General features: G+C 41.8%; 3 protein-coding genes and 1 pseudogene across 3 annotated transcripts; all 4 read right to left on the bottom strand.

Moving 5' to 3' along the window:
- Nucleotides 1–531: 531 nt before the first annotated feature.
- tmem106c (transmembrane protein 106C) lies at nt 532–9,480 on the bottom strand. Its single transcript, XM_034087152.2, has 8 exons — nt 9,283–9,480; nt 8,733–8,981; nt 8,028–8,091; nt 7,733–7,892; nt 6,870–7,010; nt 4,084–4,133; nt 3,882–3,935; nt 532–2,540 (listed from the first exon to the last, which is right to left on the bottom strand). The coding sequence occupies exons 2-8, from the start codon at nt 8,944–8,946 to the stop codon at nt 2,396–2,398; spliced, it is 828 nt and encodes a 275-aa protein (XP_033943043.1). The 5' UTR covers nt 8,947–8,981; nt 9,283–9,480; the 3' UTR covers nt 532–2,395.
- A 110-nt stretch (nt 9,481–9,590) lies between these two features.
- LOC117449457 (PTB domain-containing engulfment adapter protein 1-like) lies at nt 9,591–12,629 on the bottom strand. The gene is made up of 7 exons (XM_034087153.2): nt 12,524–12,629; nt 12,372–12,451; nt 12,131–12,202; nt 11,156–11,254; nt 10,421–10,558; nt 10,225–10,329; nt 9,591–10,037 (listed from the first exon to the last, which is right to left on the bottom strand). Exons 2-7 carry the CDS (start codon nt 12,414–12,416, stop codon nt 9,975–9,977), a joined length of 522 nt encoding a protein of 173 aa, XP_033943044.1. The 5' UTR covers nt 12,417–12,451; nt 12,524–12,629; the 3' UTR covers nt 9,591–9,974.
- A 999-nt stretch (nt 12,630–13,628) lies between these two features.
- On the bottom strand, nt 13,629–28,512 carry LOC117449959 (serine--tRNA ligase, cytoplasmic-like). Its single transcript, XM_034087898.2, is given in 12 exon segments — nt 13,629–14,257; nt 14,594–14,723; nt 14,812–14,969; nt 20,538–20,667; nt 22,782–23,003; nt 24,243–24,398; nt 24,501–24,539; nt 24,541–24,645; nt 25,161–25,319; nt 25,457–25,537; nt 26,048–26,118; nt 28,321–28,512. Coding segments are annotated over 12 exon segments (1,563 nt in total). The 5' UTR covers nt 28,457–28,512; the 3' UTR covers nt 13,629–14,081.
- Nucleotides 28,513–35,584: 7,072 nt separating this feature from the next.
- On the bottom strand, nt 35,585–45,372 carry LOC117448916 (serine--tRNA ligase, cytoplasmic-like; annotated as a pseudogene).
- Between the last annotated feature and the right edge of the window lie 10,171 nt (nt 45,373–55,543).

Below are 55,543 nucleotides of genomic sequence, written 5' to 3'. Positions count from 1 at the left end.
TAGCATCATGTCATTGACTGCTATTCAAATAATAATAATGCATTACATTTTTTATTAGAGCGCTTTTACAGGTGCTCAAAGCGCTTTACAAGTACACATTACACATATTAGACATGTAAGAGTCATTACTGCGGACATTACCCACAGGAGCAAACGCGGGGAAAGTGTCTTGCCCAAGGACACAACGGCCTGACGCAGTGGCGGCCGAGGCGGGATTCGAACTGGAGTTCACCAACGCCCCTTGATCTGATGACCAACGCTAATAATAATAATTGATTAGAGCACCATTTCGATCATGCTTTCACTTGACAATGGCTATATTCATAACTTGAGATGAGTCATTGAGTTAAAGCTGGATAGAAGAAAAAGGCTCTGTGTAATTTCCTCACATCTATCTTCAATCTAAGCTCATTAGGACCAACAAATGATTATGTACAACAATCTATGTTGCGGTCAGTGAATTTCTTGCAAATTAATTGGCGATTTCTTATGAATGTTTTTAGCAAAGAAAAGAGACTGAAACAACAACTATTGGGCTTCATTATTAGTTTTATTTATTCAAACATCCCTTTAATAACTTTTAAGCATGACAATATAAACCATTTCGTTTTTTTAAAACCCTGGTAAAAATCAATCACAAATTTACAAACTGTCCCTTTAAAAAAAAATAACAAATCTAAATTGTTTTAAGTGACTGATTCCATTTTAAAGTCAACCTCATGACAGAACAGATTATGTAGCAGAAATAATTAGAAAACATTTTGTGAGGTTTCAGCCAACAGCCATGAATAGTGATAATGTACTTCCTGATTGGAGGATGAGAAATGAGTCATACCACAGAGGAGTTGATCAAAACACGCAGATGAAGGGTAACGCACCGTGGAGATCCATTACGGTCTGACCGAATGCAATTAAACTTAAAAATACACACTTTCATTCATTAACGGTTTTCTGTTACACATCTGGATTTTTAAGGCCATCTTTGAAAGGATACTGTATACAGATGTTCCTATATTCCTCAGTAGCTTAGCCAGGAGTGTAAATTATACAAATATTGTCTGTTACTGTCATTAACTCCAGAATATCCTAGTTTATAATAAGACATAAGCGCTGAGATGCCAATGACAACAAATTCCAGAGATTTGTTTTTAAAGTAAGAGACGTCTTATCAGCGTTTATATCTTAAGAGCAGCTGATAAAAGCTTTGTCAGGATCATCTTTTAAAATGTTAAAAAACAAAAAGGTGGAAAATAAAGTTGGCAGGTGAATAAAAAAAAGTGTGGCGTTTGTTGTTGTAATACCCATTTTGACCACAACATGTCGAAGCGCACCACTAAAAACATTGTGTCCCATTACTGTCATGACTCTTTGACCAATCCTTCTATTGGCTAGAAATATATTTTAATTGACGTTAAAGAAAAATAAATGCTTGCCGAAATTAGCATTACAACACACGTTCATCATTTTCACCAGTTTTAACATTTAAAAGAAAACAACAGAATAGTGATTGTTGTGATTTCTTCAACTGGCAAAACTACCTTTTCTCCACCCGTTTCACAAACAGCAAACACTGGAATCACCTGTTCTTTGTTACAGGAGAGAAATGGTTTTCCTGATTACTGGATTCCCCCCCCCCCCCCCCCAACTCCATCTCAGGGCCTCCGTATTAGCTTATACAAAACATGTAGCCTGAGAGCAGCTTCCTCTCTGTGACACTCCTCTGCCCTGAATCTGAAATCAGTATTCTGTGAAATAACATCTCAACTCCGTCAAAAACATCTGTGATAGTTAAATGCCATTTTCAGCATCAGTTCAATTAAACAGCAAAAGCAATATGTTTAACAATATGTCCCAGTTTCGAGGTGCAAACACATTCAATCATTAAGGTTTCCCTTCTGAGGTCGCACTAAATCCCAAACAGAAAACAGCAAGCCTCCTCCTTTACGCCTCAGCCTTCAGTCCAACAGTGTAACATCACAACGCTGCAGGACGCTCCCATGTTACGACAGCACACAGCGTTAATTAAAGCTAAGTGCCTTTGTCAGCTTGGAATGTCTTCCCTTTGAAGAAAGAGCTTGCTCAGTCCTGCCTCTGAAACAGGGACAAAGAGGGCTCCACGTTCAGCTAGTCACTCCTCTATCAGCAAGTTTGAGAAGTCAACCTTTTCTTTAACTCGTATTGCATTGGGCAATGGGCAGCCCCGTTAATGTGAGTACAAATCCAAAGAAATGGCAGGAAATATCCACGCCTAAAAGGAATTCGCCTGTTGCCCGGCTACACGGTTAGATGGCACGAGTTATCAGCTGCTTATGTAACATCAAGAGCGAGCACCATCTGATGGGGTCTGCTGCTGGTGTATGTCTGTATGAAGCATCCTGGAGTGTGCAGCGCCACCTCACAGCAGGGGGGCGCTGAGGGCGTGGCCGGAGGAGGGGTGGCTGTGCTTGGCGCGCGTGGTGTTGGAGCCGCAGTCGATGTAGCGGTACGCCTCCAGGCTGTTCTGGGACGTCCGCACCATGTATGAGGTTTTTACCGTGGTTCTGAAAACAAGCGGAACGATACAGAACTTAAAACCAATTTCTGTTATCACCACAATAAAACCAAAAGACCACATCATAAGGCGCTTTCACACCAAGTACTTTTCCCAGGAATAGTTCCCCAGAAGTATCTAGTAAATTGCGTTCACACCGGAATAAGTCCCTGAGGGAGCCGCTGACGTCACTTCTTCTTCTGCTGCTTTGGGTTTACTCGGTGTGAAAGCTTTCTCTTGTCTCGTCATTAAATACATGAGAAACTGAGTAATGAGCCTTTTATTTATTTTAAATCATTTTTATAATGTTTACATATGTTATCAATTATATTAGCGCTGAAGAATGGTTATTTTTGTAAGTACAATGTGCACATTTTACTTAGACCTCTCTTGATAATCTATATTTGTATTCATATTTTACATTAGATTATTTTTCTTTATATTCATTCTTTTTTATTATTATTAAATGGAGCTAAAATAGAACTTTTACTTCTTATATTTACATTCTTATTTAACTTCCTGTATTGTATAAATATTTGTATTCTACTATTTTTTTGTATGCAATATTAATATGTTTACATTTAAATCTTCATTCTATTTTATGTTTAAATGCACATTCTTACTTTAACTTCTTATCGCTATATTATTGTTTTTAAATGGAGCAACTGACACAAAACCCAATGTCCCTCGGTGTATAGAAAACATTGTGATAAACCTCCTCACAGCGCTGCCAGTCCAATGTTGATTTCAAATGTGAAATGTCCACGTTAAAGATGAGGCTTTAAGTTGAGCACAGCCCTAGAAAGGATGCTTGTTTAGACTGATGTCCCTCCTTGAGGAAGTGGCCTGTGTGGTGACGGCGTCTCAGTGTTACATAACACGACACAAGTGGCTGCCGGCTGATAAGAAAATGTATGATGGTGCAAAAGTGGAAAATAACTAACGGTGACTCAAGTGTTTCATTTGGACAATTGTGACTGAAGTACTTTCCTATTGGACCGTTTGCTGCTACACTCCACTCCAAACAGTTCTTTAACCCCGCTGCCTTTCTCTGACAGCTGTAGTTACTTTTTTTTCTTATTGTTTTATTTGATTTTGATTTAGAACTGAGCCATAACGTTTTGTTTTCTCATAACAATGGAAACACTGTATCGTTCATTGATTTAGTGTTTCAATGTTCCAAAAAAATACTATTGTGTAGGTAAATGAACCTTATACAGTTTTTAAATATACTGTACTTTTATTTTGATGCTGATTGTACTATATTTACTACATAGAGTATTTTTACACTTGTAAGTTCAGAGGGCAACATCTCAGTACTTGTGAGTTTGAAAGGTAAAGAGGAACTTACTGCATAGAAACAACAATGTTGTGGACCTTTATGCTGGGCATGGTACAGAAGGCGCTGGAAAAGAAACAACAGAAAATATTTAAACTGGACTAAATAAAAATCACATTTAATTCCACTCATTGTCTCTTTGTGTCATGAAGGTTAAAGGGGCACTCGTACTTTCAATTGTCAGGTCGATGAAAAGTAGATCAGACAGACTTACTAGACGTAGGGGGCGCTGCTCCCGATCTCCACACTGACGGTGTAGTTCACCTGCAGGACACAACCAGATCAACACGCTGTTGTCTGGAGCTGATAAGTAACTCCAGTGTTTATCAGTGAGATAAAGGAGAAAGACAATGTACACACAGCTAGACGTTTCAAAGGGCATGTGTGGTACACACACAACAAGGTCACACAGCTAAAGTGCAAGATCAAAACTATAACATGAGAATAATGATGGACAAATGATGAATCCCTCCTTTATCGTAATATCAGTCAAAACAATCAGTTATTGTTCCAAATCGTGTAGCCATCTTCTGACTATCTGAAACAGAACAAAACATATCATTTTTGCTTTACTCAACAAATCGAAGGAGTTATTAAAAACCAAGAAAATGTGAATGTTTTGGTCATACATATTGGATTCTTGTAAATGTACCACTTTAGTTATGGGTGGGACAATATATTATTATTACATCAATATCCAGACTAGATAGTGTCGAAGATTTCGGATATCTTAATAAAGCACAAGTGTCTTTACCTGATTTTAAAGGCTGGAAGTTGATTTTATTTCCTTTATTTACCCGACTGTTCTAGCTATATTTCTATTTGTCTTCCCTATTTAGCCATTGTCTCCACATAAATGTTGATTATTTATCAAAGTTGTGTAAATACCGATGGTCAACCCTACAAAATCGTTGCTATATTGATATTTAACACATTGTCCGCTCCTCCGCTCCCTCCACTGGCTTCCGGTAACTGCTAGAATCCACTTCAAGACAATGGTACTTGCGTACCATGCTGCGAATGGATCTGGCCCTTCCTACATCCAGGACATGGTTAAACTGTACACCCCAGCACGTGCACTACGCTCTGCATCAGCCAAACGGCTCGCTGCACCCTCGCTGCGAAGGGGACCCAAGTTCCCATCAGCAAAAACACGTGGGTTTGCTATCCTGGCTCCAAGATGGTGGAATGAGCTCCCCATTGACATCAGGACAGCAGAAAGCTTACACACCTTCCGGCGCAGACTGAAAACTCATCTCTTTCGACTCCACTTCGAGCGATAGAATTACTAACAAAGAACTGCTAACAAAGCACTTATATACTAATAAAGGACTGGCTTAGCCAGTTGAGCAGCACTTGAAACGATTGGCTCTTTGAAACCTGATGTTCTTATATGATTCTGTTTTCTTCAAGGTTGTGTCTTCCTGGTCGAATGTACTTATTGTAAGTCGCTTTGGATAAAAGCGTTAGCTAAATGCAATGTAATGTAATGTAATGTAATGGGACGGGACAGCTCTAAACAGTGGACCAATCACCACAGAGCCGGCCAGCTAACCAATCAGAGCAGACTGGACTCTGGTTTCAGACAGAGGGTGAAAAGAGGTGCTGCAGCACAGGCAGTATGAGAAAGATAAAGAGCTTTTTGATCATTATAGCACAGAGACATGTCACAGTAGAGACACAATATACAACTTTGAACCTGAAAAGGAGTTTAATAGGGCCCCTTTAAAAAGGTCCCATGTCATGGCCATTTGTACTGATCATAATTCCATTGTTGAGGTCTACTAGAATAGATTTATATTGTTCAATTTTCCAAACTCACATTGGTTTCTCACAGCATCTCTGTATAGTATGTGTATTCACTCTCTGTCTTAAACGGTAGGGCTGCTCAATTAATCGTATTTTAAATCGCGATTACGATTATGGCTTGCAACGATTACGAAAACAACGTAATCGAAAGACGATTATTTGTTTTTTATTACTTTTTCTTTTTTCAGTTGAATTATACTTAAAGTTCAGGGAAATCAACTGTTCAAAACATTTTTCTCCAATAAATGGATGTTTTCAAAGTCAATGAATAATCGCAATTACAATTATTGACCCAAATAATCGAGATTATGATTTTTGCCATAATCGAGCAGCCATACTAAACGGCTTGTCCAAATTATAAACTGACTGCTACACAATTAAAATAAATGCTTTTATATATATTTCTATTAGATGTGACTCTTTGGCGTTTCTGTTATTAACTGCTGCTTTAGTTGTTCTGACTGCTAAAATCTTCTGTTATTCCTAATTTTAAAGCCGATATTCCGTGGGGTCGGGGGGCTCGGATCCTTGTCACCTTTTTCATACCTGATGAGTTTGCATCCCTGATTATATTTAAGACTGTTTCCCTTTTTTTAAGAAAAGTATCGAAATCGCAATTCTTGACTTGGTATCGGTATCGAAACCAAAATGTTGGTATCGTGACAACACTACGAGGAAGGGAAAAAATGGAAAAAGAGAAGTCTCCAACGAGGCGTTCTGGGGCAGCATAGACAGGTCATTTCTGTGTTAGAGTTGTACTCGCTACAGGGTGTACTTTGAGGGTCTGTGACTCTGCAGACCGTTTACATGCATACAAATCTACATAACACACAAGGGGACGGGTGATAACCGGAAAAGCATGACATGGGACCTTTAATACGACATCATAAGGCGCTTTCACACCGGAGTACTTTTACCCGTACTTTTCCCGTTTAGTTCCGATAGTGCCTGGAATTTTGCGTTCACACCAAAAAGAGAACTTAGTTCAGAGAACTTTTACCCCCATTTTTAGTGCCTGCTAGGTGGTAATATCCTGGGGAGAAAAAAAAAGTACCAATTTCTGATTTCTGATGCTGAACTTTGTACCATCAGGAAGCAGTGTCTCAACCAACCACTGGTGTTGATTGTGCACACAACATGCCTTACCTAAAACCCTTCTGTGACTAACACTAACTGATGAGGTGTGTGTACCTGTCTCTGGCTGAGCGGCAGGATGGTGGTGACGTTGTTCAGCTGCTGGTTTCCGATCACCATCTTCATGTAGAGGACCTGACAGCTCACACTCTGCACCAGCACCGAGAAGAAGTTCGGGTTGCTCAGGTTCAGAGTGCTCTGTGAAAAAGGAAGTTAATAAATATTAATAAAGAAGGAGAAAATTAGACTACATCATAAATCCCCACTAAAGTCAAATCAAGTTGAATGTTGTTTTGACAGGAAAAACACATCCAATTTGCACATCTAAGAGAATACAAATGCAAATGATTAGCATTTTATGTTTAATAAGGTGTATTAGGTACACCAACCTGACATGGGTTTATAATATTATGTCCAATTCATTCATATAAACTAAGGGGTTAAAAACTGAAAAATCTCTGTTATTTACTACAATTTAACAAAACCATAAATATCATCCTCAAAAAACACATTTAAGTTGAAAAATAACACGTCTGAACACAAACATTTCACTACTGAAACCCAGACAGGCAAGTCGTGGAAAAACATTCCATTTATTTGGTTTGATCTGAATTGCTTCCCGTCCTGTGTATATCTACAAATAAGTGTAACTTGTTAAAATACTAGTACTAGAGCTTCGCTACTTAATCCTCAAGGACTAAAGATATTCATGTTTTCTTCCAGGGGAGTTTTAGTGCCTCCATTCTAAAAACACAAGGTACATACATTGAGTTTTAGCATAAGACTCTACATTACTGTCTTTCTTTTGCCTATAAAAAGATTCTAATCTGAGCATGTCATGTGAGAACCTCCATGAGGGTGGAATGAACTGCAGGCCGGTTGTATTAGACAGTATGCTGCATGTATGAGAGAAAACCTACCGTCATGTTCATTAGGACTTTATCCTGGAAGCGGTCGAAGCGTACGGACACAGAGTGTATCCCATCATCCACCACGATCACAGAGCGAGGGAAGAGGAAGAAGACCACCAGGGAGGAAGCAAGGAGGCACAACACCACTGACAGGACCACATACAGCTTCCTACAACACCAACACAATGATGTTATCTCAAAGCTTGAACACACCAGGATGAAATGTTTGTAATGCAAAAACATACATTCAAATTGACATAATTAAATGAACAGCTGGGAAACAGAAAAACATGATTGTTCTTACGTTCTTTGGGGTTGTAGCCTTTGGTCGCTGTATGGGATCAGTGCAACCAGTTCATTCACTTGATCTATAAAGTAAGAGATAAAGGGTCATGCAACATATTGATAACTGTTGGTCTCAAATCATAGTATTGAATAGGGTAGCACAATTTGGAAAAAATATCTTATTGCGAATACTTTTGAATGAAATTACAATGGAGTCGCAATTTTTGATGGAATAAACACATTTCAAACATTATTCATCATTGAAAAATGCAAACAAATTAGTAGAGAGTTGTTTTTTAGCACGACCTGTATCAAACAAAATGTTTTATTAAGTCTCTAGAATAGCAAATATAAGTAAATGTTGATACATTGTGCAGCCCTAGGTACACACAAAGTCTCGCGAGGACAGCCTCTCCCTTACATTGAAAATAATAAATGCTAAAAGTTCCTTTTAGATTATTTAAGTGCCATCAAATGACATTGCTTTGGGCTCTTAAATACCAGTTTAAATGACATGAGCAGTGTTTGTAACATGAACCACATACCATTAACAGACATGTCTGCCCAGTGCTTACCGCACACAAACAAACTGCAACTAAATATGTTCAACACTTTTTAGACTAAAATTGGATATACAATTGTGCTATAATTCTGACCTAAGGCGCCTAGGTATAAACATAATTCCAGGCTATCTTCAGTGATGTATAACGTTGTTTCTACTCACCTGAGGGAATCCGCCCGGTGCCTTGGCATGTCGGGCACGTTATGCTGTCCCTGCCTGTGAACTCAACGTAGGGGAACTGAGCTATGTCCTCGCGCCGCACGAGCCCGTCCAGAGAGTCGTTATCGGAGTCTTTGTCCTCTCCCTGCCGCGCGGAGTTCTGCCTCTCCGGGAGGAGCGACAGGCTGCTCTCGCTGCGAGACCACTTAGCCCCCATGGCGGATTAACTCGAGTTTCCCATCGACTTGCGGTCTGCAGGTGGATGAGAACAAGCCATAAAGCCAGAAAATATGCAAGGAAACTGACGCAGGAGCGTTATGTCAGCTGTGGTTTGCGGATAATGCCCCTGTGTCCGCCGGTAATAACCGAGAGTATCTCCATTAACCAGAATCAGCTGACAGTCAACATGTAATGTTAGAAGAATGCAATGTTGTCCAGGCATGGCGTAGCTAGCATGCTAACTAATGGTCCTGTTCTACAGGTATGCTGTAAGCTCCCAGTGCCTGTAGCCACCTGCAGCGTCCGTTAGCTTATTTGTACAAACTGTACTTACCTTTTAGACCGAAAAGTTCAACTTTGCCATCCCATAGTCTGCTTTACACCATGGTTTACAGAAGTGCGCACTCACTTTTGTTGCCTTCACGTGCCCTGCGTACGTTCTTCTTCCATCTACGGCAGCTGTATTTCTGCATCCATCTGGATCAACTATTTCCTTAATTTGTATTCTAGTGGTTAGTATTGCTTAAATTGCGTTATATCATCTTTATGGAAGAAACACAATTAAATGCAATATGTCAGGCATGCAAGTTTGGCTTTTTATCCAGTTGTTGAAGAGTTGCAAATAATTACTTTACCAGTAGTTTCTAATATAACATTTATTGTCAGTTCTTACGAGTGAGCACAAGCCACACATCATAATTCCGCCATCATTTCACATGTTTATTTACTCTAGTATTTTTCTTAAATTCTTTATAAAGGCACAAGAACGAGATTTAATTTTCCCGACACTGAAAGGGTAGCGTTGAACGCACCCGCCAAGTTCCTGTCTGCTTACTGCTGCCCTCTACTGGTGTGGATGCGCGTAACGCCCGGTAACGCCACAACACCTGGTTTAGGAACATTGGTAATACATAGACTTTACATGGTAATAACAACACATTGGAGTTTATTTTTGAATATTTGAAGTTTGTTTTTGAGTATATAACAGGTTAATTAGAATGTATCTCAATTTCTGGAAGTGCAGCATCAGTTGCTCTGTCCTGCAAGCCTCCTCTTCAGCTCCTCATTCTCTCTTTGCAACACTTTATTCTAAAAAACAAAGATAAGAATGAGAAACAATTGGAAACTGGTCAAAATGCACCCGGAACCTTAAGAACATAAAACATTTGTAGGAACTGGTTACTATTTTTGATAAGTAATTGAACTACATTATGCATTATGACAAAAAGTGAAACACCAGCTTTGATATAAATATAAAATTCAACATAACACGTACCTTATGTCTGAGGGCCTCCACTATCAGGTCTCTCCCTCCCCTGATGCTCTCCTCCTTTTTTGAGGCTCTGAATGCATCCCCAATGACTGAGACCAGCAGGTGAGACTGAAGAATGTTAAGTAAATGAATGATCTACTGTTCAAATAACAACAACAAAACCACCATGTCATAGGAGTGATGTTCTGGGGACACTCACAAACGCCTGGCTCTGGAACAGGTAGCAGTGGTTGGTGTCTGCTGCAGGGTGTCGAGCCACAAATCCAAACACTTTGGGCGAAGATGGTAGGAGGGCACAGAAGGAAATAGTGGACAGAGGACACGAGTACAGCAGAAACTGAGGGTTGAGAAGACAGGAAGAATAAAGATGACAATTCAAGGCCAATAAAGCAAGTGAAAACATGTTATGCACATGAGTGGAACATAGGGCCCTCGAGCAGACATGCAACAAGATTCCACCTCCTCTCCTACAAGAGACTTGTTGAGCCTTTTATTTTATATTTGTCTCTTTTCAGTCATTTTGATTTCTGTGTGGTCATTGTGTGTCGCTTTTTTTCTTTTTCTTTTTTCTCTTTCTAGTAGTTTTATATGTTTTTGTAGACATTTTGAATCTCTTTGTAGTCATTTAATGTTTTTTTGTAGTTGTTAAGCATCTTTTGTAGTCCTGTTGGGTCTCTTAGTGCTCATTGTGTGTGTCGTAGTCTTTATAGTGGTTGTATACATTTTTTTGAAGTCATTTTAGTCTCTTTGTGTTCTTTCTGAGTCTCTTTCAAGTTGTTATGATTTTCTTTGTGATTATTGTGTATTTTCAGTAAAGTATTATACATATTTGTATTCCTTTTAAGTCTCTGTCCCCTTAAGTCCCCTTCAGAACTTCATCTATACCGATGCACCCTTGTTCTGGTATAATCATTGAAATACTTTTGTCCCTCACCTTGGTTTTGTTTTCCAATATGTCAATCCCACTGAGCGAAAGGAAGAGATGGACCTTGCTCTTCCTCGCTGCCTTCTCTGAGGAGAATTGATCTGGAGTCTGGGGAAGAGAGGGGATGAGTACATGTCATGTTTGTAACTGCATCCTTTCAACATATTCAGTCAACACGTTTATATAGTGGATACCAGAGGTGGGAGAAGTACTCAGATTTGATACTGGATTAAAAGTAGAAGTACCAGAGTGTATGAATACTGTTAAATTAACTAAAGTTATGAAATAAATGTGGATTCAAAGTACACCATTTACCTCTGAACGGTAGTGGAGTAGAAGTACAAAATAGCATCAAATGGAAATACTCAAGTATTTCAGAATTGTACTCAAGCACAGTACTTGTGTAAATGTATTTAGTTACTTCCCAGCTCTGGTGGATACAATGTCCCGCTATGATACAGTTCTGTCAAATGTGCAGAAGAATCCAAGCTTTAAGTCAACATGACAAATCATATGAACATATCATTGATATAAACTATTATCCTAGTTGTGTATATATTTGTTAAATATTATACTATAAAAGGAAATACTTCCCCCCAATACCAAATGGAGAAGACAAATCCCTTAGTTTTTAGAATTAGAAAAAATAAGAATTTCATGGAGGAAGGGCCACATGTGATTTTCCTATTAGTTCTGAAATTAAAATGTTTTCTCTGAAAAAGATCACTCTCTGTAAGATCTGAAAAAGACATTTCCCATGTGGGCCTTATTCCGTAGACTTTCATCAACCTGCTCCTCCCAAACATGAGATAAAGTCTATGTGATATTAACCAATAGTGTTTTGTGGTGTAGGCGGTATCTTTCTCCTTTTTCATCTATTAATGACTACATACTTCGTCAGTCTTTGTAAGCTGTTTTGGTGCAATAAAAAGGGAAAGGCTTCAAAAATAAGCGTTAAAAAAATGTAGAGCGGTAGTTTCTGACCTTTAGGCTCTGAGCAGCCTCAGACAGGATCTCTAGTCCATCAGAGCGGACCACCTCAACCCGGCCAAGAAACTGCCGTTTCGAAAAGAAAAGAAAACGTAAACAAAGAGAAAATGGTTGAATATCAAATGAATGCCACATTATGAAAAGCAGCTGTACATACAGTCGCCTATATATCACAAGTCGATGACAAACTAAGCCACATTCAGAAGAGTAAGTAAATACACATATCAGCATTTACCTTTACTGGAAAGGAGATCTCATTATCTTCCTCCGTGTCACTCATTTTAACCCGTCTGGTGCCAAACTAAACCCTGCAGGCTGACGTTAAAATAGACATTTTAAGGTATAATGTGTTCTAATGATTGATACAATTCTGTAAATTAATCTTACCTGAGTGTAAATACAACGTATCCAGAGTAAACCGTCTTCCTATTGCATTACAGCCGGACGGGTGTAAAGTCTGTTGGAGCTAATGAGTAACTGTCAAGTGTTCCTTATTGCTCTTGATCAGATATCAGAGTGCCTGGAAATGTCATAAATACATCTGGTGACTGGCAAACATTTAAAATGACCAACATTTAACGGCATGTTTAGAAGTTATTAAGACGTTGTTTGGACTTTTTGGATGTTATTTCCTGATGCTTTACGTGTCTTACACTTTTCATGCATGAAAGCCATGTTACAACACGATAGACATGGTACCTTGTGTTACCTTGTGTTGAAGAGTGCAAAAATGAAGGGGGCCCTATTATGCTTTTTGGGGTTCTCCCTTTCCTGTAGTGTTGTATTGGTTTAAGTGCATGTACTGTACATGGTTTTCAAAGGCTAAAATCCTCTGGTTTATCTCCCACACACTCCCTCCTGTCTGAAACACTTCCATTTTTTTTAAATACTGATATTCTGAACAATCTGTGCTGTTGTATTTGCTGTAAAGTGTCTCTACTGTAGGCAATTTTTATTATATGTACAGCACTTTGGCTCGACCAAAAATCGTTTATAAATGTGCTATATAAATACAACTTGATTTGATTGGACTCCTTTGTTTACTTCTGGAACATAATGACATCACAGTGTCACACTTGCACTTCTATTGGCTTGCGCTCCAACACTTTATATAATGAACCTGAAAATGAGCATGATGGGGCCCTTTTTAGTAGTTTGGGAATTGTTGCACTTATCCCCTAGTGGTCAACATTAATATTACAACAACAAAAACTAACAAGAAAACACTTTAAGTTTTACAGATAAAATGAAAAATAAGAAACTTTGAAAGATGATCCTGGTTGGAACTTTTTGACCTGTTTTTTAGGCATAAACACAGAAGCGAAATGCACCTTTTACTTGCCTCTCAGGGCTTCCGTACATTTTGATTCCTACATCATAGGATGTTTCACAGGATAACATTTTGATTTTCAACTGACACTGGGACAGTACCAAGACAAATACATGTAGGCCTACTGTAGACACACACAAAAAAAGCCCACACAAAGATAACTTCCATATCAACTGTATTTATTGTTTGTGTATAGTAAGTGCCACTTGCTCAATCATATATATCCCTTTATATAGCGAGTTCATACGATGTAAATGTCTCAATCATAAACCAGTGAAAAGCATTATGGTCAACAGTGACACAGCGTGGTCTGAGATCAATGACGACGTGAAGGGAAGCCTAAAGCAGACAGTTAAAGTACCTGATCACTGATTGAGGTTGATTTCAGAATGATTAAAAGGAGGATGAAGTCAGTTCAGAAGAACAGATGCAGAGTTACTGATCAATTATAAAAAAAGTTGCTGCAGATGAGACATGTGAATGGGGTGGGGGGGGGGGTCTGAGATGATCACATGATAAGACACAGATGGGACAGAGCTACTTTGTTATAAGGACAACAGAACTACACACAAGGCTCTGTTCCATCTGTTTCTATGTGTGTATTTGTGAGGCAGTCTATGATTCGTTGACGGACATGGTCTCCATGGCGCTGGGCAGGTTTTGGTCTCCTCCCCCTCCTCCCTGCTTCTTCTTCTTGCCTCCCCCTCCTCCATCCTGCTGCTTCTTGGCTTTCTTAGTGCTCTCCTGATCGATGGGAGCCGGCTTCACGAACTTTATGATCTCCGTCATACCTGGATGGAAAAAAATAAAGTACCGGTCTTTCCGTTAGCCGATATTTACCAATTTGGGCGGGAATCTGTTGTCTGACAAACTTAAACCTTTCCCGTCACAACGTTCAGTAAAAATAATTCCCCTCAAGAACTATTTTGTAATTGACATGTTGATGTCTACGAAATGTTTTAATATTGGAAGAAGCCAAGGTAGCTTTTGTGTGCTAAACTACACTATGCTCGTTAGCCTAGCTTGCTCCTCCTAATTATTCACCCTGCCTGTATTTCTTTAAAAACGCCTTCACAGTATTTATTTGTCATTTACTATATTTTACAATCATTTTGCATTCAGCTTACCAGGAGGCATGAAGGGCTGGAGCTTCTCTGGAATGATGATGCCTTCCTCCGTTTGGTAGTTCTCCAGGATGGCGCACATCACACGGGTGGTGGCGCACATGGTGGCGTTCAGCATGTGCACATACTCAGCCTGTACAGAGACAGAGAGGAAGAAGAAGAATATCAGCGGCCAACTACATGTGTGTAGAAACAACACAGTGTTCAGAAGGTGCCCTCACCTTGTCCATCATCTTCTTGGTCTGTCCGTAGCGGATGCGGAGGCGCCGGGCCTGATAGTCGAGGCAGTTGGAGCAGGAGACCAGCTCTCTGAAGGCCCCGGAGCCCGGGAACCAGGCCTCCAGGTCCAGCTTCTTACTGGCAGCGTGGTTCAGGGCGCCTGTGATAACACACAGGAGCAGGAAGTTAGTTCATGTCAGAGCCATCACCGATCTATCAGAAGCTGATTATTAAGCGGTTTTTTTCTGTACTGACTTTTAGATCATCCGCCATGTTGTGACAGAGCCATCACTGTAGACTAGGGATGGGTATCGTTAGGATTTTATCCATACCGATACCGTATATCGATACTTTTCAATAATTTGGTGCTCAAAATTATAGACATGATTACAAGATGTGAAGATTAAACAACAGTCATTTTATTGTAATTTATTATTTAAAGGGGACCTATCATGCAAAATGCACTTTTGTACGTCTTTATACATGAATATGTGTCTCCGGTGTGTCAGGGAACTCACTAAGTGTCAGAAAACACAACCCTCTCTTTTCCTCCATACCCACATCTCTAAAAACGGAGCTGCAACAGATCTGATACAGACGGATACAGATTTGAAAATAGTCTAACGTCAGAGACGAGGAGCTCCGCCTATATGCATATATATAGACAGTCCTACTCGCCCAAATATTAAGTCCCCAAATAAATCCTCCTTAATTGATCTAATTTTATCAAATGTTCCACATAAATACTCATCTGTGGGAGTATTTGCTAATGATGTGAATGACCACTGTGTTGTAGCCACAATTAGGGACACTAAGGTCCAAAAGGTTAAACCACGTATCATTACAAAGAGAGACAAAAAACACTTTGTGGAGCAGGGTTTTTTTTACATGATCTGTTTGATTTTGATTGGGGTAGAATCAATTTGTGTGCTGATGTAGAAACTGCATGGTCTTATTTTTATCTTGGTTTTATGAAAATTATAGATAGACATGCACCTCTGCGTAAATTTAGAGTGAAGGGACGAAACAATCCCTGGTTTTCTGCTGAGCTGTCCAGTCTCCTTCATGAGAGAAATAATGCTTGGGCTAAGGCTAGGAAATCAGGCTCAGAGGTAGAATGGCTACGTTTTAGGCAGCTAAGAAATAGCTTCACATCTCAAATAAAAAGTGCTAAATCAAAGTACTATTTGTCAGTTACCACAGAAAACCTGAATAATCCTAGGAAATTTTGGAAAGCCATAAAATCGATTTCCACTGGTGATATCCCAAATGAGCTAACTCCGTGCCTTACCACAGCATCTGGCATTATATCAGACAGGGCTACTATGCTAAATTGCTTTAATGAGCATTTTGTGTCTTGTGGCTCTCTGTTTGGCTGTGTGGCTCCTGTGAACGCTCCAATCCTTGACTCTGAACAATGTGGTCTGGAAAACCCTTTCAGTTTTACTCCTTTAACTATTGGTATTGTTCATTAAGCATTATCCAAGTTAGATCCTAGGAAACCGGCTGGCCCGGACAACGTAGAACCTTTCTTTTTAAAGATAGCTGCAGATTTTATTGCTCCACCTCTTACTTCTCTTTTTAACCTCTCCCTCAGCACGAACACAATTCAAAAAGTATGGAAGTCTGCTTATGTCTTGCCTTTACTGAAAGGAGGGGAGGCAACTATTTTAAATAACTATAGGCCAATCTCTAAATTGTCAGTTCTGGCTAAGGTGCTCGAACGACTTGTGAGTGAACAAGTAAAGGAGTTTTTATGTATAAATGATATCCTGTCTAAACATCAGTCAGGATTCAGAAAGAAACACAGCACCATCACTGCCACGATGAAAGTGGTAAATGACATTACTACTATTTTAGATAATAAGCAGAGTTGTGCAGCTCTGTTTATTGACCTTTCCAAAGCATTTGACACCGTTGACATCGCATTTTAAAGCAGAGGCTACTCAGTATTGGCCTATCCAGCCTTGCAGTGGGGTGGTTTGTGAACTACCTCTCTGAAAGGTCCCAATGTGTTCATTTTGATGGACTGTCTTCTGAATGGTTAAACATTTCTAATGGTGTACCACAAGGTTCTGTTTTAGGACCACTTTTATTCTCCATATATATTAACAGTGTAGGTGATAATGTGGATGAAGCTACTTTACATTTGTATGCGGATGATACTGTGATGTATTGTGCAGGTCCCTCCATTCAGGAGGCTGGTGTTAAATTACAGGCTGTTTTTAACACTATTCAGACTCAGCTCTCTGAATTAAAGCTTCTTTTAAATGTGGATAAAACCAAGGTAATGCTCTTTTCAAAAGCTAAAAAGACACCAGAGCCTGTTTTAGATATTGTAACTACGCAAGGAACACAACTTGAAGTTGTTGCCTGTTACAAATACCTTGGTATCTGGCTTGATGATTGTCTCTCTTTTAAACTTCATGTCAATAACCTGCTTAAAAAACTGAGGGTTAGGCTAGGTTTCTTTTTCAGAAACAAGTCCTGTTTCTCGCTTGAGGCCAGGAAAAGGCTAGTCACTGTGACCTTTTTACCTGTGCTGGACTATGGTGATTTGTTGTATATGAATGCACCTGCCAATTACCTGAGCAAATTGGATGCTGCGTATCACAGTGCTCTGAGATTTGTCACAAATTGTAAAGCGCTTACACATCACTGTACCCTGTATACCAAGGCAGGTTTACCATCACTCTCTGTACGGAGGCTCAGTCACTGGTACACGTTTATCTATAAAGCTTTGTTGGGTAAACTCCCGTATTATATCTGCTCTCTGATAACACAGAGAGTTGCAAGCAGCTATTGTCTGAGGTCACATGATGTAGTCTTGTTAGATGTGCCAAGAGCAAGGACTGTCTTAGGTAAGACAGCTTTTATGTGCGCAGTTCCACTTGCTTGGAACAATCTTCAGCAAGAATTGAAACTGAGCAATCTCATTCCTCTGCATGTTTTTAAAGCTAGGGTAAATGAAATGCTTGCTGATACAATGGGCACTTGTAAATGTCTATAACTATGTATCCTGTAAATATAATGTATAATGTCCTTTATTGTTTTATGTTTCATGTGGAACCTATATGCTGCAGGTCTCCCTTGAAAAAGAGATCCATGATCTCAATGGGACCAATCTGGTTAAATAAAGGTTTGAAATGAAAAAATATGGCCAACTCTCCACCAATTAGGGGAATGAGAGGTTGCCGTGGCATGGTAACATCACTCATAACTCGGCTCCCTCCTATGCAGGGGGGCGTGGTCAGCTGCAGCGCATGCAAAGACAGGGTAGAGGAGAGCAAAATAGAGCGAAATGAGGTTTGGTATGTTTGGTATTTTGAAACAAAAAATTGTATAAATATACCTTATATAGAGGTATGGCCCTACAATATATTATTAAAATATAGCATGACAGGTCTCCTTTAATGTAACTTTTTTTTTCAATGTCCATACCAATCAGGTATGGACATTGTTCAGAGTCAACAGTGTGTCTCTGGAAGGGGGGCGGTAATTAGGGGCAGTTCATAAATCCACGTAAACATGACCATTATTCAGTTAAAACGAGACGCTGCGTGCACACCTCCTAAACCCGGAAGCTCCGGTCGGCTAACCATTATAATCCGTTTATTATTTATAATTGTAATGATGGATTATCAGTAATCATTTTAAAGTTACATAGAGACATTGGATTAACTATTTGTATGCCCTTGAACACAACTTTTGATCACAAAACAGCAAAGGTAAGACATGATTATCATCATGGCTACGTAAAGTGAAGTTGTTTTCTTGCTCTTTCCTGGCTGCTAGTTCAGTGAGTTTTGGTCATACAGTGATAAGACTTACACCAATGGAATCTGTGGAATCTCAGCTTTCATGTGACATGACGTAGAACAGATCGCTTTTGCCAGTTATAATAATAATAATAATCCTTATATTTATTATAGCGCTTTATCAATGACTCTCAAAGCGCTTTACAAATACACATTACACATACAGATCATACATGTAATGGTCATCTACTGTGGACAATACCCACAGGAGCAAATTCGGGTGAAGTGTCTTGCCAAAGGACACAACGGCCTGACGCAGTGGGGCGGGAGCGGGTTTCGAACTGGAGTTCCCCAACGCCCCCTTGATCTGATGATCAAACATACAGACAACTGCGCCAGCCGTCCCTATAATTTGTGTGCTAAAGTACCCGTTAGCCCATTTCGCTAAGTGTTGATTTAGACCAGGGGTAGCCAACACGGTACCCGCGGGCACTTAGTCGCCCGCAGGGGCAACATGAGTCGCCCGCGGGGCAACATGAGTCGCCCGCGGGGCAACATGAGTCGCCCGCGGGGCAACATGAGTCGCCCGCGGGGCATGTTCTAAAAATAGCTCGCCAAACAAATCCAAAATGCATAAAATACACAAAACTAAAAAGGAAATGTAATTAAAATAATCTACCCCATGCATAAAGGAAACCTAAATCATAACGAACTCTATCTACAACTCTATATCTATCTAACACCCCTCCTCCCCCCACCCCCACAATGAATATCGACCAATCACGTTCTTGCTTGATTTGCGGGACCAGCGTTGCAGTCGGGAAGAAAAGCAATGTAGCAGCTCACCACTTCATAAGGAGTTTGACACATCAGCCCCATTGAACAGCCTAGTCGTGCCAGTCTATACAGCACATGAGGGGCAGAGTTTTACTCTGTGTGTTGCAACTTGCATATATATTTATTGCACTCGACGCACACACACATGGCGTAATTTCCACTGGGGAGAGGGGGGACATGTCCCCCGCTCTTTTCGAAATCCCGTTTGTGTCCCCCCACTTTACAAATATGTTTATTATTATTTTTTAACGCAAGCCGTTGTCGCCACGGAGCAGCACACAGCGTGAGAGAGCACACCTTTATCTATTTAATATAGATAAAGTAAGAAATCATTCCAATGTGTACTATAGGACAGTATTAAAAAAAACAGTTTAAAAGGGGAGTGATTAGGAAAATATGCATAAATAGAAAGAAAGAATGCTAACTAGGTAACATAAGATAAGAATAAACAAGTTTAAATAATTTGTTATTGGTTGTGATCATATTCTAAAGATGTTTGGATTATTGAAAAGTATACAGCTCTCTTTCATCTGAGTGTTCAGAGCTTAATCAATAAATTCATGTTGTGCTCAAAGTGCACCAGATTGATGCATTTAACATTTAAAAATAAATCTTCTCGGGGGAGCATACCCCCGGACCCCCCTAGAGGATGTGAAGGTCCACCCCCAAATAAAGCAGGTTAAAATAATTAAATTGCATACATGTTTTTTTATTAAACACTGAAAATGGGTCCCACAGACCCAAACAGCACACAAAGGTTAAAGGTCAGCATATAATAATGTTAAAATGTGCTAAATATATACACTGCAAAAAACAAAAAAAGAGGAGTAAAAGTAGCCCCCCGACTTGTTTTATTTTTTGAAAGTAGCGCTCATCCTAAAAAAGATTGGTGACCCTGATTTAGACTCTTGGTGTTGGACTTCTCTTCCCTGTAGGTACAAATAGTTAATATCGTCTGTTAGCGGAGTTTCTTCCAGTTAAGTGGGTATGCATCATTATATTATTATGCCACTCTCTTTTCCTGGTTAAATTACCACAGTAGCTCCCGACCTTTTTTCAATGGTAAAGGCTTCAAATATAAGCTGATTGTTACAATGTTGTTACACATTAAGAAAGCTGTGTGTCAGACGTACCTGACACGATGTTGACGATGCGGTAAGGAATTCCTAGCGTCTGGTAGAACTCCTCCGCGGTCCCGATCATCTCATCAAACATCTCCCATGATTTGTTGTCATGTGGGGAGGAATACACAAACTGCTCGATCTACAAAGAAAACATGAGATTTATGACATTGTTTTTCACCAAATACCAAAACAAAACAGTAAATCACTCAATCACTGACTCGGTTCAACGCACATAACTGCCATTGAATTTGTTAACTAAATAAGTTGTACCCAAAATGTGGCAAAGTCAGCTGGCCAACGTGTATTTTCTATCACACCTCATTCTTCTGGAATAACCAATTGACATTAGTCTCATTTTCAAAATAAAAGCCCAAAAGAGATACTGCGTACTAACATGATGAGGCTCAAAGAGTAACTGTATCATTCAGGGATGCAAACTCATCAGGTATGGAACAAGTGACAAGGACCGGAGCCCCCCGACCCCACGGAATATCGGCTTTAAAATGAGGAATAACAGGATGTTAGCAGTCAGAACAACTAAAGCAGTAGTGTTAATAATAACAGAAACGCTATAGAGTCACATATAATAGAAATATATAAAAGCATTTATTTTAATTGTGTAGCAGTCAGTTTATAATTTTGGCAGAACTGTTGAGCATTTTGAAAATGTATTTTCATGCCTCTGTGCAAGGCTTAGTCTTTCTATCTTTATGGCATCTGGTGTAAAGTAACTAAGTTCATAAACTCAAGTACTATACTTGGGTACAATTTTGAGATACTTGTACTTTATTTAAGTATTTCAATAGTAATAGTATTTCTTCTCCTCTACAGTTCATAGGTAAATGGTGTACTTTGACTCCACTACATGTATGTAATACTTTTAGTTACTTCACGGATGTGGAGGAATGATGTGAAATATAATCAAGTGCTAAATCAGACTTTAGTTCCACCTGGAGTAAATCCACAAGCTACCCTGCAGTCTACAAAGTCATTCAGACTAGCTGCACCTTCACCAGCTTTGAGAACACTTTCATGATCAATCATTATAAAACATATCATATATATTATTCTGAAATGGACCAATCTGCACAACGACTACTTTTACTGTCACTACTTCAACTATATTTTGATGAGAATACTTTACTACTTTTACTTGAGGAACATTTTGAATGCAGTACTTTTACTAACAGAGTATCCCTACACTCTGGTACTTCTACTTTTACTCAAGTACAAGACCTGAGTACATCTACTTTTAATCAAGTACAAGATTTGAGTACTTCTACTTTTATTCAAGTACAAGATCTGAGTATTTCTGCTTTTAATCAAGTACAAGATCTGAGTACTTCTACTTTTACTCTAGTACAAGATCTGAGTGCTTCTACTTTTACTCAAGTACAATATCTGTGTACTTATACCACCTCTGTTTATAGCCTATGAAAAAAAAACTATTAGAAAAAGAAGGCTAAAGCTAACGTTAGCAGATAGTGACAATGTACGCTCTGCAGCTCCGACAGGGATCTCTGCTCTGAACACCTGAACGGCCCGCTCTAACAGCAGTTCACCAGCGGTCCAGTCTGTGCCACAGTGACTCCGGACCGCACAGTTAATATTAACGAACACACCCGTAGGTAATGTAGCTGCTGAAGCTAGACCCTCATCACGGAGCAGCAGAGCCTTAATATACATCCATGAGCAGAGCCGACAGGCAGGAAGACTCGAGCACACAGCTCGCGCTGCATTATAATATATAAAAAAAAGAACACCATGCGTGTCATGATGGCACATAACAGCACGCGGCCGCAGATTACTCCGGGTCCCAGACCCCCCCATACCCCAAAAATATTTTTATTGCAGATCTACATGAATCACACAAACGACCTATTTTGGATTCAAAACTGCGAATTTTGCCGAAAAGTGACAAGTTTGCATCCCTGATCATTACAGGAATATTAGTTTTTCTTTAAAAAAAAGCCCAATTCAGTAACTGTGACCTTACAGTAAGCTCCTGACGATGCACATTTTTCAAAACAAAAGCCCACATAGATGAATAGTATCCTTACAGGAAGCTCCGGACAAGGCCTATTCGTTTTCAAAGTAAAAGCCCAATAGAGCAACTATTATTTTGGGAAGCTTGGGTTTAGGCTTGTTTTTCAAAACAAAAGCCCAAGAAAGTAACAACACTGCCACTGCTATATGATTCTCATTTCCCAGTAGGGACATTTCTAGATCATTATTTCCTGCATTATAGCTGACCTTCTCAAACTGGTGCACTCTGAAGATCCCGCGCGTGTCTCGGCCGTGGGAGCCCACTTCCTGTCTGAAGCAGGTGGAGAAGCCGGCGTAGCGGATGGGCAGGTCCTCGGGTTTCAGCCACTCGTCCCTCAGGAAGGCGGCGATGGGCTGCTCCGAGGTGGCGATCAGGTACTTCTCATCCACAGAGTTATCGTCTGACTTCTCGCTGCCCTTACCAACGACCTGGATACAAACACAGGCGGGGTTAGGATGTTCGAACAATGATATCAAACCATTTGAAAGGTGAATTTGAATGTTTATATTTGCAATTTGATGAATATAACGACCTGTGTATTTGTTCAAATTGAATATTCCATAAATGTAAGTTCATTTTACATTAGCAAATTAAAACATAAAAGTAGGTATTATTAAAGTTAACTAATTTTGTAGTTAGTTATTGTAGTGAGTGATCAAGTTCAGTCAGGATATGTAAGATGACAAAAAAAGAGTGTACTACTACTCTATAGCCGCGTTCACACTGCGGTACTTTTCCCACAAAGGTTCATGCGAACTTAGTTCATGCGAACTCTTTAGTTCGCATGAACTAAGTACAGATCGCGTTCACACCAGAAAAAGTCCCTGGGGGAGGATTAGGCAAATGAAGCCTCTGACGTCACTTCTTCTTTTTCTGCTTTGGGTTTACTGGCAGGCCGCAAACCACTTCACGGCGTATACTGCCGCCCAAAGTCCCCGGCCGGAAGTCCCCGGAGTTGGGGACTGGCTTCAGTAGAAGCTGCTGGGAGTCCCAGCAGCTTCTACTGAAGCCTTCCGAGTAAATCGCCAGAACGCCGACACCTCCTCATCTCCACCGCTCCCATGTTTTATTTTGTGTTGCCATAAATTAGTCTCTCTGCGTTTCTGCGCTGGGCTAATGCTAATGCTAATAATGCTAATGCGAGGATAATAAAATGGCGGCTTCACAAAACTTTTTGGGAGTTTTACGGGGCGTGGTTTGCAATCCGCCCAGCCAATCAGGAATATAGCTCTTTTCTCAAAAAGAGCCGCTCGAAAGTCCCTGCTCTCTAGCAGGGACTTTCGAGGGGGTAAAAAGGTTCGCATGAACTACTTTTAGTACCGGCTCTTTTTGGTGTGAACGCGATCATGAACTAAGTTCGCATGAACCTTTGTGGGAAAAGTACCGCAGTGTGAACGCGGCTTATAAAATGTGCAGTTCTTTGTATAGGCCTCCAGGGGGCACTGCCACCACTAGAACTCATACAAAAGTATGAAGACACCTGAACATCTCATTCCAAAACAATGGTTTTATTAGCGCGGGTGTTTGATTTAAAAATACTTAAATCTCAATGTAATTTTCACAATGTTGCAGGATAGTGACGGACAGAAAGGGGGTATGACAACACCTTTTTAAGTTAAATACAATTGAACAGAAAAGGTTTAGGAAGTCTTTAAAAACCTCTGTACCTTGTAGAGCTCATCATCAAACTGGCTGAGCTGCGCTACTTCCTGCATGACCTCTTTCCTCATGAAGAAGGGCGTGTAGAGCGGGGTGTACTCCTTGCTGTGGAGGAGCCTCAAGCCGTAGTTGATGAGAGCCTGCTCCAGGAACACCAGTGGGCCCTGAGGGGAGATGACGGAGAAGAGACAAGAGGAAAAGCATGAACAGCTGCTCTCTCTGGTGATTTCATGTTCATCTGTTGCATGAGTTACATCTGCCCTCACCTTCAGGAAGTAACCTCTGCTCCCAGCCACCACAGCCCCCCCTCTCTCCGTCGAAGCCATCGATCATGACCACCAGGTCCACGTGGGAGTACTTTTTCTGCACGCTAGAGTCGCCCCAGGTACGCTCCACCTTGTTGTCTGCATCCTGTCAGCGGGGAACAAGAGGAAACTTTAAGGGGCGGGTTCACAGCCAAAGGTCCCCCTCCTCATTCTAAACCAGTGTGAGTAGGATACATTCCATTTTCCAGTGTGGAGTGGGAGCTTTGGGATTTTAGCCGTTGCAGACCATTTATATGTTCAACAACACACTACAGGGAAGGGAAACCCCAAACAGCATTAAAAGCCTTCTATAAGTTATTAAAACAGTAGCTTTTAGCAGCTGTCTAGCTAGCTAGTTTAGTTGCTAATTTCTTGTTCATGCTACACCAGTTTTCACCAATTACACATTGATGGTATGCTTCCTGTGATTGGTTTGGTGTTTCTACCAGAAATGAACCACTCCATTCTCCTGACAGTGCTTGGAACCCCCCCCCTGTTATAAATTAGTCATTGCTGGATCATGTAATCACAATTATTGGTAAATCACTTGTCAATCGATGTGACAAAACCCAGATGATGTGTTCTGCTCTATCTTTTACCGGCCTGTGTGGAGCCCCTCACCTCATCGTTGCTGATGGGCACAGACGGGTGCAGGAGGTTTCCGATCTCCCTCAGGTAATCGAAGCGCTCCGCCTCCAGCTTTATTCTCTGGACATCAGCTTTCTCTACAGCCTCGTCCACTAACAAACGCACCTTCTTGATCTGGGTTACCGTCAGGGGCTGACATAGAGAAATGGAACGTGCAAACAAGTTAACGAAAGCAAAAAAGACATTTGTGTGTTCTGTCTTTTAAGACCTGTGTGTAGCAAAGTGCAAACACCTCCGAGGGAATGAAGGATTAGAGAAGGCATTTATACCGATAGTGTTTCAGCTGTTAGGGACTCAACGTTTTGGGCTTCTTCTGGTAGAGAGTCATCATCACCAACTGGTTCCTTTTTCTGCATTAAGAACATAAACAACAATAGGTCAGATATACAGTTAAATACACCCTCTTAAGTCTTGTTATTTCCAAACTTGACAATCCTCACAATTTGGGGAAACTCTTTTTTATTTTCGTCTTCTTTCCTCGTTGGGTAACAATCTTCCCTTATTTCTCACAATATACATCACAAAATTTCATAAATGTGTTTTCCCCCAGGACACTAGCCTTGTCCTCTTCAGTGAGTGAGAGCCGGAGAGGGACATTTTGAGTATTTAGAAAATGAATACTCAAGCTAACATCAAATGCCCTGGAAAGAAAGATTCCTGGGTCTTACGGGAACGTTTTAAACGAAACAGGTATGCATTTTGTGAAATCATTTTATTTTGTATCCCCTTTTTTATAAGTTACAAGAGGACCCCCTACTTTGATACAAAACCTCCTCATGTTTGAAGTCACAAGGTTGGCAAGTATGGGGATTTCTCCTGTCTGACTTCATCTCAAAAGTGGTCCGTTGGTGCTTCTGTACCTTCATTCTCTCCCCAATGCTCTTGCTGCAGAGGTTCTTGGCTTTGTTCAGGTGGTCTGCAGTGAAGCGGCCTGTTGAAGGGGAAATCACAGTCATTCAGTGTGTGTGTGTGTGTGTGTGTGTGTGTGTGTGTGTGTGTGTGTATGTGTGTATGTGTTAGGGATGGGAACGATTAGAATATGAGTTATTTAAAATGTTTTTGGGCGGGATGCCTAAGTTGATTACATATATCAATTGAATAATTCAATTTATACGACAGTGCCATAGCTAAAGTGTCAGGTGACGTCTAAAGGTGTGTTTTTGCTCCGCTCACCGGTCCCAAACAGCGGGCAGAGCTGCAGGTGCTGATCTCTCTCTCTCGCGTCCGGTTTATACTTCACTCGCGTTTATGTCCAAATCCTTCAGATCTAGCTGGTTCTAGCCAATGATATGGCTGCTGCCCCTCCCTACACGCAGATCACGCAGACTCAAACCTCATCTTAGGCCCAATTGCGCTCCGCAGCCGTTGCGAGGTTCCGGCACTAACAGTTCATGAGCGTGCTCCCCCGCCCCCTGTCAACACTCGCGACACATGAGTGGCCAGCCTAAACAACAATAAGCGCTGCTTGGCAACCGTGTGTGGCGGCAAAGTACATAGACATTTTGACATGAGAGATTTAGTTTTGCCGGTATTCAACATATTTTATCAGTCATAGTCCGGTAATTATTTACACTCTAAGAAGAGTCCTACACAACAGACATGGCGTCAAAAAGGAGTAATGTGTGGAAATATTTCTACCAGATTAGTGAGTGCGGTGTAGAGGTCAAACTATGCCAAATTAAACTTATATACATACTATATTGCTATACCCGCAACCTCCGTTCCAGCTTAGAGGGTCTTCTCTACAGCTGGCCTGATTGTGAATCGCCTCGCACATGAAAGCTGTAGGCCTATAGCTGTCAACTGTGATCACCAGTTCAATATATTTGACAAATTCGACTTGGTTTCTATACTTATTTGAACATGTATTTATTTATTTCCAAAAGTTATTGAAAACAATTTTGGAAATATTTTTCTTTGAATGTTTTTTTTTTATAGGATATGTACATTTCGGTTAACCGGTTAACCGTTTTTTGGGGGGTCGAATATTCGAATATACATTTGCTTTCAAATTCCAATCCCTAGTGTGTGTGTGTGTGTGGCAGTAGTGACAGGACCAGTAACCTGGTGACAGCTGTTGCAACGCTGCATCATGCAATAAACCATGATACAACTGTATACAAACGTTTAAACAAAATACACATGGCAACATGTAATGATACAATGGGATGGGAGGCTGTGGCTCAGTAGATAGTGTGCTGGACTTGGAATCAGGAGATATTAAGTTCGAGTCCCACTGCAGTCAGCATGTCGTTGTGTCCCTGGGCAAGACACTTCACCCCAAATTGCTCATGTGGGGATTGTCCACAGTACTGAATGTATGTAAGTCGCTTTGGATGCATACAAATGAAATGACATGTAATGTAATACAATGAGTCGCTGAGTCAGAAGCCTGTCTGGTTGACTTGTCATGTTGCAGGCTGGGATTGCATCAGATTTCACTTTACCGGCATCGCTAAGCTAACACCACATTAGCAAACCCTTTTGTATCATATCTTCCAATACAAATATGGAAATCTATGAACTACAGCTTGGTGTTCATTTATTTTAAAGCCTTTTACCGTTCACGTATTGTAAAATAACCACATGGCTCATTTGGATTCGTTAAATGGTGTTAGCCATGCTAACATTAGCCACATTGAGTGCTTCATCCATTCAAATTCGGCTATACATTTTTTAATCAAATATCAGGTCTTGTACAAAGTTAATTATTTTACACAAGTGTTACAATGATGCCCACTTGTGTATACGGCATACATGTAGTGCACCTAGAAAGCCTTTTACTATTTAAATAGCTTACTTTCTGAAATGATTCGCAGTCCACTGCAGTGTAACTCAGTGAGCGAAAGTCACCTTATTGCGGTCTGAAGTGAATTAATACAAAGAAAACCTCAATATTTAACAACACTTTAAGGTGCCGAATAAAATACTTCATTCCTAATTATGCGTGAAGTATTCAAATATCCCATATTGAATGTAAATGATAGCTATATTCACCTACTAACAATAAAAAGACAGATTTGTGAATAGAGTTTGGCGTGAGCTAGCTTCAGTAGAAAGTACACTGACTCTACGCTAGCATGAGCCACCATGCTAACGTTAGCTATTATGACTGAAACAACAGGGGTCTTACATTTTCTCCACTCCGTATCTGCAGCGACCAGTTTATCAACGAGTGTAACATCTTTGAACCTCTTCCTTTGGATCTCACGGATGGCTTCTGGGTCGCCACCTTTGTCGGTGCGAAACTGGTCCAAGTCGAGCACCATCTTTCCACGCTGCCTGTCAGAGAGAGCTGACTGAGTTCACAGGGAGGAGTGCTCCAACCGGGACCGGGTTGCCAGGTCCTTCTGCTTACGTCGCAAAACGGGACCATCAATTTCAGTAGTGAGGAAAGATGAATTATTAACGAACCAACAATACGCTCAAAATACATGTAATGCAATGTAGTCTGATGAGGGTTGATCACTTTTTTTAATAATGTTATTTTAGACACAGAACGTACGTTTGTTTTCCACCAACCTGGCAACCTATATCATCAGCAATAGCTACCTGCAAAAAACACTCAACAGATTCATACATAACAGTACAAAGTTTGGTCACACCTTAAAATTCGAAGTTTTTTATTTATTTGTAATTGTTTCTACTTTGTAGATTAATACTGAATACATCAAGACTATGAAATAACACATATGGAATTATCTAGTTAACAAAAAAGTGTAAACGATCCAGAATATGATTCTTCAGAGTAGCCCCCTTTTGCCTTGATGACAGCTTTGCACACTCTTGGCTTCTCTCAGTCAGCTTCATGAGGTCGTCACCTGGAATGGTTTTCAATTAACACGTGTGCCTTGTCAAGAGTCCATTTGTGGAATAACTTGCCTTCTTATAGAGATGTACTACAGCAAAAGTATTCTCCGTCGGGACTTCCTGCAACAACACCACCACGACGTTATCTTGATTCTGATTGGCCAGAAGACATTATCACAGATGTTCTATCGAGAAGACGATCACTACGTGACAACAGTTTTCAAAACCGTTTCTAATCTTCGGTATTCTTGTTTTGGCGTGAGAATAGTTTGGGCAGCGTGAGAGCGTGAGATTGACGGAGCGTCCACACTAGGCTTGTTTGAGACACATTGCGGCTCGCCTCGAAAGTAGACGAGAGTAGCCGATCTCAGCCGGGGGAGGTCTCAAAAAGCTCGCCTGAAGTCGGACAGCTCCGAGTCGGCTTCTTCTTCTTCTCTTCTCTCTTCTTCGCATTCTTCTCTTCTTCTCTCGGATTTTTGGCGGATTGCAAACAACTTTAAGGTGCATACCGCCACCTCCGGAGTCGGCTTGACTCGGTTTGCATTTAAAAGAATGCACACATGTGTTTAATCGTTAATGTCAGATATGTACTAAGTAAATACATTTGTTCCTGCTCAAAATTAGATTCAACTTTATTGTTATTGCACAGATTACAGGTACTGAGACAACGAAATGCAGTTTAGCTTCTAACCAGGTGCAACAAGCAGTGAAGTGGAAAGTAATGTACACAATCTACAGAATAAAATATAGAATTAATTGAATGATGAATAAACAGTGAGGGGTATGAATACACTAGATATCAGCCTGTGAGCAGTATGAACAGTGTGTATGAATATGCTAAGATATATAAAGTATGAAAACGGTAAGCAGTATAGTATAACATATATAGATATTAATTTCATGATGATAAACATTGTGGAACAATGATGAAAAATGGGAATGGATGTGGCGACGTAAAACTGACACAAAACAACAACACACTTTTGCTAGCCAATTGGAGAGTTTCATCAGCAGCACGTGGTAAACACCACCAATAAGCGCTCAGCTCGAGATACCAGCGAGCCGTTTCCCATCAAGCATTTCGCTTCCGCAGCTCGTGGAGAGCAACTGCGCCAACTCGCCTCGCCTCGCTCTCAAGGCTGCGGGCGTCTTTGTCCCGCGAGATTTCAAAGTCTCATGTGGGCGAGCCTCCAGAGCAAGTCGGACAAAATGACTAACCATCATGCAACGCACGAGCAAGACGTTGATCGCAACTGCGCAGGTCTGCGCAGGTCTTGCTTGTCTCAAACAAGCCTAGTACAGCTTCAAAAAAAGCTTGGAGCTGGGCGTGTCTGGAGCTTGGGGATTTTATTCAAGCAACACGACCAACAACCAATCACATGAATCTCCCGCCCCCGACATACAAAGCAAAAAAACCCGGGGATTTTATGGGAGCAATATATATAAACTCCCCAAACAGGCGAAAACCTACCAGTTTCACCCACTGTCTCTGCTGCCACTCCATGCCTGGTTCCTCCGGTTTGTATCCCGGTAGGTGAAGAGGGTCTGGTCATACAAAACCGGGTGATTCGCTACGGCGATAGTTAGTTTCTCCTCCGACTTTTTTTGAAATATAGAAATGAACGGCGGATATCTCTTCCAGTTTAGACGCGGTTTGATTGGCTACGGCTTGAGCTGTCAGATTTTCCGAAACGGGATTTGATTGGCTGGCGCTGGCTACTCCGGCGTCAGAAGTTGAACATTGTTCAACTTCTGACGCCGGAGACGGACCGCTCTGCTACCCACAATTCACTTCGGCGAAAAAGCGAGGCAACGTGACGTCACCCCATTCAAAGTGAATGGGCAAATTCAAAGTGAATGGAGTTGTCGACGCTGTCGACGCTGTAGTGTGGACGGGCCGTGCTCGCGGAGTCTGTCTACGCGCGTGAAAAGTTTCTGGCACTTTGGGGCGGAACCACTAGACTTTGATTGACAGCTGCAAGGAAACCCGGAGTTGCCAGGTTTGATAAATGCCTGAACTACCAAGAGCCGAGGAGTGACGGCAGCAAATCAGTTGGACGAGATTGAATAGTAAAGTTGTCCATATGTGTATAATTGTTGCATTTAAGTGATATATTGGTTGTAAAAAATTTTTTGCTTGATACAAAAGGACATTCTTTATAACCAATTGCTTTATTATCACGCATTTGTAATATTTGTATGCTAGAACTTTTTGTATTCTTTTTGAAAAATAAAAAATAAACAGCTCACTTGTCATTCATTTTAATCCTTAATTATCCACCCAACACTGAACAGGTGGTCCTTGTGAAGAGTCTCATCACTATATTCCCTCAGCTGAAAGTCTTTCACAACAATAGTTTGCTGAAGATTAAGTTTGTTTTAACCAAGGTATAAGGTTTTTTAGGTGTGATTTTATGAATTATCTATTCTGTCAACATTTGATGAATTAGAAATATTAATGTTTTTAAATGTTAACAATTATTTTTTAATGAAATCCTTGTAAATAAATGTCCAATGAATGTATTCTTGCATTCGATTTTTTGAATAAAAACCATATCCACCACCTGGTACTTCCAGTAATCGTCATTGACACACAATGTGCAGATATAACACAATCAAATGTTAATTCTGGTTAAAGAAATATAACACAAAATGTGCAGAAATAACAAATGAGTGTGTTCATCTTGGTTACACATTTATGACACACAATGTGTAAAATGTGCACATTGTGTGTTAGGGGCATGTAACACATTTTGTGTGTAAAAATGATTTACACATAAATAAACTGAGCACACTCTGTAGGTGTGTTGAAATTCAACACATGTTGTGTCATATTTGACACATCCCTTCTAAGAGTGTACAGCAGACAGTAGCTAGCAATTTTCGACAGATACAGCCACTCAAAAAATATTGTTTTATATAAAATAAAAGTTGTGACAGAGCCATCACTGTAGACTAGGGATGGGTATCGTTAGGATTTTATCCATACCGATACCGTATATCGATACTATTTCAATAATTGGTGCTCAACAATTATAGACATGATTACAAGATGTGAAGATTAAACAACAGTCATTTTCTTGTAATTTATTATTTAAAGGGGCCCTATCATGCAAATGCACTTTTGTACGTCTTTATACATGAATATGTGTCCCGGTGTGTCAGGGGAACTCACTAAGTGTCAGAAAACACAACCCTCTCTTTTCCTCCATACCCAATCTCTAAAAACGGAGCTGCTAACAGATCTGATACAGACGGATACAGATTTGAAAATAGTCTAACGTCAGAGACGAGGAGCTCCGCCATATGCATATATATAGACAGTCCTACTCGCCCCAAATATAAGTCCCCAAATAAATCCTCCTTAATTGATCTAATTTTATCAAATGTTCCACATAAATACTCATCTGTGGGAGTAATTTGCTAATGATGTGAATGACCACTGTGTTGTAGCCACAATTAGGGACACTAAGGTCCAAACGGTTAAACCACGTTCATTCCAAAGAAGAGACAAAAAACACTTTGTGGAGCAGGGTTTTTTTTACATGACTGTTTGATTTTGATGGGTAGAATCAATTTGTGTGCTGATGTAGAACTGCATGGTCTTATTTTTATGACAAATTATAGATAAGACTGCACCTCTGCGTAAATTTAGAGTGAAGGGACGAAACAATCCCTGGTTTTCTGCTGAGCTGTCCAGTCTCCTTCATGAGAGAAATAATGCTTGGGCTAAGGCTAGGAAATCAGGCTCAGAGGTAGAATGGCTACGTTTTAGGCAGCTAAGAAAGCTTCACATCTCAAATAAAAAGTGCTAAATCAAAGTACTATTTGTCGGTTACCACAGAAAACCTGAATAATCCTAGGAAATTTTGGAAAGCCATAAAATCGATTTCCACTGGTGATATCCCAAATGAGCTAACTCCGTGCCTTACCACAGCATCTGGCTCTATATCAGACAGGGCTACTATGCTAAATTGCTTTAATGAGCATTTTGTGTCTTGTGGCTCTCTGTTTGGCTGTGTGGCTCCTGTGAACGCTCCAATCCTTGACTCTGAACAATGTGGTCTGGAAAACCCTTTCAGTTTTACTCCTTTAACTGTTGGTATTGTTCATGAAGCATTATCCAAGTTAGATCCTAGGAAACCGGCTGGCCCGGACAACGTAGAACCTTTCTTTTTAAAGATAGCTGCAGATTTTATTGCTCCACCTCTTACTTCTCTTTTTAACCTCTCCCTCAGCACGAACACAATTCAAAAAGTATGGAAGTCTGCTTATGTCTTGCCTTTACTGAAAGGAGGGGAGGCAACTATTTTAAATAACTATAGGCCAATCTCTAAATTGTCAGTTCTGGCTAAGGTGCTCGAACGACTTGTGAGTGAACAAGTAAAGGAGTTTTTATGTATAAATGATATCCTGTCTAAACATCAGTCAGGATTCAGAAAGAAACACAGCACCATCACTGCCACGATGAAAGTGGTAAATGACATTACTACTATTTTAGATAATAAGCAGAGTTGTGCAGCTCTGTTTATTGACCTTTCCAAAGCATTTGACACCGTTGACATCGCATTTTAAAGCAGAGGCTACTCAGTATTGGCCTATCCAGCCTTGCAGTGGGGTGGTTTGTGAACTACCTCTCTGAAAGGTCCCAATGTGTTCATTTTGATGGACTGTCTTCTGAATGGTTAAACATTTCTAATGGTGTACACAAGGTTCTGTTTTAGGACCACTTTTATTCTCCATATATTAACAGTGTAGGTGATAATGTGGATGAAGCTACTTTACATTTGTATGCGGATGATACTGTGATGTATTGTGCAGGTCCTCCATTCAGGAGGCTGGTGTTAAATTACAGGCTGTTTTTAACACTATTCAGAACTCAGCTCTCTGAATTAAAGCTTCTTTTAAAATGTGGATAAACCAAGGTAATGCTCTTTCAAAAGCTAAAAAGACACCAGAGCCTGTTTAGATATTGTAACTACGCAAGGAACACAACTTGAAGTTGTTGCCTGTTACAAATACCTTGGTATCTGGCTTGATGATTGTCTCTCTTTTAAACTTCATGTCAATAACCTGCTTAAAAAACTGAGGGTTAGGCTAGGTTTCTTTTTCAGAAACAAGTCCTGTTTCTCGCTTGAGGCCAGGAAAAGGCTAGTCACTGTGACCTTTTTACCTGTGCTGGACTATGGTGATTTGTTGTATATGAATGCACCTGCCAATTACCTGATGCAAATTGGATGCTGCGTATCACAGTGCTCTGAGATTTGTCACAAATTGTAAAGCGCTTACAACATCACTGTACCCTGTATACCAAGGCAGGTTTACCATCACTCTCTGTACGGAGGCTCAGTCACTGGTACACGTTTATCTATAAAGCTTTGTTGGGTAAACTCCCGTATTATATCTGCTCTCTGATAACACAGAGAGTTGCAAGCAGCTATTGTCTGAGGTCACATGATGTAGTCTTGTTAGATGTGCCAAGAGCAAGGACTGTCTTAGGTAAGACAGCTTTTATGTGCGCAGTTCCACTTGCTTGGGAACAATCTTCAGCAAGAATTGAACTGAGCAATCTCATTCCTCTGCATGTTTTTAAAGCTAGGGTAAATGAAATGCTTGCTGATACAATGGGCACTTGTAAATGTCTATAACTATGTATCCTGTAAATATAATGTATAATGTCCTTTATTGTTTTATGTTTCATGTGGAACCTATATGCTGCAGGTCTCCCTTGAAAAAGAGATCCATGATCTCAATGGGACCAATCTGGTTAAATAAAGGTTTGAAATGAAAAAATATGGCCAACTCTCCACCAATTAGGGGAATGAGAGGTTGCCGTGGCATGGTAACATCACTCATAACTCGGCTCCCTCCTATGCAGGGGGGCGTGGTCAGCTGCAGCGCATGCAAAGACAGGGTAGAGGAGAGCAAAATAGAGCGAAATGAGGTTTGGTATGTTTGGTATTTTGAAACAAAAAATTGTATAAATATACCTTATATAGAGGTATGGCCCTACAATATATTATTAAAATATAGCATGACAGGTCTCCTTTAATGTAACTTTTTTTTCAATGTCCATACCAATCAGGTATGGACATTGTTCAGAGTCAACAGTGTGTCTCTGGAAGGGGGGGCGGTAATTAGGGGCAGTTCATAAATCCACGTAAACATGACCATTATTCAGTTAAAACGAGACGCTGCGTGCACACCTCCTAAACCCGGAAGCTCCGGTCGGCTAACCATTATAATCCGTTTATTATTTATAATTGTAATGATGGATTATCAGTAATCATTTTAAAGTTACATAGAGACATTGGATTAACTATTTGTATGCCCTTGAACACAACTTTTGATCACAAAACAGCAAAGGTAAGACATGATTATCATCATGGCTACGTAAAGTGAAGTTGTTTTCTTGCTCTTTCCTGGCTGCTAGTTCAGTGAGTTTTGGTCATACAGTGATAAGACTTACACCAATGGAATCTGTGGAATCTCAGCTTTCATGTGACATGACGTAGAACAGATCGCTTTTGCCAGTTATAATAATAATAATAATCCTTATATTTATTATAGCGCTTTATCAATGACTCTCAAAGCGCTTTACAAATACACATTACACATACACATTACACATACAGATCATACATGTAATGGTCATCTACTGTGGACAATACCCACAGGAGCAAATTCGGGTGAAGTGTCTTGCCAAAGGACACAACGGCCTGACGCAGTGGGGCGGGAGCGGGTTTCGAACTGGAGTTCCCCAACGCCCCCTTGATCTGATGATCAAACATACAGACAACTGCGCCAGCCGTCCCTATAATTTGTGTGCTAAAGTACCCGTTAGCCCATTTCGCTAAGTGTTGATTTAGACCAGGGGTAGCCAACACGGTACCCGCGGGGCACTTAGTCGCCCGCAGGGGGCAACATGAGTCGCCCGCGGGGCAACATGATTCGCCCGCGGGGCAACATGAGTCGCCCGCGGGGCAACATGAGTCGCCCGCGGGGGCATGTTCTAAAAATAGCTCGCCAAACAAATCCAAAATGCATAAAATACACAAAACTAAAAAGGAAATGTAATTAAAATAATCTACCCCATGCATAAAGGAAACCTAAATCATAACGAACTCTATCTACAACTCTATATCTATCTAACACCCCTCCTCCCCCCACCCCCACAATGAATATCGACCAATCACGTTCTTGCTTGATTTGCGGGACCAGCGTTGCAGTCGGGAAGAAAAGCAATGTAGCAGCTCACCACTTCATAAGGAGTTTGACACATCAGCCCCATTGAACAGCCTAGTCGTGCCAGTCTATACAGCACATAGGGGCAGAGTTTTACTCTGTGTGTTGAAACTTGCATATATATTTATTGCACTCGACGCACACACACATGGCGTAATTTCCACTGGGGAGAGGGGGGACATGTCCCCCGCTCTTTTCGAAATCCCGTTTGTGTCCCCCCACTTTACAAATATGTTTATTATTATTTTTTAACGCAAGCCGTTGTCGCCACGGAGCAGCACACAGCGTGAGAGAGCACACCTTTATCTATTTAATATAGATAAAGTAAGAAATCATTCCAATGTGTACTATAGGACAGTATTAAAAAAAACAGTTTAAAAGGGGAGTGATTAGGAAAATATGCATAATAGAAAGAAAGAATGCTAACTAGGTAACATAAGATAAGAATAAACAAGTTTAAATAATTTGTTATTGGTTGTGATCATATTCTAAAGATGTTTGGATTATTGAAAAGTATACAGCTCTCTTTCATCTGAGTGTTCAGAGCTTAATCAATAAATTCATGTTGTGCTCAAAGTGCACCAGATTGATGCATTTAACATTTAAAAATAAATCTTCTCGGGGGAGCATACCCCCGGACCCCCCTAGAGGATGTGAAGGTCCACCCCCAAATAAAGCAGGTTAAAATAATTAAATTGCATACATGTTTTTTTATTAAACACTGAAAATGGGTCCCACAGACCCAAACAGCACACAAAGGTTAAAGGTCAGCATATAATAATGTTAAAATGTGCTAAATATATACACTGCAAAAAACAAAAAAAGAGGAGTAAAAGTAGCCCCCCGACTTGTTTATTTTTTGAAAGTAGCGCTTATCCTAAAAAAGATTGGTGACCCTGATTTAGACTCTTGGTGTTGGACTTCTCTTCCCTGTAGGTACAAATAGTTAATATCGTCTGTTAGCGGAGTTTCTTCCAGTTAAGTGGGTATGCATCATTATATTATTATGCCACTCTCTTTCCTGGTTAAATTACCACAGTAGCTCCCGACCTTTTTTCAATGGTAAAGGCTTCAAATATAAGCTGATTGTTACAATGTTGTTACACATTAAGAAAGCTGTTGTGTCAGACGTACCTGACACGATGTTGACGATGCGGTAAGGAATTCCTAGCGTCTGGTAGAAACTCCTCCGCGGTCCCCGATCATCTCATCAAACTCTCCCATGATTTGTTTGTCATGTGGGGAGGAATACACAACTGCTCGATCTACAAAGAAAACATGAGATTTATGACATTGTTTTTCACCAAATACCAAAACAAAACAGTAAATCACTCAATCACTGACTCGGTTTCAACGCACATAACTGCCATTGAATTTGTTAACTAAATAAGTTGTACCCAAAATGTGGCAAAGTCAGCTGGCCAACGTGTATTTTCTATCACACCTCATTCTTCTGGAATAACCAATTGACATTAGTCTCATTTTCAAAATAAAAGCCCAAAAGAGATACTGCGTACTAACATGATGAGGCTCAAAGAGTAACTGTATCATTCAGGGATGCAAACTCATCAGGTATGGAACAAGTGACAAGGACCGGAGCCCCCCGACCCCACGGAATATCGGCTTTAAAATGAGGAATAACAGGATGTTAGCAGTCAGAACAACTAAAGCAGTAGTGTTAATAATAACAGAAACGCTATAGAGTCACATATAATAGAAATATATAAAAGCATTTATTTTAATTGTGTAGCAGTCAGTTTATAATTTTGGCAGAACTGTTGAGCATTTTGAAAATGTATTTTCATGCCTCTGTGCAAGGCTTAGTCTTTCTATCTTTATGGCATCTGGTGTAAAGTAACTAAGTTCATAAACTCAAGTACTATACTTGGGTACAATTTTGAGATACTTGTACTTTATTTAAGTATTTCAATAGTAATAGTATTTCTTCTCCTCTACAGTTCATAGGTAAATGGTGTACTTTGACTCCACTACATGTATGTAATACTTTTAGTTACTTCACGGATGTGGAGGAATGATGTGAAATATAATCAAGTGCTAAATCAGACTTTAGTTCCACCTGGAGTAAATCCACAAGCTACCCTGCAGTATACAAAGTCATTCAAACTAGCTGCACCTTCACCAGCTTTGAGAACACTTTCATGATCAATCATTATAAAACATATCATATATATTATTCTGAAATGGACCAATCTGCACAACGACTACTTTTACTGTCACTACTTCAACTATATTTTGATGAGAATACTTTACTACTTTTACTTGAGGAACATTTTGAATGCAGTACTTTTACTAACAGAGTATCCCTACACTCTGGTACTTCTACTTTTACTCAAGTACAAGACCTGAGTACATCTACTTTAATCAAGTACAAGATTTGAGTACTTCTACTTTTATTCAAGTACAAGATCTGAGTATTTCTGCTTTTAAATCAAGTACAAGATCTGAGTACTTCTACTTTTACTCTAGTACAAGATCTGAGTGCTTCTACTTTTACTCAAGTACAATATCTGTGTACTTATACCACCTCTGTTTATAGCCTATGAAAAAAAAACTATTAGAAAAAGAAGGCTAAAGCTAACGTTAGCAGATAGTGACAATGTACGCTCTGCAGCTCCGACAGGGATCTCTGCTCTGAACACCTGACGGCCCGCTCTAACAGCAGTTCACCAGCGGTCCAGTCTGTGCCACAGTGACTCCGGACCGCACAGTTAATATTAACGAACACACCCGTAGGTAATGTAGCTGCTGAAGCTAGACCCTCATCACGGAGCAGCAGAGCCTTAATATACATCCATGAGCAGAGCCGACAGGCAGGAAGACTCGAGCACACAGCTCGCGCTGCATTATAATATATAAAAAAAAGAACACCATGCGTGTCATGATGGCACATAACAGCACGCGGCCGCAGATTACTCCGGGTCCCAGACCCCCCCATACCCCAAAATATTTTTATTGCAGATCTACATGAATCACACAAACGACCTATTTTGGATTCAAAACTGCGAATTTTGCCGAAAAGTGACAAGTTTGCATCCCTGATCATTACAGGAATATTAGTTTTTCTTTAAAAAAAAGCCCAATTCAGTAACTGTGACCTTACAGTAAGCTCCTGACGATGCACATTTTTCAAAACAAAAGCCCACATAGATGAATAGTATCCTTACAGGAAGCTCCGGACAAGGCCTATTCGTTTTCAAAGTAAAAGCCCAATAGAGCAACTATTATTTTGGGAAGCTTGGGTTTAGGCTTGTTTTCAAAACAAAAGCCCAAGAAAGTAACAACACTGCCACTGCTATATGATTCTCATTTCCCAGTAGGGACATTTCTAGATCATTATTTCCTGCATTATAGCTGACCTTCTCAACTGGTGCACTCTGAAGATCCCGCGCGTGTCTCGGCCGTGGGAGCCCACTTCCTGTCTGAAGCAGGTGGAGAAGCCGGCGTAGCGGATGGGCAGGTCCTCGGGTTTCAGCCACTCGTCCCTCAGGAAGGCGGCGATGGGCTGCTCCGAGGTGGCGATCAGGTACTTCTCATCCACAGAGTTATCGTCTGACTTCTCGCTGCCCTTACCAACGACCTGGATACAAACACAGGCGGGGTTAGGATGTTCGAACAATGATATCAAACCATTTGAAAGGTGAATTTGAATGTTTATATTTGCAATTTGATGAATATAACGACCTGTGTATTTGTTCAAATTGAATATTCCATAAATGTAAGTTCATTTTACATTAGCAAATTAAAACATAAAAGTAGGTATTATTAAAGTTAACTAATTTGTAGTTAGTTATTGTAGTGAGTGATCAAGTTCAGTCAGGATATGTAAGATGACAAAAAAAGAGTGTACTACTACTCTATAGCCGCGTTCACACTGCGGTACTTTTCCCACAAAGGTTCATGCGAACTTAGTTCATGCGAACTCTTTAGTTCGCATGAACTAAGTACAGATCGCGTTCACACCAGAAAAAGTCCCTGGGGGAGGATTAGGCAAATGAAGCCTCTGACGTCACTTCTTCTTTTTCTGCTTTGGGTTTACTGGCAGGCCGCAAACCACTTCACGGCGTATACTGCCGCCCAAAGTCCCCGGCCGGAAGTCCCCGGAGTTGGGGACTGGCTTCAGTAGAAGCTGCTGGGAGTCCCAGCAGCTTCTACTGAAGCCTTCCGAGTAAATCGCCAGAACGCCGACACCTCCTCATCTCCACCGCTCCCATGTTTTATTTTGTGTTGCCATAATTAGTCTCTCTGCGTTTCTGCGCTGGGCTAATGCTAATGCTAATAATGCTAATGCGAGGATAATAAAATGGCGGCTTCACAAAACTTTTTGGGAGTTTTACGGGGCGTGGTTTGCAATCCGCCCAGCCAATCAGGAATATAGCTCTTTTCTCAAAAAAGAGCCGCTCGAAAGTCCCTGCTCTCTAGCAGGGACTTTCGAGGGGGTAAAAAGGTTCGCATGAACTACTTTTAGTACCGGCTCTTTTTGGTGTGAACGCGATCATGAACTAAGTTCGCATGAACCTTTGTGGGAAAAGTACCGCAGTGTGAACGCGGCTTATAAAATGTGCAGTTCTTTGTATAGGCCTCCAGGGGGCACTGCCACCACTAGAACTCATACAAAAGTATGAAGACACCTGAACATCTCATTCCAAAACAATGGTTTTATTAGCGCGGGTGTTTGATTTAAAAAATACTTAAATCTCAATGTAATTTTCACAATGTTGCAGGATAGTGACGGACAGAAAGGGGGTATGACAACACCTTTTTAAGTTAAATACAATTGAACAGAAAAGGTTTAGGAAGTCTTTAAAAACCTCTGTACCTTGTAGAGCTCATCATCAAACTGGCTGAGCTGCGCTACTTCCTGCATGACCTCTTTCCTCATGAAGAAGGGCGTGTAGAGCGGGGTGTACTCCTTGCTGTGGAGGAGCCTCAAGCCGTAGTTGATGAGAGCCTGCTCCAGGAACACCAGTGGGCCCTGAGGGGAGATGACGGAGAAGAGACAAGAGGAAAAGCATGAACAGCTGCTCTCTCTGGTGATTTCATGTTCATCTGTTGCATGAGTTACATCTGCCCTCACCTTCAGGAAGTAACCTCTGCTCCCAGCCACCACAGCCCCCCTCTCTCCGTCGAAGCCATCGATCATGACCACCAGGTCCACGTGGGAGTACTTTTTCTGCACGCTAGAGTCGCCCCAGGTACGCTCCACCTTGTTGTCTGCATCCTGTCAGCGGGGAACAAGAGGAAACTTTAAGGGGCGGGTTCACAGCCAAGGTCCCCCTCCTCATTCTAAACCAGTGTGAGTAGGATACATTCCATTTTCCAGTGTGGAGTGGGAGCTTTGGGATTTTAGCCGTTGCAGACCATTTATATGTTCAACAACACACTACAGGGAAGGGAAACCCCAAACAGCATTAAAAGCCTTCTATAAGTTATTAAAACAGTAGCTTTTAGCAGCTGTCTAGCTAGCTAGTTTAGTTGCTAATTTCTTGTTCATGCTACACCAGTTTTCACCAATTACACATTGATGGTATGCTTCCTGTGATTGGTTTGGTGTTTCTACCAGAAATGAACCACTCCATTCTCCTGACAGTGCTTGGAACCCCCCCCCCCCCCTGTTATAAATTAGTCATTGCTGGATCATGTAATCACAATTATTGGTAAATCACTTGTCAATCGATGTGACAAAACCCAGATGATGTGTTCTGCTCTATCTTTTACCGGCCTGTGTGGAGCCCCTCACCTCATCGTTGCTGATGGGCACAGACGGGTGCAGGAGGTTTCCGATCTCCCTCAGGTAATCGAAGCGCTCCGCCTCCAGCTTTATTCTCTGGACATCAGCTTTCTCTACAGCCTCGTCCACTAACAAACGCACCTTCTTGATCTGGGTTACCGTCAGGGGCTGACATAGAGAAATGGAAACGTGCAAACAAGTTAACGAAAGCAAAAAAAGACATTTGTGTGTTCTGTCTTTTAAGACCTGTGTGTAGCAAAGTGCAAACACTCCGAGGGAATGAAGGATTAGAGAAGGCATTTATACCGATAGTGTTTCAGCTGTTAGGGACTCAACGTTTTGGGCTTCTTCTGGTAGAGAGTCATCATCACCAACTGGTTCCTTTTTCTGCATTAAGAACATAAACAACAATAGGTCAGATATACAGTTAAATACACCCTCTTAAGTCTTGTTATTTCCAAACTTGACAATCCTCACAATTTGGGGAAACTCTTTTTTATTTTCGTCTTCTTTCCTCGTTGGGTAACAATCTTCCCTTATTTCTCACAATATACATCACAAAATTTCATAAATGTGTTTTCCCCCAGGACACTAGCCTTGTCCTCTTCAGTGAGTGAGAGCCGGAGAGGGACATTTTGAGTATTTAGAAAATGAAATACTCAAGCTAACATCAAATGCCCTGGAAAGAAAGATTCCTGGGTCTTACGGGAACGTTTTAAACGAAACAGGTATGCATTTTGTGAAATCATTTTATTTTGTATCCCCTTTTTTATAAGTTACAAGAGGACCCCCTACTTTGATACAAAACCTCCTCATGTTTGAAGTCACAAGGTTGGCAAGTATGGGGATTTCTCCTGTCTGACTTCATCTCAAAAGTGGTCCGTTGGTGCTTCTGTACCTTCATTCTCTCCCCAATGCTCTTGCTGCAGAGGTTCTTGGCTTTGTTCAGGTGGTCTGCAGTGAAGCGGCCTGTTGAAGGGGAAATCACAGTCATTCAGTGTGTGTGTGTGTGTGTGTGTGTGTGTGTGTGTGTGTGTGTGTGTATGTGTGTATGTGTTAGGGATGGGAACGATTAGAATATGAGTTATTTAAAAATGTTTTTTGGGCGGGATGCCTAAGTTGATTACATATTATCAAATTGAATAATTCAATTTATACGACAGTGCCATAGCTAAATGTGTCAGGTGACGTCTAAAGGTGTGTTTTGCTCCGCTCACCGGTCCCAAACAGCGGGCAGAGCTGCAGGTGCTGATCTCTCTCTCTCGCGTCCGGTTATACTTCACTCGCGTTTATGTCCAAATCCTTCAGATCTAGCTAGTTCTAGCCAATGATATGGCTGCTGCCCCTCCCTACACGCAGATCATGCAGACTCAAACCTCATCTTAGGCCCAATTGCGCTCCGCAGCCGTTGCGAGGTTCCGGCACTAACAGTTCATGAGCGTGCTCCCCCGCCCCCTGTCAACACTCGCGACACATGAGTGGCCAGCCTAAACAACAATAAGCGCTGCTTGGCAACCGTGTGTGGCGGCAAAGTACATAGACATTTTGACATGAGAGATTTAGTTTTGCCGGTATTCAACATATTTTATCAGTCATAGTCCGGTAATTATTTACACTCTAAGAAGAGTCCTACACAACAGACATGGCGTCAAAAAGGAGTAATGTGTGGAAATATTTCTACCAGATTAGTGAGTGCGGTGTAGAGGTCAAACTATGCCAAATTAAACTTATATACATACTATATCTTGCTATACCCGCAACCTCCGTTCCAGCTTAGAGGGTCTTCTCTACAGCTGGCCTGATTGTGAATCGCCTCGCACATGAAAGCTGTAGGCCTATAGCTGTCAAACTGTGATCACCAGTTCAATATATTTGACAAATTCGACTTGGTTTCTATACTTATTTGAACATGTATTTATTTATTTCCAAAAGTTATTGAAAACAATTTTGGAAATATTTTTCTTTGAATGTTTTTTTTTTATAGGATATGTACATTTCGGTTAACCGGTTAACCGTTTTTTGGGGGGTCGAATATTCGAATATACATTTGCTTTCAAATTCCAATCCCTAGTGTGTGTGTGTGTGTGTGTGGCAGTAGTGACAGGACCAGTAACCTGGTGACAGCTGTTGCAACGCTGCATCATGCAATAAACCATGATACAACTGTATACAAACGTTTAAACAAAATACACATGGCAACATGTAATGATACAATGGGATGGGAGGCTGTGGCTCAGTAGATAGTGTGCTGGACTTGGAATCAGGAGATATTAAGTTCGAGTCCCACTGCAGTCAGCATGTCGTTGTGTCCCTGGGCAAGACACTTCACCCCAAATTGCTCATGTGGGGATTGTCCACAGTACTGAATGTATGTAAGTCGCTTTGGATGCATACAAATGAAATGACATGTAATGTAATACAATGAGTCGCTGAGTCAGAAGCCTGTCTGGTTGACTTGTCATGTTGCAGGCTGGGATTGCATCAGATTTCACTTTACCGGCATCGCTAAGCTAACACCACATTAGCAAACCCTTTTGTATCATATCTTCCAATACAAATATGGAAATCTATGAACTACAGCTTGGTGTTCATTTATTTTAAAGCCTTTTACCGTTCACGTATTGTAAAATAACCACATGGCTCATTTGGATTCGTTAAATGGTGTTAGCCATGCTAACATTAGCCACATTGAGTGCTTCATCCATTCAAATTCGGCTATACATTTTTTTAATCAAATATCAGGTCTTGTACAAAGTTAATTATTTTACACAAGTGTTACAATGATGCCCACTTGTGTATACGGCATACATGTAGTGCACCTAGAAAGCCTTTTACTATTTAAATAGCTTACTTTCTGAAATGATTCGCAGTCCACTGCAGTGTAACTCAGTGAGCGAAAGTCACCTTATTGCGGTCTGAAGTGAATTAATACAAAGAAAACCTCAATATTTAACAAACACTTTAAGGTGCCGAATAAAATACTTCATTCCTAATTATGCGTGAAGTATTCAAATATCCCATATTGAATGTAAATGATAGCTATATTCACCTACTAACAATAAAAAGACAGATTTGTGAATAGAGTTTGGCGTGAGCTAGCTTCAGTAGAAAGTACACTGACTCTACGCTAGCATGAGCCACCATGCTAACGTTAGCTATTATGACTGAAACAACAGGGGTCTTACATTTTCTCCACTCCGTATCTGCAGCGACCAGTTTATCAACGAGTGTAACATCTTTGAACCTCTTCCTTTGGATCTCACGGATGGCTTCTGGGTCGCCACCTTTGTCGGTGCGAAACTGGTCCAAGTCGAGCACCATCTTTCCACGCTGCCTGTCAGAGAGAGCTGACTGAGTTCACAGGGAGGAGTGCTCCAACCGGGACCGGGTTGCCAGGTCCTTCTGCTTACGTCGCAAAACGGGACCATCAATTTCAGTAGTGAGGAAAGATGAATTATTAACGAACCAACAATACGCTCAAAATACATGTAATGCAATGTAGTCTGATGAGGGTTGATCACTTTTTTTAATAATGTTATTTTAGACACAGAAAGTACGTTTGTTTTCCACCAACCTGGCAACCTATATCATCAGCAATAGCTACCTGCAAAAAACACTCAACAGATTCATACATAACAGTACAAAGTTTGGTCACACCTTAAAATTCGAAGTTTTTTATTTATTTGTAATTGTTTTCTACTTTGTAGATTAATACTGAATACATCAAGACTATGAAATAACACATATGGAATTATCTAGTTAACAAAAAAGTGTAAACGATCCAGAATATGATTCTTCAGAGTAGCCCCCTTTTGCCTTGATGACAGCTTTGCACACTCTTGGCTTCTCTCAGTCAGCTTCATGAGGTCGTCACCTGGAATGGTTTTCAATTAACACGTGTGCCTTGTCAAGAGTCCATTTGTGGAATAACTTGCCTTCTTATAGAGATGTACTACAGCAAAAGTATTCTCCGTCGGGACTTCCTGCAACAACACCACCACGACGTTATCTTGATTCTGATTGGCCAGAAGACATTATCACAGATGTTCTATCGAGAAGACGATCACTACGTGACAACAGTTTTCAAAACCGTTTCTAATCTTCGGTATTCTTGTTTTGGCGTGAGAATAGTTTGGGCAGCGTGAGAGCGTGAGATTGACGGAGCGTCCACACTAGGCTTGTTTGAGACACATTGCGGCTCGCCTCGAAAGTAGACGAGAGTAGCCGATCTCAGCCGGGGGAGGTCTCAAAAAGCTCGCCTGAAGTCGGACAGCTCCGAGTCGGCTTCTTCTTCTTCATCTTCTTCTTCGCATTCTTCTTCTTCTTCTCTCGGATTTTTGGCGGATTGCAAACAACTTTAAGGTGCATACCGCCACCTCCGGAGTCGGCTTGACTCGGTTTGCATTTATAAAGAATGCACACATGTGTTTAATCGTTAATGTCAGATATGTACTAAGTAAATACATTTGTTCCTGCTCAAAATTAGATTCAACTTTATTGTTATTGCACAGATTACAGGTACTGAGACAACGAAATGCAGTTTAGCTTCTAACCAGGTGCAACAAGCAGTGAAGTGGAAAGTAATGTACACAATCTACAGAATAAAATATAGAATTAATTGAATGATGAATAAACAGTGAGGGGTATGAATACACTAGATATCAGCCTGTGAGCAGTATGAACAGTGTGTATGAATATGCTAAGATATATAAAGTATGAAAACGGTAAGCAGTATAGTATAACATATATAGATATTAATTTCATGATGATAAACATTGTGGAACAATGATGAAAAATGGGAATGGATGTGGCGACGTAAAACTGACACAAAACAACAACACACTTTTGCTAGCCAATTGGAGAGTTTCATCAGCAGCACGTGGTAAACACCACCAATAAGCGCTCAGCTCGAGATACCAGCGAGCCGTTTCCCATCAAGCATTTCGCTTCCGCAGCTCGTGGAGAGCAACTGCGCCAACTCGCCTCGCCTCGCTCTCAAGGCTGCGGGCGTCTTTGTCCCGCGAGATTTCAAAGTCTCATGTGGGCGAGCCTCCAGAGCAAGTCGGACAAAATGACTAACCATCATGCAACGCACGAGCAAGACGTTGATCGCAACTGCGCAGGTCTGCGCAGGTCTTGCTTGTCTCAAACAAGCCTAGTACAGCTTCAAAAAAAGCTTGGAGCTGGGCGTGTCTGGAGCTTGGGGATTTTATTCAAGCAACACGACCAACAACCAATCACATGAATCTCCCGCCCCCGACATACAAAGCAAAAAAACCCGGGGATTTTATGGGAGCAATATATATATAAACTCCCCAAACAGGCGAAAACCTACCAGTTTCACCCACTGTCTCTGCCACCTCCCTCCATGCCTGGTTCCTCCGGTTTGTATCCCGGTAGGTGAAGAGGGTCTGGTCATACAAAACCGGGTGATTTGCTACGGCGATAGTTAGTTTCTCCTCCAACTGTTTTTGAAATATAGAAATGAACGGCGGGATATCTCTTCCAGTTTAGACGCGGTTTGATTGGCTACGGCTTGAGCTGTCAGATTTTCCGAAACGGGATTTGATTGGCTGGCGCTGGCTACTCCGGCGTCAGAAGTTGAACATTGTTCAACTTCTGACGCCGGAGACGGACCGCTCTGCTACCCACAATTCACTTCGGCGAAAAAGCGAGGCAACGTGACGTCACCCCATTCAAAGTGAATGGGCAGAATTCAAAGTGAATGGAGTTGTCGACGCTGTCGACGCTGTAGTGTGGACGGGCCGTGCTCGCGGAGTCTGTCTACGCGCGTGAAAAGTTTCTGGCACTTTGGGGCGGAACCACTAGACTTTGATTGACAGCTGCAAGGAAACCCGGAGTTGCCAGGTTTGATAAATGCCTGAACTACCAAGAGCCGAGGAGTGACGGCAGCTAAATCAGTTGGACGAGATTGAATAGTAAAGTTGTCCATATGTGTATAATTGTTGCATTTAAGTGATATATTGGTTGTAAAAAAAACATTTTATTTGCTTGATACAAAAGGACATTCTTTATAACCAATTGCTTTATTATCACGCATTTGTAATATTTGTATGCTAGAACTTTTTGTATTCTTTTTGAAAAATAAAAAATAAATAGCTCACTTGTCATTCATTTTAATCCTTAATTATCCATCCAACACTGAAAAGGTGGTCCTTGTGAAGAGTCTCATCACTATATTCCCTCAGCTGAAAGTCATTTACGACAATAGTTTGCTGAAGATTAAGTTTGTTTTAACCAAGGTATAAGGTTTTAGGTGTGATTTTATGAATTATCTATTCTGTCAACATTTGATGAATTAGACAAATATTAATGTTTTTAAATGTTAACAATTATTTTGTGCTAATGAAATCCTTGTAAATAAATGTCCAATGAATGTATTCTTGCATTCGATTTTTTGAATAAAAAACATATCCACCACCTGGTACTTCCAGTAATCGTCATTGACACACAATGTGCAGATATAACACAATCAAATGTTAATTCTGGTTAAAGAAATATAACACAAAATGTGCAGAAATAACAAATGAGTGTGTTCATCTTGGTTACACATTTATGACACACAATGTGTAAAATGTGCACATTGTGTGTTAGGGGCATGTAACACATTTTGTGTGTAAAAATAATTTACACATAAATAAACTGAGCACAATCTGTAGGTGTGTTGAAATTCAACTCATGTTGTGTCATATTTGACACATCCCTTCTAAGAGTGTACAGCAGACAGTAGCTAGCAATTTTCGACAGATACAGCTCACTCAAAAATATATTGTTTTATATAAAATAAAATTATATATGCAATTTTCGACAGATACAGCCCACTCAAAAATATATTGTTTTATATAAAATACATTTTTATATATATATATATATATATATTAGCTGTACACTTTACGAATATAATAGTTTTTTATGGACAATTTTACCATTCAATCTCGTCCAACTGATTTTGCTGCCGTCACTCCTCGGCTCTTGGTAGTGCAGGCATTTATCAAACCTGGCAACTCCGGGTTTCCTTGCAGCTGTCAATCAAAATCCAGTGGCTCCGCTCCAAAATCCCAGACATTTTTCACGCGCGCGTAGACAGTCTCCGCGAGACTGACGGAGCGTCCACACTACAGCTCCAAAAATAGCTTGGAGCTGGGCGTGTCTGGAGCTTGGGGATTTTATTCAAGCAACACGGCCAACAACCAATCACATGAATCTCCCGCCCCCGACATACAAAGCAAAAACCCCCGGGGATTTTATGCGAGCAATATATATATAAACTCCCCAAACTGGCGAAAACCTACCAGTTTCCCCCACTGTCTCTGCCACCTCCCTCCATGCCTGGTTCCTCCGGTTTGTATCCCGGGAGGTGAAGAGGGTCTGGTCATACAAAACCGGGTGATTCGCTACGGCGATAGTTAGTTTCTCCTCCGACTTTTTTTGAAATATAGAAATGAACGGCGGGATATCTCTCCCAGCTTAGACGCGGTTTGATTGGCTAGCGCTTCAGCTGTCAGATTTTGGGAAACGGGATTTGATTGGCTGGCGCTGGCTACTCCGGCGTCCAGGCGACCAGAAGTTGAACAATGTTCAACTTCTGGTCGCCTGGGTCGCCTGAGACGCCTCGCTCTGCTACCCACAATTCAGTTCGGCGAAAAAGCGCGGCTACGTGACGTCACCCCATTGAAAGTGAATGGGCAGCTTGGAGCAGCTTGGAGCAGCTTGGAGCTTTCGACGCTGTCGACGCTGTAGTGTAGACGGGCCGTAACACTCCCGCGAGCGAGCAAGAAAGCTGTCTCGCAGAGCCGCTCGCGGGGGTTTATTTAAGGCGCGTGTAAAACCACATTATCCGCTCGTGAGTAGCTTGTTTTACGTGCTAGAATATTGACCCAAATCTGACTCCATAGTTGGCAACCCTGTCTTAATGTGTTTGAGTCCATCAGTTGTGTTGTGCAGAGGTAGGGGGTTAGTGCACAGTGGAAAGCCCTATTACTGTTGTAATCCATATTATGGAAAGAACGACACTTTAAGAAAAGAAGGCCAGTCGATCCGGAAAATGTATAAAAGAACTTATTGAAGTTAAAAGCATCAATCCGGTGCATTTAGAGCAAAATTAAGTGTCACGATTCTCATGTTATGTCACGTTTGTAGTTTTGTCTGTGTTGGTGTTTTTCTTGACTTTGGGTTTCCTGTTTTACTGTGTAAAGTGTTCACCCCCGTTTCCTGCCTGTCTGCTTTCTGTCTGTTTCCCTCCCTGATTACCCGATTGTGTTCACCTGTTGTCCTTGTGTTTCTCCTCCCCTGCCCAGCTGTGTCTTGTTCTGTGATTACCCTTCTGTGTATTTAGTCTAGTCTTCCCCTGTGTTCCATGTCGGTTCATTGTTTCCCCTCCATGTCATTCCATGGTCTGTGTTCCTTGTGCTGCTCGTTGGTGTTGGATATTTTGGATTCTGCCTTGTTTTGCCACAGCTTTAATTTATTTAATAAAGCTCGCTTTTCGTTATTCTGCATTTGAGTCCTACCTGCTTCACCCATTCCTAACAGAATGAACCGACCAAATTTGGACTCAGCAGATTTCAATGTTTTGGCCCCACAGGCGGAATGTCTTGGGTATTCTCTGGAGTACATTTTTTACACCTGGAAGAACGCCTCATCTAGACGGGGTAAAGAGGCTGCTTTGAAGGAGGCACGCCGGGAGGTTGCTCGCAAGCCCTGTCTCAGGAGCTTGTTGCCGGAGTGGCTACAAACCTTTTCAAGTAGCCCTGAGGAATTGGCACAAGCTTCTAACCCTTTCCTGGGATCCAACTACTGTCCTGTTGAAGCTCCACAGAGTCTCCAAAAAGCCTCTAGGAGACGCAGGGCCAGGATTCCAGCCCGTGCTCCAACAGCCATGATCCCGGCTTCAGTTCCGGTTTCCACAGCCATGGATCCATGCACCAGTACCGGCCCGCAGAGCTATGTTTCCTTGCTCGATTACCTGGCCCACACAGCTATGGTCCAGGCCTCTGTTCCGGTTCCAGCGGCTCCAGTTCCAACCTCAGACCTTTTCTCAGGAACCCGTCTGGCGTTTGGAGGTCCACGGAGCCTCCAAAAGGTCTCTGGAAGATGCAAGGCCAGGATTCCAGCCCGTACTCCAGCGGCTCCGGCTCCAGTGCCGGTCCCAGCAGCCATGGTTCCGGCCCCAGCAGCCATGGTTCCGGCCCCAGTCCTGGTCCCAGCTGCCATAGTTCCTTCTCTAGTCCCTACTCAAGTCCTTTCTCAAGTCCCTCCTCTAGTCCCATCTCCCTAGTCCCCTTCTCCAGTCACCCTCTTAGTCACCTCTCTAGTCCCTTCCCAAGTCCCTTCTCTAGTCCCATCTCCAGTTCCCTCTCGAGTCCCCTCTCCAGTCACCTCTCGAGTTCCATCTCTAGTTCCTACTCAAGTCCCGCCTCTAGTCCCATCTCTAGTCCCATCTCTAGTCCCTCCTCTAGTCACTTCTCCAGTTCCCTCTCGAGGTCCCTCCTCTAGTCCCTCCTTTAGTCCCTGCTCTAGTCCCTCCTTTAGTCCCTCCTCGAGTCCCCTCTCTAGTTCCCCTCTCGAGTTCCCTCCTCTAGTTCCTCCTCTAGTACCTCCTCTTGTCTCTCCTCTAGTCCCCTCTGGAGTTCCGTCTCTAGTTCCCCTCTCGAGTCACGTCTCAAGTCCCTACCCAATGTCCTGGTCCGTTGGAGGTTCCGCTGGGGGTCCTGCCAACTCCATGTCCTGTCCCGTTGGAGGCCCCGTCGACTACTCTCCTGCCGGGGGTCCTGCCAGCTTCTTGTCCTGTCTCGTTGGAGGTCCCACCGTCTACTCTCCTGCCGGGGGTCCTGCCAATCCTATGTCCTGTGCCGTTGGAGGCCCCGCCGACTGCTCTCCTGCCGGGGGTCCTGCCAGCCCTTTGTCCCGTCCCGTTGGAGGTCCCGCCGTCTGCTCTCCTGCCGGGGGTCCTGCCAGCTCCTTGTCCCATCTCGTTGGAGGTCCCACCGACTGCTCTCCTGCCGGGGGTCCTGCCAACCCTTTGTCCTGTGCCGTTGGAGGTCCCGCCGACTACTCTCCTGCCGGGGGTCCTGCCAACTACTCTTCTGCCGGGGGTCCTGCCAACCCTATGTCCTGTGCCGTTGGAGGTCCCGCCGACTGCTCTCCTGCCGGGGGTCCTGCCAATCCTATGTCCTGTTCCTCTGGGGGTCCCGCCGACAACTCTTCTGCCGGGGGTCCTGCCAACCCCTTGTCCTGTTCCGTTGGAGGCCCCACCATCACCTGTCTCACCGGGGGTCCTGCCAACTACTGGTCCTCTTCCGTGGGGGATCCTGCCGAAGTCTGTCCCACTGGCTCCGGTTCCTGTTCGGCCGACACCGGGTCCTGCCCGCCCTCCGGAGCTGTCTGGTCTTCGCCCTCGAGCCCGGCCCCCTGAGAGCCGCGGTCTTCTCCCTCGAGCCCGGCCCCCTGAGTGCCGGGGTCTTCGTCCTCGGGCCCGGCCCCCTGACTCTTCCTGCCGCTGCTTTTGCCCTCATGCTCGGCCCCTTGAGTTTGCCCGCTGTGGCCTTCGCCCCTTTTTGAACTTTGCCTTGCCCCCAGGCCGTCCACCCGAGACCCCCTCCTTGGTCTCTGCCTTGCCCCCCGGGCCTTCCGCCCGAGACCCCGTCCTTGGTCTCTGCCTTGCTCCCGGGCCTTCCGCCCGAGACCCCCTCCTTGGTCTCTGCCTTTCCCCCGGGCCGTCCGCCCGAGACCCGTCCTCCAGACCCCCTCCACCCACCCTTTCTTGGCCCTAGTTATGTGTCTTCCCTCCGGTCCCCCTCCACCCACCCTGCTGGACCTTTTTTTTGGGACGTCTGGGATCCGTCCCTTGAGGGGGGGGTTCTGTCACGATTCTCATGTTATGTCACGTTTGTAGTTTTGTCTGTGTTGGTGTTTTTCTTGTCTTTGGGTTTCCTGTTTTATTGTGTAAAGTGTTCACCCCCGTTTCCTGCCTGTCTGCTTTCTGTCTGTTTCCCTCCCTGATTACCCGATTGTGTTCACCTGTTGTCCTTGTGTTTCTCCTCCCCTGCCCAGCTGTGTCTTGTTCTGTGATTACCCTTCTGTGTATTTAGTCTAGTCTTCCCCTGTGTTCCATGTCGGTTCATTGTTTCCCCTCCATGTCATTCCACGGTCTGTGTTCCTTGTGCTGCTCGTTGGTGTTGGATATTTTGGATTCTGCCTTGTTTTGCCACAGCTTTAATTTATTTAATAAAGCTCGCTTTTCGTTATTCTGCATTTGAGTCCTACCTGCTTCACCCATTCCTAACATTAAGAGCTCTATGGATAACTGTTATTCATGTATTCTCTCTGGCTGTCCATCTCATAATGTTCACATAGAGACTAGCTGTCAATAGGAATATAATTCAAAAGAATTATAATTCCATGCAAAAATGTGTCTCAAAAAGAGGTTGCACATTTAAATTCAGGTGTTGTTATAACAACGTCAGTGGCCAAACAGCCACATTTACTGCTGCAAATACGTTCAAACCATAGACTGTATATATAAATGGACGTAGGGTCCGTGACGTCACCCATAGAATTCTGCAGAGTTGCCGTGAACATAGATATATATAAACACTAGATGGCTTCATGGATCATGGGAGATTTTCCAGCGTAGCTGACCGGCCGCCATCTTGCTACAGTCAACAGTTACTCTGATTCGCGTTATGGTAGCTGTTGTAAGGTGAGTGATCTGCACAAAAATACTCTTAACTCGCTGAAATCTTGACTGATTTACAAACGGTTTGGTTTATTATTAACATTATTAGCAAGGCTATGATACAGGATGCTTGGACATGTTGAAATTGCAGCTTTTCTTTGTTTATGTGGTTGTATTTATTAGCTGGCTAATAACAAGAGGCTGTGAGTGAGACCTAGTATTACAAAATTCACCCAGCAACTTTACACCAGTGGGAGAGGCAGAACTGCTCTTTCTTTTCAACATAACTTAAGTTACACATGATTTCTTCCAAGTGGTTTGGCTTGTTAAAAACATCTTGCATTATGATACAGGAATTTGCTGGCTTTGTGTTTACAGAAATACCTGACTATGCCGGACTTTTGTGCAGCCTACGAATATTCCAATCGCCGCTGTCTGCAAACAAGAACCCGTGGGATCACCACATATGTTTATGTTTGCTCAGTCTAATAAACCCATAACATGGTTGTGAAAGAATACCAAAGCTGAGGCTGGACGATGATTGATTGTTGGTGTGCCATGTGTCACTGTGTGTCTTATTGGTTTTGTGTTATACTGTATTTTATTGTGTGCAGCTGGTCCTTATCTCCAAGACACATTTAAAACAAATAACCTTGAACCTTGAAGCCCCATCTCTCCCCACCTGCTCCTGCTTCCTACATCCCCTCCACACCACACCAAGTTGTTCTTCTTAATAATAATAATAATACATTTATGTTGGGGGGCCGCCTTTCATAACACCCAAGGACACCTTACATAGGCATAGGGGCAATATAGGGAACAATTTAAACAGTGGATTTTGTGATATATCAGCCGGGGTGAGACAAGACAAACCACAAATGGACTACAGAAGGACACAAAAGGACACATGGTACAGTTTATATTATTCTTGGTCTTTTTTCAATAACATATTTCAAAGGTTCTGGATTTGTGTACAAATCTAGAAACTAAATACAAAACTAGGATTATATGAATATCTCATGTCAAAAATAATTGTGATAAATTAGACAGAACTGGCCTGTCTGTGAGCACATGTTATGTTGGTTTGGTTCTTCTGATAAAGGTGTGAATATCTAAATAATTTACCAACATATCTTGTCATTATCGCTCCTCCTTCGCGTCGAAAGAAGCCAGTTGAGGTGGTTCGGGCACCTAGTTAGGATGCCACCTGGGCGCCTCCCTAGGGAGGTGTTCCAGGCACGTCCAGCTGGGAAGAGACCAAGGATACCGTTACACCCCTAATAACTACATATTTGATGTTTATAAAAAACCAAACCGTTTGAAAATTGGTTGAAAATTTAGCAAGCTATGGTTATTTAAATAGTAAACCATAATGTTATGAATGAGAGCACTGCCTGTAGCAAGATGGCGGCCAAGTGGCAACGTCGGTCTCCATTGGCCAGCAGCGCGGGTGAGTCATCTAGTGTTTATATATATCTATGGTAAAAACCACCAATGAGCGCTCAGCTCGAGATACCAGCGAGTTGTTTCCCATCAAGAATTTCGCTTCCACAGCCCGTGGAGAGGAACTGCCGCGTCTCGCTCTCAAGGCTGCGGGCGTCTTTGTCCCACGAGATTTCAACGTCTCATGTAGGCGAGCCTCCAGAGCAAGTTGGACAAAATGACTAACCATCATGCAACGCACTAGCAAGACGTTGATCGCAACTGCGCAGGTCTGCGCAGGTCTCGCTTGTCTCAAACAAGCCTAGTAGCTCTGTCCCTGTTACTTCCACACACACCCCCGCCTCTGTTAGTACACATTTACTGACACAAACATTTGTATCATCTGTTGTAGACCCAAATAAATTAAATTAA

This window comes from Pseudochaenichthys georgianus, chromosome 7 (genome assembly GCF_902827115.2).
Source record: "Pseudochaenichthys georgianus chromosome 7, fPseGeo1.2, whole genome shotgun sequence".
Taxonomy (NCBI): Eukaryota; Metazoa; Chordata; class Actinopteri; order Perciformes; family Channichthyidae; genus Pseudochaenichthys; species Pseudochaenichthys georgianus.
The sequence above is the reverse complement of the archived record's forward strand: the minus strand, read 5'-3'. Positions and strand labels throughout refer to the sequence as shown.

What these genes read in the sequence shown, in the direction of transcription:
- tmem106c (XM_034087152.2), bottom strand. Translation starts at nt 8,946, where the DNA reads ATGGGGGCTAAGTGGTCTCGCAGCGAGAGCAGCCTGTCGCTCCTCCCG. An exon ending in TGCCGCTCAGCCAGAGACAG is followed by an intron (nt 4,134 to 6,869) that starts GTACACACACCT and finishes TGTGTCCTGCAG; the next exon opens with GTGAACTACACCGTCAGTGT. An exon ending in AACATTGTTGTTTCTATGCA is followed by an intron (nt 2,541 to 3,881) that starts GTAAGTTCCTCT and finishes GCTTGTTTTCAG; the next exon opens with AACCACGGTAAAAACCTCAT.
- LOC117449457 (XM_034087153.2), bottom strand. Translation starts at nt 12,416, where the DNA reads ATGAGTGACACGGAGGAAGATAATGAGATCTCCTTTCCAGTAAAG. An exon ending in AGGCTGCTCAGAGCCTAAAG is followed by an intron (nt 11,255 to 12,130) that starts GTCAGAAACTAC and finishes TCTCTTCCCCAG; the next exon opens with ACTCCAGATCAATTCTCCTC. An exon ending in TGGAGGCCCTCAGACATAAG is followed by an intron (nt 10,038 to 10,224) that starts GTACGTGTTATG and finishes TTTGTTTTTTAG; the next exon opens with AATAAAGTGTTGCAAAGAGA.